Source organism: Bos grunniens, chromosome 19 (genome assembly GCF_055505025.1).
Source record: "Bos grunniens cultivar Pamir isolate PY7600 chromosome 19, Bosgru_T2T1.0, whole genome shotgun sequence".
NCBI lineage: Eukaryota > Metazoa > Chordata > Mammalia > Artiodactyla > Bovidae > Bos > Bos grunniens.
In genome coordinates, this window is record NC_141183.1 from 22,256,245 (window position 1) to 22,307,582 (window position 51,338).

Here is a 51,338-nt window from a genome sequence, read left to right on the forward strand (position 1 = left end):
TTCAAAAGGAGACATGAGCAGTTTTCAATGCACAGGATCAAAATCTGTAGGGATATTATTTCCCTTATGTGTAATCAGTTGTATCTATAATTACTGATTGCCCAAATTTTCTCTTTCTTTCCTCATTCTGTCAAAAGGACAATGCTTCCTATGAAGATTTGCTGAAACAAGTGCTTTATCCTACTGGCACATGGAGATGGTATCCTTATTTAGAAACCTGAAGTTATGTCTCTTTTATGAAGCATAAAACTCTTCTTCAGCAAATCAACAACACTAATGAATGTTCATATGAAAACTGGCAGCGGAAAACATCCGGTGTAGTCTGTAAATACCCATTTGAAGTGGGGTATATATAAGTCTCGGGAGGGAATGAGAGTTTTGGAGGCGGGCAGTTGGAGTTTTGCAACTAGTCTTTATCCTTCAGTCCTGATAGAATGGCTTCTGACTGTTCCCCCACGGGCTGCTCTTCTGAATCCAGTGCCAGGGCTTCTGATTGTGCGCTTGCTTCAACCTGTTCCGTGGAAACCACATGTCTCCCCAGCGCCTGTGCTACATCCAGTTGCCAGACCTCCAGCTTTCCATCCGGGGCTCGTTTGCCGACTGGGTGCCTCCCGCCGGCCTGCTTTGCTGGGAGTTGTAATATTCCGTGCGTGGTGGGGAACTGCGCCTGGTGTGAGGATGGTGTGTTCAACAGTAACGAGAAGGAGACAATGCAGTTCCTGAATGACAGGCTCGCCAGCTATCTGGAGAAGGTGCGCGGGCTGGAGGAGTTGAATGCCGAGTTGGAATGCAGGATCCGAGAACAGTGTGAAGAGGATGTGCCGTTGGTGTGCCCTGATTATCAGTGTTACTTCGACACCATTGAAGATCTCCAACAAAAGGTCTAGTATCTCATCACCCTAATGTTCCACCTTCCCAGTCTGTGATGTGCTTTATGTTTATACTACGAGTCTGTTCTATGGAGGGAAACCCGGGAAAGGGCAGGGACTCCCCGGAGGTAACGTGATGTAGAGGAAAGGGTACTGGACAAAAAGTCAGCAAACAGGGTGACTGGTGGTCCAATGGTTAAGACACTGTGCTTCCACTGCAGAGGGCTCAGGGTCCATCCCTGGTGGGGGACTAAGACCCCACATGCCATGCGGCATGGCCAAAAAGAATAGAGTGGGGGAAAAAGTCAGTAAACATCAGCGCTAGCTTATATGCTGCCGCTAATTACTAAGTGACCATAATAAACTCGCTTATCCCTAAATTTACCTTTATCAGCTAGAGAATGAGGAAAAGCAGTGTTATATCTAAAATTATTTCTGTGTGTAACAGTGTACATGTACATTATTTAACATAGATATGGAAATGTCATATTTTTAATCATATAATTTTACCTAGTAATTATGTCCTTTTTTTACTGATAAATTTTTATTATTATGGGTGGAGATGTAGTCATAATATAAACTCCTAGAGAGAAATCTACCTAAGTTCAGTGGCCAAGGAATACTGCAAAAATGTTTTAGGTCATTAAAAAAAAAAATAAAACTTTTTATTTCTCTATTTTGTTTATAAATTGGCCCTCCTTATTCCTTCATGAAATGATGTGGTCAATAAAAGCAGGCTGAAAGCTATTCTATATTTTCGTACAAAGACTTTTAAAAGATAAACACTGGCATAGTTATTAAATGAGTAGATATGTGGGTTTCTTTCAAAGAACCATTCACGACATAGGAACTTACTTCCCAGATCTTGTGTACAAAGGCCGAGAATTGCAGACTCGCTGTACAGCTTGACAACTGCAAACTGGCTGCTGATGACTTTAGGTCAAAGTAAGTTTAATTTGAACTTTTTTTTCTTGACGGAAATTGCTTTACAATGTTGTGGTAGTCTCTGCCATATATCAGCATGAACCAATCATAATTATATATATATGTATATCCCCTTTCTCTTGAGCCTCTCCTGCCCCAATTCCACCCCTCTAGGTCACCACAGAGCACAAGGCTGGACTCCCTGTGTTATACAGAAGCTTCCCATGAGCTATTTATTTTCCCCATGATAGTGTGTGTATGTCCATGTCACTTTCTCAACTTGTCCTACCCTTTCCTTCCCCTTGCTGTGTCCACCAGACCATTCTCTACATCTGCATCTCCATTTCTTCTCTGTAAATAGGTTCATCAGTACTATTTTTTTAGATTCCATACATATATATGCATTAATATATTTGTTGTTCTCTTTCCAACTTATTAATGATTCCCTCTGTATAATAGGCTATTGGTTTATCCTTCTCACTACAGTTGACTCAAATTTTTTTCTTTTTATGGCTGGATAATATTCCATTATATGTATTATCACAATGTATGTATGTATCTTTACATACATATATGTACATGTATGTATCTTTATGTGTGTATGTATGAATGTAAGTATCTTTATCCATTCATCTGTCAATGGAAATTTAGGTTGCTTCCGTGTCCTGCCATGAACACTGGAGTGCATGTGTCTTTTGGAACTATGGTTTTCTCAGGGTATATACCCAGTAGTGGGATTGCTGGGTCATATGGTAGTTTTATTCCTAGTTTGCTAAGGAATCTCCATACTGTTCTCCATAGCAGCCATACCAATTTATATTCCCACCAACAGTGCAATAGGTTCCCTTTTCTCTACATCCTCTCCAGTATTTAATGTTTGTAGTTTTTTTGATGATGGCCATTCTGATTGGTGTGAAGTGATACCTCATTGTAGTTTTGATTTACATTTCTCTAATAATGAGAGATGTAGAGTACCTCTTCATGTGTTTATTGGCCATTTGTATGTCTTATTTGGAAAAATGTCTGTTTAGGTCTGCCCATTTTCTGACTGGACTGTTTATTTCTCTGATATTGAGCTGTATGAGCTGCTTATATCATGGACTTAGAAGCAAGTCCAAGCTAGAGTAAGACCAGATCTGAATTTGAACTTAATATATGGTAGGCTGTTTCATTTCGTCTCTCACATACCTACATGCACACATCACAAGTATTCCCTTTATAATATTTTTTCAAGCTAAGAATGCTCACAAAGCTTGAATTTTTCATGATTTGGGGTGTAGAAGAAACTATGGCATGTGGGTTCCTTGATGTCATGTGTCCCTCATCTGTATGCCTCAGCACTTTTCTCAGTGTCCAGCAGAGTAAGCATTGGCTGTATCTCTTTTGCTGTAAAAGGTACGAGTCTGAACTCTCTCTTCGCCAGCTGGTAGAGACTGACATTAGTGGCCTGCGTGGGATTCTGGGAGAGCTGACTGTGTGCAGATCTGATCTGGAGGCCCATGTGGAGTCTCTGAAGGATGATCTCCTTTGCCTTAAGAAAAGCCATGAAGAGGTGAGGAAAATGGCAAAATCACTGAAGGACTCTCAAAGTGACAAAGTTAAGCTGGGAGAGCTCATGTTGTGTATATACATAGAACTTGAGTAGACGTTGATCGATGTGCAAGAAAATCACTCTAGGCACTGTTACTATTCAGCCTGATCATTCTGGAATATCTCTGAATGTAAATGTAAAATGACCACTGGCCAGTGCCAAATGGAGGAACTTCACCTGCCATTATTTTGGGGGAGAAGGTAGCTCCACAAATAGCTTTCCTGGGTGTTTTATACCACTCTTATCTCTAACCCATAAAGTATGAAAATCAAGCTGATAATTGCAGAGTGTGAGGGTTGTTTCATAAAGGAGAAAAGATTCATGCAATATTTAGACTGATTTTTTTAATATTCTGCATTTATAAACTTTTGAAATCATTAATGTGAATTATATAATTATCCTATATTTATGAAGCTGACAAATGAAAAGCTGAATGATGTTACAGAGTATATCTTCCTTTTGAACATTTGTTTATGATAATAGTAACTAACATTGAGACCTTATGAGGCACTTAGGACTTGTTTAAGTGTTTTCTATGAATATGAACTCTCATATATCTCACAATAACTCTCTTGTAAAGGTAAAATCATACCCATTTCACAGATGAAAAAACTGAGCGATGAAAGGAGACTCAAGCTAGGCAATCTGAATCTAAATCTCACACTTTTACTCACTACTGCAAAAAACAGAAATAGGGCGCTATTGGTACATCGCATTGAATTTTTTCCCCACCAGTCTGACATTCTTTACTCCATTTCCAACTCAGGAGGTCAACGTGCTTCGTGGACAGCTGGGTGACCGACTCAGTGTGGAGCTAGACACGGCCCCCACCACGGATCTCAACAGGGTCTTGGATGAGATGCGTTGTCAGTATGAAACTGTGCTTGCCAACAACCGCAGAGACGTGGAAGAATGGTTCGCTGCTCAGGTTGGCACTTAGAGCAATAAAATGACAGGTATGCAGACTTCTGCCTAATTTGCGTATTCTAATCATGACTGTATTTCAGACAGAGGAACTGAATCAGCAGCAGCTATCCAGTGCAGAGCAGCTGCAGGGCTGCCAGACGGAGATCTTGGAACTGAAGCGCACAGCCAACACTCTGGAAATTGAGCTTCAAGCACAGCAGAGCCTGGTATGTAAGGGCAAGACCACTCTGTTTTGTCACTGAAGAATCATGCTTAAGATACTAACTATCCCCTATTCTGTAACCCAAAGGACAAACCCATAGTTCATGCAGCAGAAGGTCTGAATTTCCTTCCCTTTTTCAAGGATGCTGTTTACCCAGCTAGAAGCAGAAGTGATAGGTCAACAGTTTGTAATGTACCACTAGGATGTCCTGACCTTCCTTTCTGGGCTTGGGCATGATCCTGCAGCATCCTCCAGAGACAAAGAGAGAAGGGGGACAGAAAGGAGCAGAACGAGAGAGGAACTTACAAACCAAAGGCTCTCCTTTGAAGAAATGTCTGTTTACGCCCTCTGCCCATTTTTTGAATGGGTTGTTCGTTTTTTTAAAAATTGAGCCACATAAGTTGCTTGCAAATTTTGGAGATGTTGGTTTCATGGTTCACAAATATTTTCTCCCACTAACTCTTTTGTGATTTGGGCCAATTTTCCAAGCTCACCATCACATTTAAAATGAAGATACTCAGACTTTACATTTTATAACTATCCTAAACTTTCCCAGGGTGCACACCTCAGCTGGACCCTTCTCTGTACCATGCTTCACCCAAGCAGCAAGAATACCTTGAAAAGATATTTTCAAGAATATCTTGAAAAGCATTCAAGATTACACTAAGCATTTCCATTACCATGAAAGCCACATTAGGTCCTATAGAGAATGTCTAAATGAATAATAGCTGAGCATTCATCTTGTGAGAGGCACAGTGCTAACTTAATTCTCACACTAACCTTATGGGGTAAATCCCTCCACTGACCCCATTATACAGATGAGGAAAACTGAGGCTCAGATCAAGTAACAGGGGTTCATACAAGTTTTAAGAGGCAAAAGTGGAAGCTGAATCCAAGTGGTTCAATCTCAGAGCCTCTTCTCTTAACCACACTAGGAGCCAGGAGCCCATTACAACATTTTCTCTCAAATGCTTTTGATCCTTCTTAGGCTACACGAGTATGTTATAGGTCGCAGAGGTCATAGTGGTAATGATAACTCTTACTACCTTTAAAATTTTCCAGGCACTGTTTTAGACACTTTATGTATATTTACTCATTTAACCCTCCAACCATTCTATGAGGTTGGTACTTTGCATTCTTTGTTTTTTATACAGTAAAACTGAGTTCAGACTGATGGCTTTTCAGTTCAGTTTTGATCTTAACAGGACTTTTGACAACATGGTGTTTCCAGGGTGGTAAAATAGTAGGAGATTTGGGGCTTTTAAAATGTATTTATACTAAATAAATAATGCCCAAACTGAAAAAAAAAAAAAAAAAACTGAGGCTCAGAGAAGCTAAGTAATTTTCCACATAGCTGGAAAGATAAAGAGTAGAGCAGGGTTGGAAAACAGGCAATCTGGCCCCAGAGATTGTTCTACAACCCCCTTCTTTACACTCTTTCCTTCTGCAGACAGAATCTCTGGAATGCACCGTGGCAGAGACTGAGGCCCAGTACAGCTCGGAGCTGGCCCAGATACAATGTCTGATCGATAACGTGGAGAACCAGCTGGCTGAGATCCGCTGCGACCTGGAGCGGCAGAACCAGGAGTATCAGGTGCTGCTGGACACCAAGGCCCGGCTGGAGTGTGAGATCAACACATACCAGGGGCTGCTGGACAGCAAGGACAGCAGGCAAGTTCCACACGATCCCTCTTAAAATCCCCCAGAGTCACAAAGAGGCTCTTGAAGGACCATCCTGTTTCCCAAAGATCTGGCCATATTCAAACCTCCTTAAAGGTGTTAAAGGATATTCTTAAAGAGTGATGAAAAGCAGCAAGGCTAGTCACATGACAATTGAAATGTTCAAAATGTTCTAAATTTCCAAGGCAGAAAAAAATATAATATGTAACATTTCAAGCTGGGACTTTCACTTTGCTCCTGACTTCAGGAAACTCAGGAGAAATATTCCAGGGTACTGAATGATTTAACTACTAGACAAATGACAAAATATGCATAACTTTTGGTTAATGGGACCTAAATAGGCATTAGAAAGCAATGGAATTAATAACACTGCTGTATGTGATATATTAACATGAAAGATGTTAAGAGAGTAAATCCTAAGAGTTCTCATCACAAGGAAAAAATATTTTTCCTTTTCTTTTACTTTATATCCGTATGAGCTGATGGATGCTCAGTAAATTTATTGTGCTAATCATTTCATGCTGTATATAAATCAAATCATTATGCTGTACACCTTAAATTTATACAGTGCTGTATGTCAAGTATATCTCAATAAAACTGGAAGAAGAAAAAAAGGAAAGTCAGTAACACACATCAGATGGCATTTGCCAACTAAAGAAAATACATAAAAGTTTATCCAACTGTCTCTGCTACAGTGAACATGAAGTGACAATTCTGGGTCCAGGGATAAAACAGGCTTCATTCAAATGTTATTCTGAAAATAGAGTTCAAAATATAATTTGAAGGGCAAATTTTGGCATGATTTTTTTCTGAGTTGACATTTTATCCAGCTTCTCCATATTGAGATTAGTTAAAAATGGATTTTTCACAGGCTTCCCGGTAACCCATGTTCTGCAACAAGCATGTCAAATGACACTTGTGAGCCATGTTCGGCGTACATAATTTGCACAGTAGAAAACAGCTGTCCCTGAAGGTTAAGCACCCAACCCAGCAGATGGAGGAAGGGAAGCCAGCAGAATCCTTGAAAGAAGACGGTGCTTCAATCAGGGACATCCAAACTTGAAATTCAAGTTAAGAAGGCTTTTGTATTCTAAAATTGTCCTCTAAGCATGCACGAAGTATCTCTATCCTGTCATTTCCTCTCCTGCTTGCTTATTTGTGATATTCTAGGAGTCTGTAACGCTTTCTTGCTGCTCTCCAATAAAATGTTTTCATTCCTTTAGCACGATAAATACTGCCTTGTAGCTCATTACTGTTAATATAATAACCATTTGATGCCAAGGTAATTGTCTAAACCCATGCCAGTAGTTTGGTTTTGCCTAAACCCAGAAGGAAAATATTTGTTAACTCCTTGAATACAAATAGATTAGCTAATTCATATAAAATGTCATATATCATGGAAGATAGGTGTATATATCATTCTGAGAAGAAACACTTGAGAATATTAATTATAAAAGTACTAGATTCCCTTTTTTTCAATTTGGCAGCTGCTGCTGCTGCTGCTACTGCTGCTAAGTCGCTTCAGTCGTGTCCGACTCTGTGCGACCTCATAAACAGAAGCCCACCAGGCTTCCCCATCCCTGGTATTCTCCAGGCAAGAACACTGGAGTGGGTTCCCATTTCCTTCTCCAATGCATGAAAGTGAAAAGTGAAAGGGAAGTCGCTCAGTCATGTCCGATTCCCAGCGACCCCTTGGACTGCAGCCCACCAGGCTCCTCCATCCATGGGATTTTCCAGGCAAGAGTACTGGAGTGGGGTGCCATTACCTTCTCCGCAATTTGGCAGAGGAAAGGGAAAAATCACTCATAATTTCATACCCCAAATGTCCATTGTTGGTATTTGGGGAACTTCCAGTTTTCTTTCCTATAATGGTAGTAATCATAGTTGCATATGCATATAATATTAACCTATTTTTTCACTATGTTATCTAAGCATTTTCCTTCCTAATAAAAATATAAGATTGTTTCATGATCATTATTTTGTGGTTTCATAAAATACCTTAAGGTACACTGGTCTGTTATTGGACATGTAGGGTATAAGAATGAATATTTTTACATATTTAAATGGCAAAGTAGAGAACTGCCAGAAAGATAAAGTAGACCTGTATTTCCCTATTTCCCTTCCTAAGTATGGCTAGAAACCCTGGAAGTCATATATAAAACAAAAGCAGACTCTGAAAAGTTGGAAGAAGCCAAACCATCTAGATTCCTTGCTGTTCAGGGAACAACAGAGTGGTGAATTCCCTGGGGTTTTGTTTTGCCTCATATACGCTGGAATTGTGAGCTGGAGAAACCAAGAACCCAGTAACACCAGCTGGTACAGACAGAAAAAAAAATGCTCCAAGAAGAAGAGAATAAAGGGAAGAAAAGGGAGGCAAGGTTTCTAAACTTCACTTGAACTGACAAAATGTCAAGTCCAGTAGACCATGATATGCATATATGCTGTAATACCTAGAGCAATTGCTTTCAAAGATATACAAAGAAATACACTTAAAAACATTATAGACAAATCAAAGTGGAATTCTGAAACATGTTCAAGGAAGGCAGGAAAAAGAAAAATGAAAAAAACCCAGAGAGAACAAACAGAAAACAAAAAAGGAAGTGTGGACTTAAGCCCTACCATATCAATAATTACAATAAATAGAAAAGGTATAAATACATCAATTAAAGGACAGAGATTGGAAGAATGGATTAGAACAAGCATGACACAATTCTATGCTTTCAGCAAGAAGATCACTTCAAATACAATGGTATAGGTACCATTGTAAGTAAAGGGATTGAAAACAAAACAAATCACACAATTGTTCATAGAAGCTTTATTGATAATAGCTAACAACTACAAACAACCAAAATGTGCTCAAAATCTTAAGGTCATTATGCTAAGTGAAAAAAAGGTAGTCTTAAAGGGTCAGATACTGTATGAGTCTATTTACATGACATTCTTGAAATAACAAAATTATAGAGATGGAGAACAAATAGGTGTAGCATGAAGGAGATCTTTGTGTTGGTTGAATTGTTGCACATCTTAATTGCAGTGGTGGTTACCTGAAACTACATGTGTGAAAAAACATTATATAGAGTGAAACACAAACATTATATCAATATGTCAGCTTCCTGATTTTGCAACTGTACTACAGTTAAATGACATATAACCACTGCAGAAAACCAGGGTATATGGGAGCTCTTGTACTATCTTTGCAAATCCTTGTGACTCTATTACTGTTTCAAAATTTAAGAGTTTGAAAAAATACCAGAAAGCTGGAGAGAATTCTTCTCCTCAATTTTCTATTTCTACCTTTTTAAAAATCCAGAAATAAAGCACATAACAGTAATAATAATAATAGTTAATACAGGTTGAAAGAAAAATCAAGTTTGAGACGTAAAATTTTATGCTAGATGTTTTATATAGCATCCTCCTGATTTAACAATAACAAAAGAGTAATAAAAATACTCAAAATAAACTAAGGGAAGTTTATTTGTTCTCTAAATCTGTAAGTCTATTTTCATTTTGCTCTATTTACATGACATTCTAAATAGACTTACTAAAGTCTATTTAGTAAGTCTTACATTCTAAATAGACTTACTAAATCTGTAAGTCTATTTTCATTTTGCTCTGTTTGTTTTTTATATTCACCATAAAAGTGAGATCATATGGTATTTGTCTTTCTCAGACATTTCACTGAGCATAATGTCTTCTGAATTACATCCATTGTAATTGTCATTGCAAATGGCAAATTTCATTTTTTATGGCAGAGTAACATTGCATCTTCTTTATCCATTCATCTATCAATGGACACTTATGTTGCTTCCATTATCTTGGTTATTGTAAATAGTGCTGCACTGAAAATGTGGGTGCCTATATCTTTTTGAGTTAGTGTTTTTGTTTCCTTCAGGTGAATATGCAGAAGTCAAATTTCTGGATCACAGGGCATTCTATTTTTAGGCTTTTTAGGAACCTCCCTACTGTTTTCCATAGTGGCTGCACCAATTTGTATTTGTCCATATCCCTTTTCTCCACATCCTCCCCAAAACTTGTTATTTGTTGTCTTTCTGATGATGTGCATTCTGATGAGTTTGAGGTAGTATCTGATTATGACTTTGATTTGCATTTCCCTGATGATTAGTTTTGTTGAATATTTTTTTCATGTGTCTGTTGATCATCTGTATGTCTTCTTTGGAACAATGTCAATTCAGGTTCTCTGCCAATTTTTAATTGTGTTTTTTAAATGTCAACTTGTCTGAGTATTTTTATATTTTGAATATTAACCTCTTAAAAAATATACCATTTGCTAAGTTTTTCTCCAGCTCATTAGGCAGCCTTTACATTTTGCTGATGGTTTACTTTGCTGCACAAAAGGTTTTAGTTTGATGTGTTCTCATTTGCTTATTTTTGCTTTTGTTTCCCTTGCCTGAGGAGATACATCCAAAAATAATATTTCTAAGGCCAATTTCAAAGAAAGAATACTACCTATGTTTTCTTCTAGAAATTTTATGATTTAGGATCTTACATTTAAGTCTTTAATCCATTTTGAGTTGATTTTTGTATATGGTGTGAAAAGTGGTCTCTTTTCATTCTTTTACATAGCTCTATCCAGTTATCCAAACACCACTAATTGAAGGAATTCATTTCCTCATTCTTGTATTCTTTGCAATAAATTAATTGACTGTATCTGTGTGGGTTTATTTCTGAGCTCTCTATTTTGTCCCATGATCTATCTGTCTGTTTTTATGCCCATACTGTACTGTTTTGATTGCTGTAACTTTGTCGTATGGTTTAAAATCAGGGAATGTGATACTGCTTTGTTCTTCTTTCTCAAGGTTGTGTTCAGTATTTAGGGTCTTTTGTGGTTCCATAAAAAATTTATGACTACTTGCTCAGCTCTGTGAAAAATTTCTTTGGTATTTATATAGCAAATGCATCAAATCTCTACTTTGTCTTCAGTTCAGTTCAGTTCAGTTGCTCAGTTGTATCCGACTCTTTGCAACCCCATGAACCGTAGCACACCAGGCCTCCCTGTCCATCACCAACTCCCAGAGTCCACCCAAACCCATGTCCATTGAGTTGGTAATGCCATCCAACCATCTCATCCTCTGTCGTCCCCTTCTCCTCCTGTCCTCAATCTTTCCCAGCATCAGGGTCTTTTCAAATGAGTCAGCTCTTCACATCAGGTGGCCAAAGTATTGGAGTCTCAGCTTCAACATGAGTCCTTCCAATGAACACCCAGGACTGATCTCCTTTAGGATGGACTAGTTGGATCTCCTTGCAGTCCAAGGGACTCTCAAGAGTCTTCTCCAACACCACAGTTCAAAAGCATCAATTCTTCAGCACTCAGCTTTCTTTATAGTCCAACTCTCACATCCATACATGACCACTGGAAAAACCACAGCCTTCACTAGACGGACCTTTGTTGACAAAGCAATGTCTCTGCTTTTTAATATGCTGCCTAGGTTGTTCATAACTTTCCTTCCAAGGAGTAAGCATCTTTTAATTTCACAGCTGCACTCACCATCTGCAGTGATTTTTGTCTTGGGTAGTATGGTTAATTTAATAATTTTATGTCTTCCAATCCATGAGCACCGTATATATTTCCATTTGTTTGCATAGTCTTCAATTCTTTCATCAATGTTTTATAGTTTTTAGAGTACAGTTTTTTTACCTTCTGATTAAATTTATTCCCAGGTATTCTATTTCTGATGTAATTTCAATGGGATTATTTTCTTAATTTCTCTTTCTGATAGTTTGCTATTAGTATATGGAAATACTACAGATATCTGTATATTATTTTTGTATCTGCAACTTTACTGAATTCATTCATTAGTACTAATAGTTTGGGGTGCTTCTTTAGGATATTATATATATATATATATGTATAGTAACATGTCATCTACAAACAGTGACAGTTTTACTTCTTCCTTTCCAGTTTGGATTCCTTATGCTTCTTTTCCTTCTCTGATTGTTGTAGCTAAGACTTCCAATACTATGTTGAATAAAAGTAGTGAGAATGGGCCTCATCTTATTCCTGATCTTAAAAGAAATACTCTTGATGTTCATCATTAAGTATAATGTTAACTGTGGGCTTGTCACATAGGATCCGTTTTTGCTGAGGTATGTTCCCTCTACACACACTTTGTTGAGAGTTTTTTAATAAATGGATGTTGGATTTTTTCAAAACCTTTTTCTCTGTCTATTGGGGTGATTCTATAGTTTTGATTCTTCAGTTTGGTAATGTGGTGTGTCACATTGATTGACCCACAAATATTGAACCATTGCATGCCTGAGATAGAGCCCATTTGTTTGTAGTATATGACCCTTTTCAGGTATTGTTGAATTCAGTTTGCTAATATTTCATTGAGAGTTTTTACATCTGTGTTCATCAGTGATATTGCCCTTTCGTTTTCCTTTTCTTGTGGTGTCTTATCTAGTTTGGCATCACAGTGATGCTGGCCTTGTAGAGTGGATTCAGAAGCATTCCTTTCTATGCAAATTTTTCAAATAGTTTGAAAAGGTGACTAGTAAAACTCACCCACGAAGTCATCTTGTCCTGGACTTTTGTTTGTTGGGAGTTTTTTGTCGTATTGATTCAGTTTTATGATTGGTAATCATCTGTTTCTATTTTCTCTTTCTTCCTGATTCAGTATTGGCAGATTGTACATTTCTTGGAGTATATCCATTTCTTCTAAGTTGTCCATTTTATTGGTTTGTTATTGTTCATAGTAATCACTTATGATTCCTTGTATTTATGTGGTATCAGTTGAAAATCTTTGTTGTTGTTCAGTCACTAAGTCGTGTCTGACTCTGCAAACTCATGAACTGCAGCACGCCAGGCTTCTCTGTCCTTCACAGTCTCTCTGAGTTTGCTCACACTCATGTCCATTGAGTCTGTGATGCCATCCAACCATCTCAACCTCCCTTCTCTTGCCCTCAATCTTTCCTAGTATTAGGGTCTTTTCCAATGAGTCACCTCTTCACATCAGGTGGCTAAAGTATTGGAGCTTCAGCTTCAGCACCAGCCCTTCCAATGAATATTAAGTGTTGATTTCCTTTAGGATTGACTGGTTTGATCTCTTCACTGTCCAAGGGACTCTCAAGAGTCTTCTCCAGCACGACAGTTCAAAAGTATCAATTCTTCAGCACTCAGCCTTCTTTATGGTCCAACTCTCACATTCAAACATGACTGTGGGAAAAATCATAGCTTTGACTATACGGACCTTTGTTGGCAGAGTGATCAAAGTGATGTCTCTACTTTTTAATACACTGTATAGGTTTGTCATAGCTATTCTTCCAAGGAGCAAGCATCTTTTAATTTTATGGCAGCAGTCACCATCAGCACTGATTTTGGAGCCCAAGAAAATGAAATCTAACACTGTTTACATTTTCCCCTTCCATTTGCCATGAAGTGATGGGACCAAATGCCATGATCTTCATTTTTTGATTGTTGAGTTTTAAGCCAGCTTTTTCACTCTCCTCTTTCACCTTCATCAAGAGGTTCTTTAGTTCCTCTTCAGTTTATGCCATTAAAGTGGTATCATCTGCATATTTCAGGTTGTTGATTTTTCTCCCGGCAATCTTGATTCCAGCTGTGCTTCATCCAGTCCAGCATTTTGCATGATGTATTCTGCATATAAGATAGATAAGCAGGGTGAAAATATATAGCCTTGATGTACTCCTTTCCCAATTTTGAACACGTTTGTTATTCCATGTCCAGTTTTAAATGCTGCTTCTTATCCTACATATAGATTTCTCAGGAGGTAGGTCATGTTGTCTGGTATTCCCATCTCATTAAGAATATTCCACAGTTTGTTGTGATCCACACAGTCAAAGGCTTTAGCATAATGAGGAAGAAGTAGATTTTTTTTTTAAATTCCCTTGCTTTTTCTATGATCCAGCATATATTGGCAATTTGATCTTTGGTTCCTCTGCCTTTTCTTCTATTTTTTTTTTTTCTGATGCTTTTCATTATCACAGAACATGCCAACTGTAATGTGTGCAAAGAGGTAAAGAGGGGTGGAGGGAAAGGAAGTCAAATTGGGGAAGGCAGGATGACTGCTTTGCTTCTTCTTATTATTCTTCCCATTCATAGCCAGGATCATCATGAGCTTTCTGAAGAGAGTTACAAAATCTAAGAAGAGGTCAACACAATGCCAGATACAATCTTTATCTCCATTTTCAGCCTTTTCAATAATGAGTTGAGTATCAAAAAGGACAAAGCCACACGTGACCACCAGCCCCACATACAGGCTTGCCTGGAAAAGCCAAATAGATCTGAAGAATAGGTTCCCCAGGAAAGACAAGAGCATCAGGCTCATGGCTGACATCAAGATACCTCCTAGAAAGAAGTAGTTATGGCACCTGGCACAGAGTGCACTCAGGGTGAAGCAAGTGAAGATCATTGCTGGGACCATGAAGGCAGTGAGAAGGATGCTGGGGTTGATGGCAATGCACAAGTCCAGAGCAAGGCCCAGGCCAACTCCTGTAAGGAAAGCAAATCCAGCCAGAAGTCCCAGTCTTTTTTTGCTTGTATTCATGGCTGTGAGGTGTTGCCATCAGCCAAATCATCAACCCCAGAGAGCCCAAGGCAGAGAACAGGCCAGCCTGAATGAAATGGGTGACCACATGGACATAGGCCCCTGCAGCCACCACAAACATACAGAGGACAAAACTGGCAGAGACCTTCTTCAGGTGCTGCTGTGTCGAGGGGGTTATGTGGGAAAATTTAAAGAGTGCATCAAAGTTGATCTTCCGATCAAATTTATGCATGATGCTAGGAGAAGGCAATGGCACCCCACTCCAGTACTCTTGCCTGGAAAATCCCATGGACGGAGGAGCCTGGTAGGCTGCAGTCCATGAGGTCGCTAAGAGTCGGACATGACTGAGCGACTTCACTTTCACTTTTCACTTTCATGCATTGGAGAAGGAAATGGCAACCCACTCCAGTGTTCTTGCCTGGAGAATCCCAGGGATGGCGGAGCCTGGTAGGAGGCCATCTATGGGGTCGCACAGAGTCGGACACGACTGAAGCGACCTAGCAGCAGCAGTGTCTGTGGGATACAGCCTCCACTCTTCTGATCCACCTCTCAGGAGCCCATACAGCTCTTCTAACACTGGATGTGCTTCTCCTCTGCCTTTTCTAAATCCAGCTGTACATTTGGAAGTTCTCGGTTCTTGTACTGCTGAAACCTAGCTTGAAGGATTTTGAGCATAATCTTGCTGGCGTGTGAAATGAGTGCAGTTGTATGGTAATTTGAACATTCTTTGGCCTTGCTTTTCTTTGGGATTAAAATGAAAACTGACCCTTTCCAGTCCTGTGGCCACTGATGAGTTTTCCAAATTTGCTGGTATAATAAGTGCAGCACTTTAACAGCATCATCTTATACCTGTCTAAATTTATTCTTGCATATTTTACATTTTATGGTACTACTATAAATTGCGTTTTTTTCCGTTCCATTGTGTGTTAGGCAGAATAATGAGTCCCTAAAGATTTTCATGTCCTAATCCCAGAAACTTCAAATATATTAGGCTACATGACAAAGGAGAAGAAAGGTTACTAATCAGCTGACCTTAAAATAGGAAGATTATCCTAGATGACATCAGTCCAATGTAATCACAAGGGTTCTTCTTTAAATGTGGAAGATGGAAGCAGAAGAGTCAGTGTTAGAGTGATGCGATGTGAGAAAAACTTGACTGGCTGTTGCTGGCTTTTAGGATGGAAGGGCCAGCAAGTCAGGGGACATAGATAGGCTCCAGAAGCTGGAAAAGGTAAGGAAATTATTGTCTCCTAGGTCCTCCAGAAAGGATCAAGAACAAAATACTAATAAAGTATTTCTTAAGAATAATGCTAAGTATTCCTGAAAAAGAGCACACTTGTCTTGCAGCAGATCATGTTTAAACAGCAAACATAAACCAACACCATAGCAAATTTTTAGCTAATGTAATACACCAAACAAACACTGAGTATTAAAAGTGTGAGTTTTGGAAACTTGAAAGGTGACCCGCCTGTTTTCCAAGGAATTTCTTATTAGCAATCAAAGCCAACCTGGAAATCTAAAACAGAAATCCAGCAATTACTTAGAGTCTTAAGACCAACATGTCAGAACAATGAAAATGGGAAATTCTGTTGGACATACCAAAATAAAATACTGATTTCTAAGTTCACCAATAATTATTAGATATCAATAGTTTCCCCTTTTTAGAGAAGAAAGGAAAAGAAGGATGGACTCATTCCTGATCAAGCTTAATGCCATGGGAAGAGGTCAACAAGGACTTAATGAACTTAACATACTCACACTTGCTTAATAATGGATGCTGTTGGAATCATGACGACAGATCCTTTTGAAGACATAAGGTGAAGCTCTGAATCTAATGATAAGTAGTAGTTGTGATGGGTAATAACTTAGTAACAGCCTAAATACACATTTTTATGAGACAAGTAGCCCTTCTCAGGCAAGTAAAAAGCAGACTAATGAGATGTTCCTGTGGGATTTGATATATAAACATTAGAAAGGAAAACTTCCTGCCTACTGTGACACCACCTAGAGCAAAGGCTATATAAGTACTTCAAAGAGGAAAAAGCCAAGAGGCTTGGAATTTAGACTCAGTCGTGGCTGCCTTGAGCTTTGGATCCCGGAGACCACAGACTTTGAAATCAACCAAAGCTGGGCACACACTCTGGATACCAAGGGCTGTACAACAACTATGTCTTCCGCAACACCATGCCAAAGCTGTTCTGGAATTACAAATTTAACAACCATCCTTCCTAACACCAGCTGCCAGCATGGTGGTCTTAAAGCCAATAGCTGTCAACCAACCGGCCATGGTCTGAGAACCCTCCAGTCCCAGGACGACGAACCCACTCCTTGCTTTTCTCTCACACCCCTCTGCTTAATCAGCAACTTCCATACCTGTCCCTTTCTGGATGATTGTGGCTGGTGTGATGGGGGCATCAACAGTAATGAGAAAGAGACCATGAAAATCTTGAACAATCGCCTTACTAAGTACCTGGAAAAGGTACGGATGCTGGAACGAGAGAACGCCGCACTGGAGTGTAAAATCCAGGAAGAATGTAACGAAGAACTCCCGGTCATATGTCCTGACTACCTGTCCTACTATGCAACCATTGAGGAGCTCCAGCAAAAGGTAAGATTCTTAGGAACATGTATAATCCCATTGTGAGTTGATGGTCTCAAAGCAATAGTCATTTGCTAAACTTTAGTATTTTAGTTCATTTTATACTGAAAAATATTTTGTAGAATAAGAAAATTTCTTGAATGAAATTGTTGAGGCAATATTTAGAGTTTTACAGCTTTTCATCTTCCAGAGTTACACTCTGCTATCAGATAACACATGACCAAAATATATTAATATCTGCTGCCATTTCTTTAACAAAGATTAGAAAACAGGGGTCTGAGAAAATGAATTTTGTTTAAACAAGTTCCGAAACAATTTAACTCGTATCCATTTTTTTCAATCATCGTCACTCTTTTCTCCTTTTATGCTCATTTCATCATCTCCAAATTGTATAGTTTCTTCCCATGCCAAACCTAAAATTCTGAATGATATGCTGCTGCTACACATCATGGATTTTTTTTTTCTGTTACATTTTTTCAAAAAATATTTATTGGGCACCAGCAACAATGTACTGGACATTATTCTAGGCTCTGGGAACATATCGGTGAACTAAAATGTCTCACCCTCATAGTATGAACATTCTAGTGGACCCTGGTATGTTATGCAAATGTGCGATGAACTTTATATTTTAACAGCAAAACATCTACAGAAGTTTTTGTTGAAGTAATTCTTTTGCTGATCTTTTAGGAAAATAACAAAAAAACTCTGACTTCCCAAAGTTCCCCAGCATACTAAGCATAGCTACGAAAAGCCTAACCAGCCTCCCCCTGTTAACTGAAACACACAGAAGCCCCTTGGAGGCTTTTAAAGGAGGATATCTTGGTGTTTGTCTCATTTGTGTGTGCAACTTCTTAATTCTAGATCTTGTGTACCAAGGCTGAGAATTCCAGACTGGTTTCACAAATCGACAACACCAAACTGACTGCTGATGACATGAGAGCCAAGTAAGCCCACCCGACTCTGTCGTCCATGACAGAGTTCACCCTGCGTCTGATGCGACACAGTCCCAATAAGACCATCTCCAAGTCTACTCACTCTCCTGCCCATGCCATGTCAGCACCAGCCCAGAGAAGACCTCCATACTCAATATAAATGATTGAGATTCACGACCACTCACATGCATCCAGTATCTGCAGTTTATAACATATGAACACATCTGATTACCTGCACAATAGTCAATAAGATAGATAGAGCTAATGTATTACTATCCCATTTAAGGTGAGAAACTGAGGTTTAACAGGCTCCAAGGCATGCAACTAGTACAAGGCAAAATGAAAACTTGGACCCAAGCTTGCTAAATCTTAATTTTGCTCTTTGCACTTACACTACACTGCCTCTAGTGGAAGGAGAAGGACGATAAACTCATTCATCTTAAATAATAAGACAGCACCACTGACAAACTAAGGAATCATAATTCAGTTCAGTCTCTCAGTTGTGTCCAACTCTTTGCGACTCTTTGAGACCCCACGGACTGCATAATTGCATAACTGTATAATTTGCAAACCCATTTTGATGTTTTCAAATGACTCTACTTTTAAAGAGAATAAAACCTCTGACGGAAACATAAGAAATGAGAAGCCTAGTGAAAAATGCAGGAGAAAGTTCTTCTTGGCTTGATTTACACCATCTACATTTTAATGCCTACTTTTTCATGTCTCATTTTTATAGGTACGAAGCTGAGGTGTCCCTACGCCAGCTAGTGGAGGCAGATGCCAATGGCCTACAGCAGATCCTGAATGCACTGACGCTGGGCAAGGCTGACCTGGAGGCACAAGTCCAGTCTCTGAAAGAGGAGCTCCTTTGCGTCAAAAACGACCATGAACAGGTTAGAGATAGACCAAGAGAGTTATTACAAACTAAGCCTCTAAAAGTAGCATCAATTTTTTTGAGTTGAATTTGACAAAAGTTGTCCCCACTAGCCACTACTCTGTTTTACCTTGATTATATCTACTACTACTACCATTCATTGATTCAGTGTGTTTCAAATCTGTTGCCTATAACACAATATCTGAAGCCTCCACTGCCCTCTCTAGTTTTTCCAGGAAAAGGAAGCAACCCAATTTTCCTGTGCTCACAGGTTTCCCATCTTTTTATAGGCATCTCTGCACAGACTTCTGCCACTACTGGTATAAGCCAATATTGGCACAAGGACATATTGGCATCATAAAGACTATGATCTCTCATTATAAATTTCACCTCTATGTCACTTCACCCGTTACCCATGGAAACTATCTAAATTCTTTTAAATCCTGATCTTGCTAGTTAATTCCTTGTAATATTGCACATACTTGAACACACAGTCTTATCTAAAATAGCCTTAAGTCGTAACATGTTTTATTTATTTATTTATTTTAATTGGAGGCTAATTACTTTACAATATTGTAGTGGTTTTTGCCATACAATAGCACCTGTAAATCATGTATTCCTTTATTGTGGGCTTTCTTTCAGATGCAATTAAGCTAAATTATCACTGTTAGACTGAAACAAGGGCACAAGAGGGTCATCTGTTCATCAAGTGACTTCACATTCTTTTCTTTCCATAGGAAATCAGTTCCTTACAGAGCCAGCTTGGGGACAGACTCAACATTGAAGTGACCAGTGCCCCTTCTGTTGACCTAAACCGGGTTCTACGAGAAATGAGATGTCAATATGAGTCGATCATGGAGACAAACCACAAAGATGTAGAAGAGTGGTTCAACACACAGGTAGGGAGGGTAGAAAATGCAAAAACAAAAAGTTAACCCTACTTCCAGGGGCCCTTGAAACACAGTCAAGTGTTCCCTTCATGATATCCTTTGATGGCCTTTGACTGTGTTTCAGATGGAGGAGCTGAACCAGCAAGTGGTGACCAGCACTCAACAACAGCAGTGCTACCAGAAGGAGATCATTGAACTGAGACGCACCATGAATGCTCTGGAGATTGAACTGCACGCCCAGCACTGCATGGTACCCGAAACACTGACCAGACCCAGCACAGCAGTGATGGCAATAGTCCCTGAATCTGTGTGGTGCTGTGTTTCCCAACGTGTGTCCCTTAGAACAATAGTTCCTCTGTTTACTAAAGAGTCTGTGCTAAAAAAAAGACTTTGTGATCAAATAAGCCAGAGAAATCCTGGATTAAACAAAGGTGAAACAGGGTACCTTCCTACAGGCCTTTAATAAGCTGATGTTCGCCATGAATCAACAAGAAAAGGATATATCGTATTCAGCATTTTAGAACTCATTTGACCATGGACTCCTTTTTTTTAAAAGAGCATCTCACAGCAATGATAATCCTTGGAGTACACTTTGGGAAACTCTATAAGAGCATTTTATTATATGCAAAACAGTTTTACAAACTATCAAATTTATTAAAATAATCTTTTTAAGAACATGGCATAATTATTAAGCCAATTTTACAGACGAGGCTCAGAGAGCTAAGGTGGCTTTACCAAGTCAAATCCAAGAGAAGTTTCATCTCACTTATTTTGTAGATGGAGATATGAGCTCCTGAGGCATTAAGTAACTTGCTAAAAGTCACACAAAAAATTCAAGTCTGAGCCAGAATGCAGGTTCCAAAGCTGGAACCACTTCTTCCTCATTCTACAACCTCTCTGAAGTAGGAAATTATTTAAATGCTCTGGTATGAAGGGTATTAGGAAGACCTTGCCCCAAAGCTGGTTTTGTCACCAGCTGGTCAACTCATTTAAATTCCTGAGCCTCGGTTTTCTCATCTGTAAAAATTGGAATAATCATGCAAGACATATGTTATTGAAAACTAAAATCCCATTATATATAGTCATACAGAATGATAGATCAGGAAAGAACTTTAATTACCAAAGGTTCAACTCTCATATTTTACATGCAAAGGAATTGCTCCAGTGAAGGAATTGTTTATGTCTAACTGCTTCTCACTTCCTTTTTCTCCTTTTTAAGGTACAAATCCTCATAAAGCAAGGTGCCATGGTAATGCGGTTTTAATGCCTAAGTGTAAAATATGTTGGAATTTTTTTCTGTTTTAGGTAGGAGAATGTGGTAGGAGATTGTCAAGTGATTAAGGAAGAGGAAGATAATTATTTAAAGAGATGCCCAAAGAAAAAAGACAAAAGCAAGTTTTAACATAGTTGATAATTTTATTTTTAGATTTGTTTGATCAGGAAATAATAAGAGGGCTTGGAGAATCATTAGTACCCGTCATTTAAAAAAAAAAAAAAACACTGTTTAAAATGATGCTGATCACAAATGACTTGGGTTTAAGGGAGTCATCATTAGAAATTCTCCTTTCCTCCTCTGTGATAGAGAGACTCCCAGGAATGTGCCCTGACAGAAACAGAAGCCTGCTACGCAGCCTTGCTGACCCAGATCCAGTGTCTGATCGATAACCTAGAGGCTCAGCTGGCAGAGATCCGGGGGGCCCTGGAAAGACAGAACCGAGAATATGAGATTCTGCTAGATGTCAAGTCGCGGCTGGAGTGTGAGATTGCCACATACCACAGCCTTCTGGAGAGCTCAGATGGCAAGTACGTAAAATAAAAGCAGTTTCTGCAAGAAAAGGCTCAAACACACACATACGTGTGCTGCCACCAGCAACGGGGAACAATCGCCTTGATCTTCTTGTCAGTGATGGGGAGCTTCGGCTGAAACAGTCCATCCACTCTCTCTAGAGCTATGCCGTTTGGAGGCCTACAATCGTAACCTAGTCCAAATTTGAGGGGTGAGCTGAACTGCATTGTTTTTGAAGAGCCAGTGCTCCAGATTGATTCCCTACAGGCTGGCTAGCTTCTTAAAGTCTTAAAAATTACTAGGGGAAAAAAATAGTTTCCCCAAAGATGAACATTCCTGGTGATTTACAGATTTTTCCCCTACTGAGATGAAAATCTGACTGTCATGAGATCGAATAGGAAAACCATGTTCCCTTAGAAGAAACATTCTGCTCAGGATGAAACTCCTAGCCTTGTCCAGTCACTTGCCCTTGATGGCCAAGAGCAGCATGTACACGTGTGTGTATCAGCATCTTTTATAGAAGTTGTGATTTTGTTAATGATAAGAAGCTAACCAACTCATAAAGAACTGATAAGGAGTATGAGCTCTTTGAATCAACTCCATCCAAACTAATGCCCCAAATGCAGACTTAATTTACAACTGCTAAGGAGACTTCGTTCCCAGAAACAATCAGTGAACTCTGTTCACAGCAATCTTTTCACTGGCATGTCCACATTATATTAGCACAATGTTCACTTCTGTGATCACTCTGAGGAGCTATAACATACCAAAGTACCTTGAATCATCCATCAAAGAAACATGATGCTTCCTCAAAGAGTTCTCACTTGTAAGTCCTCCCAACTCTAATTCTCTAAAGATTAGTCACTTATAGACACCCAGAAGGTACTTCAGAGATCTTGGATGAAGTGTTGAGGACTCTTCCATAGATGGAGATCGGTCACCAAAAGTTCTGTGACTAACACTCTCATTAGGAAAAATACCAGATTAATTTCCTTTCTGCAGATAGTAAGCCCTCTGACTTGTCCCTTCTCACTGTTGAGTTCCCACTATATCCATTCTACAGATGAAAAACTAAAGCTCAGGAGGGTTAACTGACTTATCTGAGGTCACCAGCTGGCAAATGACAGACCTGGGCTCCACCCTTGTCTTGGACGCCTGGCCTGTTCATCCAACACTACGGCATTGGCTGTAATGGCAGCTTACATAATCTAGCACGTCTAAACCTAGGCTGCTGCTTTCCCATGGGTCTGGTCTGATTCTTTTTCTTCCGCTGGTGCTTGTGCAAAATGAATAAACAAGTATTAGGAAGTACTTGTTTTAAGCGACACATATTGAAAAATTAACCACTGCCGTGTTTCTCCATAGCCACCATTGCCTTCCCTCAGTCACAAGCAGAATTCTGTTTTTTCCTAGGCTTCCCTGTCACCCGTGTGCCATCAAGCATGAGCCTTCTGCTTGCATATCCAGCAAGGCCAGGACCATGGAATGCACAGCCCCAGTTCACACGTCATCCTTAGGCCCCTGTGGGATACATGAGTCCCGCAGCGCCTGCAGCATCCTGCCCAGAATTCTGGTTAAAATCTGCACCATCACTGAGGAGATCAAGGATGGCAAAGTCATTTCTTCTCACAAGCACGTGCAGCCTTGCTTCATCACCAGAACTGCCAAAGCCTGACATCCCAAGGTGATAAAAATGACTCTGATTCATGAAAGAGAGACCAATCCTTGTTTCTGCCAGAACCCCCCAGTCCCTTGAGGTACTTAGTTTCTTGCTACTACATTGGGTCCCCATTGCTAGATATAAGATTTTTTATTCTGCTCCTTCCCTAAGTCATTACCACCAACACGACAATAAATGACATTTCTCTGGAAGCACATTTCCCGTGCATCTGAAGGTCAGGCACGGATACGTAGGTGTGACGAGGTGACCTACATTACCTGACTCCACAGGTGATGGGCAGGTTCTCTTGTGTTCATTCAGGCCTGTTTACTTACATTCCTCTCTAAAGCCGGTTAGACAAGTTTGAGGGTTGTTTTTGGCCACAGAACATGAAGGTGAAAAGTTAAAATCTTTCCTTCTAAACTCCTTATTTGTATATAGAAAGAAGCTTATGTGAGTATGGCATGAACAGAGAAAAGTCTTTAATACTTAGTTTCCTTGAATAGTCATGAGTCTGAATCCTATTCACCTCTGTTGTCTCAATGACTGTTTATCCACACATACACACTCTGCCTGCTCTCAAATATTTTTTTAATTTTTTACTTATTTTATTTATTATGCTCAAGATGTTTTGGGCTTCTTGAATTTTAAGTTTTACAACTCATGGGTTTGAGGATATTCAAGTCCTTTATCTCCCATTCTCTGTTCTCTCTCTGCACTCCTTCTAGATGAAGACTGGAGCTTTTCCTCGTTTTTATTTTTGTTTGTGTGAATGTATTTCGTTGTATGTATTTTGTCTGCCTGCATGGCATGCAACATCTTAGTCCCTGGACTAAGGATAGAACCCACACCCTCTGCATTGAAAGCACCAAGTCTTCACTACCAGACTGCCAGGGAAGCGCCATGCACAAAAATATTTTTAAAGATGTACACATTCTCCAAAACTTTGTAAATCATCAGGCTCTCCAAACATTTTCATCAAGAATCAGAAATCCTCGTGGGGTATGAATCCAGAGCATTTTGAAGAAATATCTTGGATCCTTTCATTAAATGTTTGCTATTTCTCTTTCTATTCTTTAGGGAATGGGCTTTAGTTCTGATTGTTTGACAAAGGACATGTAGCTGGAAATCTCAAGACATTACCCTGCTCCTCTATCTCCCTGTGACAGGCACCTTGAAAAAATAACTTAGATGCCTGCTTCAATCTATCAGAATAGAGAAATGGACTCAATAGCAACAAACTTTGCAGAGAAGTAATCAAGAATAATTCCTGCTTGCAAGCAGTCCCAATGTGAGAAAGCATTTAGGTACCAGCCATTATCAGAGCTTCTTACAGTAGGGTCTCAGAGTGTTTAAACCAGTCTGTACAAAATTTTTTTTACCTTTCCAGAGGTTTCAGTAAGTAATTTCAACCCACACACAGAATGTGAAGTCAAAAGTCCTGAAGTCCTATACTTGCCACTTTCTAACCATGACTCTGGCAAATCTTGAGCCGTCATCAAATTTAATTCCCTTGTTTGTTAAATGAGATTCATGCCTACTTCACAGCGTTGTTGTGATGATCAGATGAAGTTTCTATGTGATGCAGTTTCTATGTGAAGCTGCTCTGTATGCTGAAAAGTACTATACAAATGTTATTTTTATATAAGCCCTAGAACTAATTTTATCATTTTTATCTCATGTTAAAATTCTTTCTCCATGAATTTAGTTCTCCAGTAATGATTTTAGAGTTTTAATAGTGTTTGGCTTTGATGGATAAAAAGAATAGCATAAGATCTCCTGTGATCAAGCCCACAGTTCTACTCAATAAAACATCTTTGAAGTCTTAGAGCACATATCAGTATCAGTTGATGGCTGTGGCCACATCAAAGATGAAAGCATTGTTTAGCTCACAGCTTAGCCTTACACTTCTTCCAGACAAGTAACAAATTACACTAAGCAAATGGATTGCAGGACTCCCAGAGGGATCTCTTTTCTATCAATAATCTCTTTTAACTCTGAATGCTCATATTACCCCTGATCAGCACTTCCTTGCATTCTATCTCAGACTGAAGGATGGAAATGTGGGAAGAGCATGCAGTTTAGAGTCAGAAACTCCAAGATAGAGTTTTAAATCAGCTTGTGTGTGAGTGTGAGCCCTTGAACAAAAAGGACATAATAACTAGGGCCCTGTCTGTTGCACAACTGGAAGGATTAATGGAGATAATGGTGAAAATCATCTTTTAATGAAAATCACCTTAACAATCTTGTGATCAACATAACTTTAGTCCATGCAAGTGGTCTATGACCCTTAAAATCAATGATTTTTCCAAAATTCATTAAAACTGAAATCTTATAAGATTCCAGGGAAAGCTCCCTCCTCTCTGACCTCACTAAATACCTCATGGTGATGGGGACTTATGTCTTAAGCAAATAGTGACAACATTGATATTCAATAAAATGTACCATAAACTTTTAAAAAGGAGATAATGACAGTGAAAGGGTCTTGTAAGCTGTAAAACGCTGTGCAGAAGGGAGTTTTTATTCCTTATATTGAAATCCAGGCATGTGTCATTTCCTTCCATACCTTCTTCCTTTGTGTCTGGTTCAGAGATAGTCCCCAGTCAACCCTGTACACACCATCAACACTAACTGGGAAACCAACTAAGGAAAGATCAGAGCTGCACGGTCTGCTCTGAGGTTCGAGTCCAACAAGACTCAGGGTTTAGGAGCCTTGCTGGATTCAGAGAAACCTTGGGCTGATACGGCAATGCCATTGCCAACTTTTCCCAAAAATAGGACATCTTCCTTCTGCTCAGAGCAAAGTCTCCCACATGCCTTCCATGATCGAAGTAAATTATTAGAAACTGCGTGGTGAAGAGGGGGTTTGACCACTCAACAGCTAATGGGTTTCTTAAGTGTTTCTCTATATAAGAGAAGATAAAACTATCTACTGGACTTTGTATATGAGTGGCCAAACCTTTTAAAGGTGATAAGCGGGTCTGGACTTTTCCCAGGAAGCTAAATTAATATCCTATACAGCCACAGGAGGGAGTTAAAGGGTTTTTTATTAGTTAGGTGTAGGCCAGGAGTACAGTACATAAGGGTCTAATAGAGAGGAAAAGGAGGAATTCGATTTAAAAAAAAACAAAACTTGTGGTTACCAAAGGAGAAGGAAGGAGGAATAAATTAGGAGTTTTTACTACTGTATATAAAATAACCAACAAGGACCTGCTATATAGCACAAGGAACTAAAGTAAGTATTTTGTAATAACCTGTAAGGAAAAAGAATCTGAAAAAATAGATATGTATCTATGTATAACTGAATCACTTTGTTGTACACCTGAAACAAACACAACATTTTAAACCAAATATACGTCAACAAAATTTAAAAAATTTAAAGTGTAACTTTAGCACAGCTCAAAAGTCAATCATAAATCAGGAAACAGCATGTTCTCTGGAGTCTGAGTTCAAATCCCACCTCTGATTCCTCACTGTGAGACCTCAGACTGTTTATTGACCCTTCTTGGACCTCACTTTCCCCATCTGTGAAATGAGGGTATTAGCAGTAACACCACCAGATCATTCTGAGCATTAAATGAACTACAGCATGTAAAGTGCTTAAAGGAGTAGCTGATGAACAGTATGTATTCAGTAACTGTTAGTTGGTATTATTATCAATACTGCCATTACTAACAGAAATTTCTAGTTAGACGAAGCAGCCTAAAATAATTTCCCCAAGAACTGGGTTAGTGACAACCTCTTGCATTACTTTCCACCAGAAATTCTCCAGTTGACCCAGAAACTACGTCTAGATACCCTGGAGAGCTTGTAACATTCAAATTTGGGGGCCCTATCCCAGACCTCCTGCATTAGCATCTCCAGGTGTGGGACCCTGAAACGCAAATTTAAACAAATATCCTCAGCCGAGGCATGTATGCTGAACTAAAAGCCATTGCTTTCTATCTGACAAGTGCCTTTTGATTTAAAGTTCTGGATGATATGATACCTTTGTCGGGGTCTTTCTTTTAGGTTCTGAAATGAGCTTGCTAGATGACCACACTTGCAGACAGCTCCTTCTCCACATATCCATCCACCTGTTTATACAGTGGGGTTCATCAATAATAAATCTGTTAATAAGTGTTATTAACTACTCATTTAATCCTCAAAACACTACCATAAAGTAGTTATTATTAATATTCCCAAATAAAAGATAAAGAAACCAACAAAATAAAGTTATTTTTTAATAACTGTCAATGGGAAAATAGTCTTTCAAACTTGTATAGAAAATAAAAAATAAAATACAAAAAAATAAAGAAACCAACAGATAGAGAAGTTAAGTGACTCACTCAATGCCACCACACAATAATAAGACTGAATTTTAAGTACTTTGATTTCCTTAGGAAAGTCAAAATAGCACCTGATACTTGATATAATCAGTGTCCAAGAATAGAAACAATTCACAGCAGCAACAGATTATTTTTCAACCTTTCAAAGCACCTTTCTCCAGCTTGCTTGTCATTGCTTCCAGTGAGAAACTATCCCAGGAGTCTTTATGTCATTAGCACTGATAGTTCTCTTTGTCCATAATTTCATAGACTAAGTGTGTTTATTTTAAATTTTACTTTACTGTGGTAAGAACACTTAACATGAGATCAACCCTCTTAACAGATTTTTTAAGTGAACAATACAGTTTTGTTAGACACAATACTATACAGTAGATTTCTAGAACGTATTTATCTTGTATAGCTGAAATTTTATACTTGTTGATTAGTAACTTCCCCTTTCCCCTCATCCAAGCCCCTGGCAACTTCTATCCTTTGTTGCGATGACTTTATTTAAAATCACTCATATAAATGGAATTATGCTTTTTTAGTCCTTCTGTGCTTGGCTTATTTCATTTAGTGTAATGTTCAGACATGTTGCCACATATTGAAGGATTCCCTTTTTTAAGGCTCAGTGTGTGAGTGTTTGTGTATGTGTGTGTGTGTGTGTGATTTTTTTTTTTTTAATTCATCCATCAATGAACAGAGACGGTTGTTTCTTTCTCTTGGCTACTGAGAATAGTGCCACAATGAACATGAAAGTGCTCATATCTCTTTGAAAATCAGGAAAGTATTTTTGTGGCATCTAATAGTTTTTTTGGTTTTTTTTTTTTTAGTATCAGAGATGGAGAAACTGCAACTCAGAGAGAAAGGTGACTGGCCCATCACTACGCAGTCAGTAAGAGAATCCAGTACTCTCTCTTCTGCTTCTCTTTGTCGCGTCTGTAGTAGATAGAGGTGAAACTGGGTCTGATGGAAACCACCCTGGGCCACAAGACAGAGCCATTCAGGTCTAATCGTCAGGAGCATCATTTGACTTCCCTGTGCTCTGGCTGCTCACCCGGAATCTTCTTGATCTAACATGGTTAGTTCCCCTTACAATTCCTGATGTCACTCAATGTGTCTAGTCCTCTGCATACGTACACAGGAAATGACACTTGGCAAAACGTCTCCAACTCCTCTCTCTGATTTCTTTCAAAATATATAGATCAGTCTTATGGACTCTGTGGGAGAGGGATAGGGTGGGGAGATTTGGGAGAATGGCATTGAAACATGTGTAATATCATGTATGAAAGGAGTCGCCAGTCCATGTTCAATGCACAATACTGGATGCTTGGGGCTGGTGCACTGGGACGACCCAGAGGGAGGGTATGGGGAGGGAGGAGGGAGGAGGGTTCAGGATGGGGAACACATGTACACCTGTGGCGGATTCATTTCGATATTTGGCAAAACTAATACAATATTGTAAAGTTTAAAAATAAAATAAAATTTAAAAAAAAAGCAATTTGATGCTATCAATAAGCTCTTTAAGTTCTTTATAAGCTAATAATTGTATGTTGTTATGATTATTAATTCCCTTAATTTCCATCTCTCCAACAATGGAGAAAAATATCTTACTCATTGTTTGAGTAGGTTTATCCTAATTCTCTCTGTTTTGATTTAAAATTGAAGTTTTCAAAGAACAAACTTATGGTTGCCCAGGGGAGCAATAAGGGGAAGGGGTAGTTAGGGAATTTGGGATGGACATGTACACACTTCTATATTTAAAATGGACAATCAACAAGGCCTACTGGTTGGCACATGAAACTCTGCTCAATGTTATGTGGCAGCCTGGATGGAAGGGGAGTTTGAGGGAGAATGGATACATGTATGTGTACGGCCAAGTCCTTTTGCTGTTCCCGTAAAACTATCACAATATTGTTAATCGGCTATAACTGAATACAAAATAAAGAGCTTAAAAAAAATAAAAATAAAATAAAGAAAAAATTAAATTCAAGTTTTGATAATAAATGGTATTTTAAAAGCAAATGCCCTTTCCAAATGAGAGGAAGGGAGAAAGATTAAAATTCGGGAGAAAAGGTAAGTGTCCCAAAAGAGAAATGAGGTATGCCATCCATGCTAGGAAGAGTTCCTAGGCCAAGGCAACCAGCGTCCATGAGATAGTGCCATGGGTTAGTATCAGTCAAGCAAGTCTGGGATACATTGTTTCAACACTGTGATCAAATGACTTTATAGGAAATGAATCATTTGGCTATTTGGCTGGCTAGAAATATCTGGCCAGTGTGTTCATGCATGATTCACAAGCTTCATGGGAACAACCCACGCACCCAGTTCAAATGGGAACAACCTTATTTGGCAACACTGAAAAGGTTTATTTAATTGAATTATCATTTGGGGTTGAACATTATATATGCAGTTCTTTCTTAGGTGATGCATTTAAGACGTATACCACCACTTACATGCACATAAGAAAATACGTAATATGCCAATGTTTCTAAATATTCTAATTAAGGTGATGTCACCAATAGCCAACTTTCTGAACGTGTTTGCTTGGCCCTCCCACTGTTCTCTTCATATTCTCCTCCTCCTCCTGTTCCTCCACCTCTTCCTTCTTCTCTTGCCCCTTGTCTTCCTCTCCATCTGTCTTCTCCTCCTTCTCTCCTTTCCCCTTCTTCCTCTTTTTGTCTCTCTCTCTTCCCTCTCTGCCTAGAACAATGCTAACAATCAACTTGGACATAATACTGGTACCCTGAAAAAAATAAGAAGGCCTTTATTCTAAGCCAGGGGCAAAGATCTCTGGTGTTACACCTCCTTGTGGTGGCCCAGTGGGTCTAGCAGATGCTTGTGAGTTACACTGGAGAGGATTGTACCTACTAATTCGATACATGTTGCCCTTGGAGAAGCAACTTAAGGCTACAGGCCCAGAAGACCCTCTTGGGACTGAATTTCTCCAAAGCCATGTATTTGGTTATAGAGACCCACCTATCTCTCACTTGTATGTAACAATAGAAAGGTCTTCTCTCTGCATCTCAGTGGAGAATAAGTGTTTGTCAACTCATTTTCTACTGACCCATCTGAAAAAACTAACTATGCCTTCCTCCTTAACCACCACAGTCCAAGAGACCATCCCTCCCCATCCCTCAGCATAGCTTTGTGGGTGCAGAGAAAAATCTCACAGTAGAAGGCAAATAAAAATTACAGCATTCAGGAAGACTCTAACTTGATCAAGTTCATTTTGATATTTGGCAAAACTAATCCAATTATGTAAAGTTTAAAAATTAAATAAAATTAAAAAAAAAAAAAGAAAATTCAGAACCCGTGACCCCTACCAAAGCATCAGAAAAAGCCAGAAGAGAACGTTGGCCATCTCTAGCTAAGAAGCAGAGTCACATGCTGATTAAGAACAAATACGTGAAGTTAGACTAGCTGGGTCTGATTCCCAGCCCTTCCCTGCCACCTACCATGAGATCTTGGGCAACTTACCTAACTTCTCTATCTCCACTGCCTATTAATAGCTTCGACGTCATAGGGTTGAGATGATGAAACTAATTAATGCAAGCAAAGCTCTGAAAGCCTGCCTAGTACCTGGCAACACTGTGAGTATGACTTCACTGCGTTGCTTTGAGAAGTGTACATTCAATGGGCAAAATACCCACATTTGAGCTAATGAGGTATTTCCGTTGATCTGGCAATGGTACAGAAAATGGAAAGCCATCCTGATAACTAATGAAAGTTCTAGATTTAAGATGAAATCTATATGTTATTTTTTAATAAACATTACCTACATTCAAGTTGTTTTGACGTATTACATACCCATAATGAATGATTGCCACATATAGGTCTAACTCTTCTATTTTCCAGAATGTTATGGAACTCAGATGGCAATGACCTCTTCTTAATATGTCAACCTTCACAGTCTTTGGCAGTCAATAGGAAGAAGATGACCCAGGAGGAGGATGGAAAATAGTTTGAAGCCAGCCTTGTAAATAGGATTACTGTTGTGGAATATGGCTATGACAGAACAGTTCAGATAGGACTGGTGACCATTCTCCTAGCATAACTGTGCTAAGAGCTTTACATGAATTTTGTCTCTCAATCTCAAAACAAACCTGTGATACTACTATTATTATTATCATTCTCACCTTACTGATAAGTGAACCAAAGCTTACGGAAGTCCACTCGCTCAGTGTCATACGGTTATTAATCACTCAAGTTAAAACTGGAATAAATTCAGGTCTTCCATTAATATATGCCAAAAGACCTGCGCCTAATCACTCAAGTCTGACAATACAGTATCTGTGGCCCAATCAAGGCATAAATGTTTAAAGAAATAACGTGTGTGTCATAGAGGTCTGAAGAAGGGGACCCCTAAAAACAAATCAATGGTGTTCATAACCAGCCCAATCTATGAAAGACCAACACTGAACACAATCACAGTACATGGAGAGTCGGGGCGGTTCCTGAGGCTTCATTATGAAAACCCAGCATCTCTCATCTGGGTCCATTTTGCTGAACAACCTCCACACCACAAATTGGTTTTTCCAATACAATAAAGAAGGTGTAGACGGGAATTTTCTGGCTGCAGAATGGATCATCTCTCAATGTTAAATTAATTACATTTGCATTCTAGCTCACTCAACTGTCACTTAATAGTTAGGTTACTACGAATCAGCTCTTGAACATTCCTCTGGTTCTGGTACACTAATAATAATGATGCTCCTAGACCCACCAGCTTGAGAACAGAGATGGACCACTGTGACTGCTCAGAGGAGTGTCACCCTGGAAATGCTTTGCCTTGGTAATCAGACAGAGCCTTTCTAAAGAGCATCTCCACCTCATCTCAGTCTAACCACAGCAGTTATGTTTGCTGGGTTCATGTAAAGTTTATTGTTTGAAGGTTGGCATGCAGTGGTTCAACTCCACCAGACATAAACCAAGAGGTCTTCATTGGAGAACTATCAGGAAAACCTCATTTCTTTTTAATTGGGGTATAGTTGCTTTAATGTTGTGTTGGTTTCAGCGGTACAACAAAGTGAATCAGCTATTTGTATTATACATATATCTCCTCCCTTTTGGACCCCCCTCCACCCTCCTCTATCCCACCCATCTAGGTCACCACAGAGCACCAAGCTGCTAGATCTTTTTTGACCCACCTGCTAGAGTAATGAAAATAAAAACAAAAATAAACAAATGGGACCTAATTAAACTTAAAAGCTTTTGCACAGCAAAGACAACCATAAACAAGATGAAAAGACAACCCTTCAGTTCAGTTCAGTCGCTCAGTCGTGTCCGACTCTTTGCAACCCCATGAATCGCAGCACGCCAGGCCTCCCTGTCCATCACCAGCTCCCAGAGCTCACCCAGACTCACATCCATCGAGTCAGTGATGCCATCCAGCCATCTCATCCTCTGCCGTCCCCTTCTCCTCCTGCCCCCAATCCCTCCCAGCATCAGAGTCTTTTCCAATGAGTCAACTCTTCGCATGAGGTGGCCAAAGTGCTGGAGTTTCAGCTTTAGCATCATTCCTTCCAAAGAAATCCCAGGGCGAGAAAAATATTTGCAATGGACGAGGGATTAATCTCAAAACATACAAACAGCTCACACAACCCAATATCATGAAAACAAACAAACAACTCAATCAAAAAATAAGCCAAAGATCTAAATAGACATTTTTCCAAATCAGATAAACAGATGGCCAAGAGGCACATGAAAAGATGCTCAACATCACTAATTATCAGAGAAGTGCATATCAAAACTAAATATCATTCTAATCCTTTTCATATTCATGATAAACACAGGGTTGAAACAATGGCTACAAGATACTCATGTTTCCAACAGATGACTTGTGGCTTCATCAGCTTCAGGGGCCACTAAAGCTCTAGGGGGTTTCTGGTTCTGATCCATCCTGAGATTAACAGGGAAAGGGGGGATAGGATAGGATATTGAAAATCCATCCCCAGAATCATGTTTAATGAAGGCTACAAATTTGGGGGCATTAGTTATCAGAAAAGAAATCAAGTGTAATATTAGGTTTAGATAGTAAAAATAGAAGATGCTATGTTTGTGACTTCAGGGGAGAAATTGGGAGAAACAGAAAAAAATAAGGAAGAAAAATGTATGGTCTGGTGGCCACAGAGTGAGATAATCAAAGAGATCATTTGGAGCTCACCCAAATAGAACTGAATATTCAATGGGAGCAGAATGCAGGTATTATGTCCACTGTCCAGCTAGTGCACCATCACTTCATACTAATGATATGAAGCTTATGCAGTAAACAGTAATTAGTGACAGAGAAACCCACAGTTCAGGTTTGTCTGAGAGCAAAGTCCACAGGGGAGTTAAAAACACGTGGACAGAGAATGAGATCAGGTGGGAGATGGACTTGGGTGTAAAGAAAAAAATATTTGCATCCACCCTAACCATGGTACCATGTACACCTTGCATCTTCAGGAAAAACCTTGATTTTTATTAATTTTATACTTTTCAATAAACTCACTTGTGAAATGTTCAAGTTAACGTGATTTACATTCTAATTCTGTGAGGTATAATACATAAATTAATTTGTAAATTTAAAAATTTGCCTATAATTTGAATAATGTAGAGTTTATGAAGTAGTCACTGCAATCACCTTTGCTGCCATGGTAATAATTTAAAACTCCATATTATATATGTGCATTGAAAATATATGTTTTATAAGTGACATGGGAAAATAGTCTATCGGTCTTAATTTAATCTTCAGCCAAAATCAATCGCTAGAATTCCTACTTGCAATGTTATACACACATATATACATGCTGTATTAACTTTCTATGGCCTCTGTAACAAATTAGCACAAACTTAATGGCTCAAAACAACATACACTTGTTGTCTCACAGTTCTCTATTTCAGAAGTCTGATGTCTGACATGGATCTCACTGGGCTTAAAAAAAAAAAAGGTGTTGGCTGAACCATTTTCCTTCCTGGAGATCCCAGAGGAGAATCTGTTCCCTTGCCTTTTCCAGTTTCCCTCATTCCTTGACTTGTGTGTCCCTTCCATCTTCAAAGTCAGCTATCCCATCACTCTGAACCCTTCTCTGACTCACTCTTCTACCTCCCTCTTCCACTTTTACAGACACATGAGGCTACATCAAGTCCAACTGAATAATTCTAGAAAACCTCCCTATTTTAGGACCATCTTGTTTGCAATCTTAATTCCGTCTGCATCCTTAATTCCACTTTACCATGTAGCATACATGTGCACAGCTTCTAGGTATTAATGGACATCTTTAGAGGAGCATTACTGTCTGCCACCCTTATCTAACAACTGAATCAAAGGTAAACCTGGAGAGGGGAGTCTCATGCATTATCTCCATAGAACACCAAAAGCCAAAACTGGAGATTGGTGCATATAAAGGCATGAGTGTTTAAATCATTTCAACATGAAATCATGTTTCCCTGTTATACTTGAGCCTCAGGGAACACAACTGATGTAATGATAGTATATATTTAGATTTCTACCTTAACTAATAATTTGAAGATGTAAACATGCTCCATAACCTTCTATGGGTCATCTTTTTATAGCAACAATAATAACAAGTAACATTTACTGAGTACTTCCTATGTTGGAGACAAAGTGTTTAGTGTTCTCCTGGTGCTTTTACTACACTGCTCATTTTACAAATGAGGAGCCTGGGGCATGAATCATTCAAAATTTAGCATAGCTAGTATCAGAGCTGGGATTCAAACCCAGGACTGCATGATTCCAGATCCTGCACTTTAAACCATCATGCAAAACCACCTCTTCCTTTCTAAAGCAATATACACTTGGCAAGAATTTATTCCCTAATCAACTTGTGAAAAGAAAGTGAAAGTCACTCAGTCATGTCTGACTCTCTGCGATCCCATGTACTGAAGTGGGTAGCCTTTCCCTTATTCCAGGGGATCTTCCCAACTCAGGGATCAAAGCCAGGTCTCCCAGGTTGAAAGCGGATTCTTTACCAGCTGAGCCACCAGGGAAGCCCAAGAATACTGGAGTTGGTAGCCTATCCCTTCTCCAGCAGATCTTCCTGACCCAGGAATCAAACTGGGGTCTCCAGCATTGCAGGCAGATTGTTTACCAGCTGAGCTTCCAGGGAAGCCTGACGTGTTATGATCTCAATATTAAAGAAAAAGGACAACTAGCTGGAATGATTCTGTCCCTCCAACCAACTTGACCACTCTCCCCTGATGTCTCCTCTAATTCTGGGAGAGAAATGAAAGAAAAAGCAGGAGGGAAGGAGTCATAGTTCGTGCAAGAAATGAGGAAGACAGAGAGAGGGTAGGGAAAGATTGGGAGTGAGATATAACAAGAGACATTTGGGGATGACTTTCACCTGCTCCAAAGAAATAGGACACAGGCAAAGCCTCCCTAGTGAAGACTGGCACACTGCTCAACCCTACCTTTTAAACCTCAGTTATTATAACACATTGTAACATATGGAATGTTCTGGAAACCTGAGAATGGACATAGCATCCACCCTAAAGTATAAATAACTTTAAACAGATAACATAGTAAGAGTAAGAATAAAATATACCAAATAAAGAAACTGGGAATTATATTTAGGATATAATCTATGTAAAAAAAAAAGTGAGACTTTAAAATGCACTCAGGCTGGGACTTCCCTGGTGGCCCAGTGGTCAAGATTTTGTGCTTCTACTGCAGTAAGCACGGGTTTGGTCTCTGGTTGGGGAACTAAGATCCTGCATAGTGTAAGATGCAGCCAAAAAAAAAAAGGCACCCAGGATATTGAAATAAAGTCCATAAATTTAGAGCATTCTATTTAAAAAAATATAACTTCCTAGCAAACTGGATCCAAAGCCAGAACATAGTGTGATTTAGGCTCATTTTACCTGACCAAAACAGAGTATTCTCTTTTTAAGAGACAAAATCACAGAAGTTTATTGTTCCCTTTTTAATAGTCCAAGGTGAGTATCCCAGGTTGGCAGACACATCTGCTCTACATTGTTGATTGAAGGACCCACGTTTATCCTCCTGTATCATAACTCCAGCCCTAGGCATTGATGTAGTCTGCATAAATCACAGATGTTCTCTCGGATTTCAGCTGGTGGGAAGAAGAAAGAGAACACTGAGGAGGCACACCCTCAGGAACAAAGCCACAGCCTGTAAGTTGGCACCCACACTTCTGACTGTACTTCACTGGAAAGAACTTAGATATACCACCATGGCTAAATTTAAACAAAGCTAAGAAAACTAGTATGGTTAGACAGGCATGTGCTTGACCAAAATTCCATTTCTATGGCTGAATAAATATTGAATTTTGGTAAATAGTGAGCAATATCTGCAGTAGTCTCCCAATTGCCTTCAAATTGTGAAATTATTACTTTTATGCTTCAAATTCATGTTTGTCAAATCCGTATCTAAAATTTGGATAAAACTGGCACTTGGTAGTTTAATATTCTATGGAGGCCAAGTTGACACAGAATATTATATAAATTTCACAGGTACAACATCATAATTAATTTGGATATTTGCATACACTACAAAGTGATTAGCACCACAAGTCTATTTACCATTCATCATCATGCAATTGGTCCTCTTCACCCATTTCATCCTCCCTGCAACTTGCCTCCCCCCAGTAACCATGAATCTAATCTCTATGAGTTTGTTTCCATTTCGTGTGTTCATTTGTTTTGTTTTCTAGATTTCACAAATAAATGAAATCATACAATATTTGTTTCTCTCCACCTGACCTATTTCAATTAGCATAATACCCTCAAGTTCCATCCATGTTGTCACACACGTCAAGAATTCTTTTTTTCATGCAGCTGAGCAGTATTCCACTGTGTGTGTGTGTGTGTGTGTGTGTGTGTGTGTACCATATCACCTTTACTGATTCATCCACTGATAGACACAAGTTGTCTCCACATCTTGACCACTGTAAACAATACTGGAATGAATGAATATTGGGGTTTATATATCTTTGTCAAATTAGCGTTCTCATTTTCTTTGGAGAAATACCCACAAGTGAAATAGCTGGATCGTATGGCAGCTGCCCCCTGGAGAAGGAAATGGTGACCCACTCCAGTATTCTTGCCTGGAAAATTTAATCGACGGAGGAGCCTGGTGGACTACAACCGATGGGGTCGCAAAGAGTTGGCCACAGCTGAGCAAATGAGTAGCTGCATGGCATCTGCATTCTTAGTTTTTTGAGGAATCTCCGTTCAGTTTTCCATAGTGGCTGCATCAGTTTACATCCCCACCCACAATGTATGAGGGTTCCCTTTTCTCCACATACTCTTCAACACTTGTGATTTCTTATCATTTTGATAATTGCCATTCTAACAGGGGGGAGGTGATAATCTCATTGCGTTTTTGATTTACATTTCCCTGATAATTAGTAAAGTTGAGCATCTTTTCATGGGTTTGTTGGCCATCTGTGTATCTTTGGAAAACTTTCAATTCAGTTCCTCTGTTTTCTTTTTAATCAGGTTGTTTGCTTTTATGTGGTTGAGTTGTGCAAATTAGAGTATGCTGTTGCACACACACATGCACTACAAATGTGTTTTAACAATAGAACCAACTGAGCTTTTTTTCTCTGTTCATATTTTTCTTTTATTTTTTTTAAATTGAAGAATAGTTGACTTGTATTAGTTTCAGGTGTACAACATAGTAATTCAATACTTTATAGGGTACACTCTATACAAAGTTATTGATTATATTCTTTGTGCTGTACATCCATGCAATTTATTCATTTTATAACTAGTCATTTGTATCTCTTAGTGCCCACCAACTGATGAATGGCTAAAGAAGATGTGTATATCATGGAATATTACTTAGCCATAAAAAAAGAATGAAATCTTGCCATTTGCCACAACATGGATAGAATTCTACTTAATGAGATAAGTTAAAGAAGGACAAGTACTCTGTGTTTACACTTATATGTGGAATCTAAAAAACAAAACAAATGAACAAATATAACAAAACAAGACCACTAGGCATTTTTATATGAGATGGATTATCTAATTTAATTTATACAATAACCTCATCAATCAGAGGTGAGTATTAATCTAAGCTCACATTTGTGGATATTGAGGTCTGAAGGGGTTGGGTAGCAAATAGCGAAGTCAGAATTTAAACTTAAAGCTGGTAAGCAGAACATTCATCAGCATAAACTTAGGCTGACCTTTACATGAACTTTATTGATAAAATATAAACTCTTGCAACTAATGTTTAATTTTTAATTCACCTGGAGACAGAAGTATGCCTTTTATAAATTGGAATATAGTTGCTTTACAATGTTGTGTTAGTTTCTGCTATACAGCAAAGTGAATTAGCCATGCCTTTTATATTGGAGTTTTTATCTAGCTCTTGTGACTGCCTGACAACTTTATTGACCCCTCTCCCTAGACCTGTGGGGTCATGGCTGCAGGCCAGACAAAAGGTTTTACAATTATCACCATCTTCTGCCCTCATCTGCATACTGCAGTTTACAGATTACAAGGCTCATATACATACATCCATCACAGACCTCATATACATTCACTGTTTATATCAGCTCTATTAATTACAAGGGAAATTATTAGTCCCATTTTAATGATAAGAAAAAGCTGGGAGTAGAGAAGTTAAGAACACCCAGTGCTTTTAACCTAATAGTAAGCAGAGACTTAACCCCCAGCCCAAAGCCTTTTCTGCTAATCCACACCGTAACAAAGATATAGAAAAGGTGCAGTATCATCAAGACTTTTCAAAGGCTATGGAGAGATCTTTGAAACTGGAAGCATAGAAAAAGCAATCTTCTGTACCCAAAAAAAAAGGAAAGAAAGAGGAAAGAATAAGTTTAATTTTGTCAAAAGTCAAATCATGGAGCATATTAATAGGCAGGAAAATAGATAAGGAGAACATCATCCACAAATGTAGAAAGGAGCTTATGTTCAGTTCAGTAGCACAGTCATGTCCGACTCTTTGTGACCCAATGAACCACAGCACGCCAGGCCTCGCTGTCCGTCACCGACTCCCGGAGTCCAACCCAAACCCATGTCCATTGAGTCGGTGATGCCATAGAAAGGAGATGCTACTGCTAAGTCACTTCAGTCATGTCCGACTCTGTGCAACCCCATGGATGGCAGCCCACCAGGCTCCTCCGTCCATGGGATTTTCCAAGCAAGAGTACTGGAGTGGGATGCCATTGCCTTCTCTGATAGCAAGGAGCTACTAGAAGTAAATCTTCAAAGATACTATAAACACACAAGAAGTGGCTGTAAACACAGCTGAAATATGAAGCCAGTGGTTATGTGGGGAGCTGGGCTCCATGGCACCTCTGCCACTGACTCACTGGACAACTTTAGGCAAGTCTTTCTCCTTTCACTGCTTTAATTCTTTCATTTAGTCCATCGTAGTAATCTGGCAATGAAACAAGAGCCTTGAATAAAAAACACTTCACTGAAATATATGATGGTGATTGTTGCTCTTAAGTCACTACATCATGTCCAACTCTTTGAAACCCCATGGACTGAAGCATGCCAGGCTTCCCTGTCCTCCACCATCGCCCAGAATTTGCTCAAGTTCATGTCCACTGAGTCAGTGATTCTTCCTAGCCATCTCATCCTCTGTCACTCTCTTCTCCTTTTGCCTTCAATTTTTTCCAGCATCAGGGTCTTTTCCAATGAGTCAGCTCTTTGGATATATAACTACTTCCTATCTAAAAGAATACTGATTAGAATATTATCAAGCATGTAGAGTTTAAGATAGCACAATAAACATTGCTTATTATATAATCCTATAAAATATATGAATGCAGCCTACACATACAATAGATGCCATAAGAGTCTGTAATAAGCTGAATTTTATTCAATATGCTCTTCGGGGTAGAAAACTAATAAATGCTGTGCTACTGCTCTAAATAATTCTTCCACAAAAAATAAATAATAACCTACCATTTTCTCTCTTCTGCACAATTGTAATAGCCTACCAGCTGATCCCCATAATTTACTCTTTTTTCTCATTCATTCTCTACAAGGAAGAAGGGGTTATCTTTTTAAAACACAAATATGACCACTCCATGGCACTCCCTTGATTAAAATTTGCCTCTGGTTTTCCACGACTCTAATGCTGAAGCTCAAAATAGTTAGCAGAGTTGAAAAACCCCAGAACAACCCAGCAGCTGTGTGTACTGCCAGCTCATCTCATTCTACTTTCTCCCTTACTTTTTGTGCTCTAGTCATTTAGATTCACTAGATATTTGTTCAATGAGTGGATGAATGAATAAAAAAGCAAACAATACATTAAGTTTTTTTTTTAATAAGAAACAATATTTTGGTGAACCATACACAATAAATGGTTGAATTTCAGGCACTGACAACTGCCAAATGGGGAAGAATCCTGGTGTGTAAGGACTTTCCCATAGTCTTCCATACACTGGTTCTGCTACAACATGAACCACACTGAACTAAAAGTAAAAGCTATCCAAACAAGATTCTAATAAATAACCCCAAATTTGTATGGAAACACAAAAGACCCCAAACAGCCAAAGTAATCTTTAGAAAGAACAAAGCAGGAGGTATCACACTCCTTGATTTCAAACTATTACTACAAAATTACAATAATCGAAACAGCATGGTTCTAGCACAAAAACACACATAGACCCAGGATAGAGAACCCAGAAATAAACCCATGCACTTCTGATTAGTTATTCTACAACAAAGGAGGCAAGAATATGCCACAGGGGGAGGGGAAATCTCTTCAATAAGTGGTGCTGGGAAAACTGGACAGTTACATGTAGAACAATGAAACTAGAACATTTTCTCACACCACATACAAAAATAAACTCAAAATGGACTAAAGATTTAAATGTAAGACCTGAAAACTCTTGGAAGGAAACATACACAGTATTCACTTTAACATTGGTCTAAGAAATATTTTTTTTGGATCTGTCTCCTTGGGTAAGAGCAACAAAAGCAGAAATATAGAAAGAGATTACATTAGTAAACTAAAAAGCTTTTGCACAGTGAAGGAAATAATCAACAAAACAAAAAGTCAACTTACTGAATGGGAGAAGATATTTGCAAATGATATGTCTGATAAGAGGTTAATATCCAAAATATATAAAGAGCTCATACAACCCAACATCAGAAAACAAACAATCCAATTAAATGAGCAGAGGACCTGACATTTCTGCAAAGAAGACATACAGATGACCAATGGATACATGAAAAGATGTTCAACATCACTAATCATCAACGAAATACAAATCAAAACCACAATGAAATGTCACCTCAGACCGTTCAGATGGCTATTATCAAAAAGACAAGAAATAACAAGTGTTGGAGAGGATGTAGAGAAAAGGGCATCCTCATGCACTGTTTGTGGGAATGTGAATTGGTTCAGCCACTAGAAAAGAGTATGGAGTTTCCCCAAAAAGTTAAAAATTGAGTCACCATATGATCTAGCAATTCTTCTCCTGGGTATTTATCCAAAGAAAATGAAAACACTAATTTGAAAAGATATATGAACCTCAATATTTATTGCAGAATTATTTATAATATCCAAGATATGGAAGAAACTGAAGTACCCATCACAGGTGAGTGGATAAGATGTGCCATATAGTATATACTGGGTTGACCAAAAAGTTCATTTCAGTTTTTCCAAAAGATAGTACAGAAAAATTCAAACAAACTTTTTGGCCAACCCAATATACAATGGAATATTCAGTCAGTTCAGTTCAGTCACTCAGTCGTGTCCAACTCTTTGCGACCCCATGAATTGCAGCACGCCAGGCCTCCCTGTCCATCACCAACTCCCAGAGTTCAGTCAGACTCACGTCCATCGAGTCAGTGATGCCATCCAGCCATCTCATCCTCTGTCGTCCCCTTCTCCTCTTGGCCCCAATCCCTCCCAGCATCAGAGTCTTTTCCAATGAGTCAACTCTTCACATGAGGTGGCCAAAGTACTGGAGTTTCAGCTTTAGCATCATTCCTTCCAAAGAAATCCCAAGGCTGATCTCCTTCAGAATGGACTGGTTGGGTCTCCTTGCAGTCCAAGGGACTTTCAAGAGTCTTCTCCAACACCACAGTTCAAAAGCATCAATTCTTCGGCACTCAGCCTTCTTCACAGTCCAACTCTCACATCCATACATGACCACTGGAAAAACCATAGCCTTGACTAGACGAACCTTTGTTGGCAAAGTAATGTCTCTGCTTTTGAATATGCTATCTAGGTTGGTCATAACTTTTCTTCCAAGGAGTAAGCGTCTTTTAATTTCATGACTGCAGTCACCATCTGCAGTGATTTTGGAGCCCAAAAAATAAAGTCTGACACTGCTTTAACTGTTTTCCCATCTATTTCCCATGAAGTGATGGGACCAGATGCCATGATCTTCGTTTTCTGAATGTTGAGTTTTAAGCCAACTTTTTCACTCTCCTCTTTCACCTTCATCAAGAGGCTTTTTAGTTCCTCTTCACTTTCTGCCATAAGGGTGGTTTCATCTGCATATCCAAGGTTATTGATATTTCTCCCAGCAATCTTGATTCTAGCTATGCTTCTTCCAGCCCAGCGTTTCTCATGATGTACTCTGCATAGAAGTTAAGTAAGTAGGATGACAATATACAGCCTTGACGTACTCCTTTTCCTATTTGGAACCAGTCTGTTGTTCCATGTCCAGTTCTAACTGTTGCTTCCTGACCTGCATACAGGTTTCTCAAGAGGCAGGTCAGGTGATCTGGTATTCCATCTCTTTCAGAATTTTCCACAGTTTATTGTGATCCACACAGTCAAAGGCTTTGGCATAGTCAGTAAAGCAGAAATAGATGTTTTTCTGGAACTCGTGCTTTTTCGATGATCCAGCGGATGTTGGCAATTTGGTCTCTGGTTCCTCTGCCTTTTATTACTCAGCCGTAAAAAATGAAACATTACTATTTTACAAATCCGCAGCATGGATGCACCCAGAGATATTATGTAAAGTGAGAGAAGTTAGAGAAAGATAAATGCTCTATATTTTCACTTCTATGTAGAATCTTAAAAAACAAGCATAACAAAACAGAAACAAACTCATAGATACAGAGAACAAACTGGTGGTTACCAGAGTGGTGGGGAATCAGAGAATGGGCAAAATATCTGAAGGAGAATAAGAGACACAAACTACCAGACATAAACAAGTCATGGAGATGTAATGTAGATCACAAGGAATACAGTCAATGTTGTAATAATTTCGTGTCGTGCATAATCTATAAAAATATCAAATCACTATGTCGTACACCTGAAACTAGTATCATATTATAAGTCAGCTACACCTCAATTTAAAAAAAAATAAGATTTCAGCAAATTGCATGAGATGATGTCTCAGCAAACCAACACCACAGTTACTCAAAATGCCTCCTTAAATGGAAAAAGAAAATCACACCTAATGGCACCAAAGCTAAAGTGTGGATTAATTCAAGGATTATCAGTGACAACAGCCATTGTACAACGGATTTATTTGATTATCTATCATGTTCTCTGGATTAAGATGATAATAAGGAGAAAACCACAAGAGTGAAATCACTGTGGTCTTGTGCTAGCACTCCCCACCCACCAGTGAGCATCTGTTTTTCTTCTGTAGCCTTAAATGCACAAAATCACCCAACAGGCCTGGTGACATGCCAAAGGGATTTCAAAAGGACTGAAGGATCTTTCTAAGGTCGTGTTTAAACCAGATTGTCCCAGCACTCCCTTCAAAGAAGCTATCTGGCTGACACATCATTTATCTTCTCTGATAGGTTTGATGTCAACTGGAAAAGGATTCTAATAAAGGGGCAGAGATGGGCCTCCTTTTTTGAAGGTGATGGTGATAAATGAGATTCAACTCCCAGCATCGTGGGAGAAGCTGACTGGTTCTTCCCAGCCTTCACACTAAGGTACTTAACGACAAACATGTCACTCCAATGATGATGACTTCATCAATAAAAGGGGGAAAGATCCTGACAAACAGGAAAATGAGATTTTCTCTGTTGGTGATAATGCTAAATTTTCTCCCTGAAAATTAAAACTCTGAGTCCAAGGTACAAATAGATAAAGATCAGTAGCTGCTCCTAAGCACCCAGAACAGACCCTGATGTAACAGGTTGTGTCATTTGGCAGAGGAACTGAATTTGTGAAAAACAAAACCAACCCCACATCCATAGGCTGAAGGATCCTTGAAGGCAGGGACTGTGTCTTAGAATCAGAGCAGTTCTAAAGTCGGCTTTCTGGATTTCCTTCTCCAGCAACACAGTTCAAAAACTTCAATTCTTTGGCTCTCGGCCTTCTTTATGGTGCAACTCTCACATCTGTACATGACTACTGGAAAAATCAGCATTGACTGTACAGACTTTTGTTGGCAAAGTGATGTCTCTGCACTTTAGTATGCTTTCTAGGTTTGTCATAGCTTTTCTTACAAAGAGCAAGTGTCTGTTAATTTTGTGATTCCAGTCACTGTCCACAGTGATTTTGGAGCCCAAGAAAATAAAATCTACCATTGTTTCCATTCTTTCCTCATCTATTTGCCATGAAGTGATGGGAAAGGGAAGGAGGAAAGTAAAGTCGCTCAGTCATGTCCGACTCTTTGCAACCCCATGGACTGTAGTCTATCAGGCTCCTCCATCCATGGGATTTTCCAGGCAATAGTACTGGAGTGGGTTGCCATTTCCTTCTCCAGGGTATCTTCCCAACCCAGGGATCGAACCCAGATCTCCCTCATTGTAGACAGACGCTTTACCGTCTGAGCCACTAGGGAAGTCTTGAAGTGATGAGACCATGTCCCAAATACCATGGGGCAACTGAGCCCGAGTACTGCAACTAGAGAGCCTGAGTGCTGCAACGAATAAATGAAACATCTCACATGCTACAAGTAAGACCCAACACAGTCAAATAAATAATAAAAAATGCTTAAATAAATGTTTAAAAGTAAATTTTCAATAAAATAATTAACTGAATTACAGGGAGCCTGGCCTGGCACTCTGTGATGACCCTAGAGGGATGGGATGGGATGGGAGGAGGGAGGGAGGCTCAAGAGGGAGGGGTTGTAGGAGGTGGAAGGCTCAAGAGGAAGAGGTATATATATAATTATGACTGATTTATGTTGCTGTACCACAGAAACCAAAACAACATTGTAAAGCAATTACAATGAAAAAAATAAATTAAAAATTTTTAAATAAGTGAATTAAATTAAAAGGCTTAGTAATAGACAGCATATTAAAAGGCAGAGACATTACCTTGCCGACAAAAGTCTGTCTAGTCAAGGCTATGGTTTTTCCAGTAGTCATGTATGGATGTGAGAGTTGGACTGTAAAGAAAGCTGAGCACCAAAGAATTGATGCTTTTGAACTGTGGTATTGAGGAAGACTCTTGAGAGTCCCTTGGACTGCAAGGAGATCCAACCAGTCAATCCTAAAAGAAATCAATCCTGAATATTCATTGGAAGGACTGATGCTGAAGCTGAAACTCCAAAACTTTGGCCACCTGATGCAAAGAACTGACTCATTGGAAAAGACCCTGATGCTGGGAAATATTGAAGGCAGGAGGAGAAGGGGATGACAGAAGATGAGATGGTTGGATGGCATCACCAACTCGATGGACATGAGTTTGAACAAGCTTCGGGAGTTGGTGACAGACAGGGAAGCCTGGCGTGCTGCAGTCCATGGGGTTGCAAAGAGTCTGACACGACAGAGTGACTGAACTGAACTGAATGGTAACAGTTAAACATAGCTAGCCACTTGTAAATAATAAACCATAAAAAATAAGGAACTCTAAAAGAATATAATGGAATACTGCTGCCAGTCCTTGCTCCTTTTAACTAGCCATGGGCTCTTGCCAGGAGAAGGCAATGGCACCCCACTCCAGTACTCTTGCCTGGAAAATCCCATGGACGGAGGAGCCTGGTGGGCTGCAGTCCATGGGGTCGCTGGGAGTCGGACACGACTGAGCAACTTCACTTTGACTTTTCACTTTCATGCATTGGAGGAGGAAATGGCAACCCACTCCAGTGTTCTTGCCTGGAGAATCCCATGGACAGAGGAGCCTGGTGGGCTGCTGTCTATGGGGTCGCACAGAGTCGGACACGACTGAAGCGACTTAGCAGCAGTAGCAGCAGCAGCAGGGCTCTTGCCAGAGGTACTTCCCTTCTTTTGTTTCCTGTCTATAAAATAATGGGCATGAGGCAGATGATAAACATGGCTCATTTCAAAGTCTAATAGTATGTTCCTATAAAACATGAAAATCCTAAACATTTTTTGGTAACCAGAGGCCAATAGAAAGAAGGAGCTTTTAAAGTTTTACATCATTGGATCCTAACTTTTCCTATTTATATACTCCTTGGGAAAGTTCATGGAAGTTATAATCTCCCCTTAAAAAAGTAAGCATTAGAACATGTGGAAAAAATCTTGCATATCACTTTAGAGATCTTACTAACTTCCTGAAGTCTACCCACTGAATTCTGAATAAAAATCTCAGCTTAAATTGAAGCGTTGTCTTGTTTTTCAGTTGGGAAATCTTCCCCATGGATACAGAAGCTTCAAGAGCTTAAACATCCGAGGTCAAGTAAGGTCACTATAAGATATTTTGTTAGGAGTGATAGAAATATTTAACACTCCCTATGAAGTATTATTCATGCCAAAAATGCCTAACTTGAATCCAACAAAGTCACTAGATCTAACTACCACCTAACGAGAAAAACAGGGGGCAGAGTAACTAAAAAGAAAACCACAGGGATGCAATCAGCAAAATCCAGCCTTTGGGAAATTCTACAGGATTCATCTTCCCTTCCATTCAATTGTTCTGACTGTATTTCCTGGGACCTTCTGCTCCTTTCCAAACATGAGAGTCCCTTAAGTATTCATTCTGTTGGAGAGCTTATATTTTTTTAACTACACCTGCACAGCCATTTTTCTTTTCCTCTCATTTCTCCCTCTCTCTATTCTACAAAATCCACTGCTTTCTATTCTTCCCAAGACCAAAGTTGAGAAACATTTATGGAGGGCCTGTCACAGCCCTCTATAAACTGGAAGTATTAAGAAATTAAGAGCTGGGATAACTAGACAGTTGCTTGACATTCAGTGTGTGTATGTGTATTAGTCACTTAATCATGTCCAGTTCTTTGCAACTCCATGAACTGTAACCCACCAGGGTCCTCTGTCCATGGAATTCTCCAGGCAAGAACACTGGAGTGGGGAGTCATTCCCTTCTCCAGGGGATCTTCCCAATCCAGGGATCAAACCCACGTCTCCTGCACTGAAGGCAGATTCTTTACTATAGAGTACACGCAGCAAACATGTTTTTCACCTGTTTATGTGTTTGCAATTGCTCAGAAATATGCTAATACAGATTAGGACTTAAATAAATAATTACTTAGATTTCTGTCAATACAGATCTTATTAAATTAAAATCTGCTTCCTATTTCTGTAGTCTATTGTCTTATCTACTTCAAATTTCCTAACTCTTCCCATTTTTTTTTTTTTAACTCTTCTCTCTTTTTTCTAATATTTATTTATTTATTTTTGTCTGTGTTGAGTCTTAGTTGGGGCACTCAGGCTTAATTGCCCCAAGGCATGTGGGATCTTAGCTCCCCAACCAGGAATTGAACCCACAACCCCTGCATTAGAAGATGGACTCTTAACCACTGAAGCACCAGGGAAGTCCCCCTAACTCTTCTCTTAAGGTCCCTGATGCTATTCATTTGTAGTCACTTACAGGGCTCTATCCACCTCTGCATCGTTATCTAATTCTCTCCTGCTTTGAAAAATCAAATTAAGAAGGGCATATTTAAAGGGCATAGATAAGCAACAGGAGCCTACTGTAGAGTACAGGAAACTCTATTCAATACTCTGTAATGACCGAACTGGGAAAAGAATGAAAAAGAATAGGTGTATATATTGAACATATGTACAGCCGAACCACTTTGCAATACACCTGAAAGTAACACAACATTGTTAATCAACTATACTCCAATAGAAAATAAAAATTTTAGAAAGAAAGGCTTCCAATATAGTTGTCTCATTATCTTCCATTTGAGAAAATTTCCTTCTATGATCTTAAAACTCTTTTTGCCTGTGTGTGTTTATTATTTTTCCTGGTTTGTTAGTCAGTCTAAACAGGTATATTTGGAAGCAACTTTAAGTTGGTTTGATTTCCTCTCCTAGTCTGAAAACAACATTGAATGCTTCTTAATTAAACCTTCTGGCTGTCAGCCCCTGTTCCAGGAAAAATCAAAATACAAGAACATTTTATTTTTTGGCCACAGTTTGATAAACTTAGGCACTTACAGAATCCCTGCTCTGGCATCACTGTAGAAGCTATGTTTTATTTCTATAAATGTTTTATCTTTTTTATTTAACCCTCTAAATCATAGGATAATGACATAGTAATTTTGCCTGAAGATCTACTACTCATCTGTTCTGAAATGTGATGCATAGTAAAGATCTATTTGGGGATTGTTTTGACCATTCTTCTCTCGCTATAAAGAAGAGGGTGCCAAGGGAATGCTTCCGTGATGAATGGCTATCTTTTAAAGGCACAAACACACTGCTCCCGGGTAATGACAGCAAACTGTTGACAGGGCTCTCTTCTGATCCCTGATACACCCACGGGCAATCCCATTCATCCACTCACCACCAACCTCTCCTGCAAAATATCCACTCCCTTTTAAGACAACATTTCAGGTTATCAGAAAGATGAACCTAATGTGAAAATTACAAGCCTTTTATCTGGGAAGTCATACAAAGAAGAATAATTTAGATGTTAAACAATTTGAACTGCACAGAAATACCCCTCCCCCCCAAAATTCATGAAACCCTTTTACAGGTGAAAGGCTTAGTGACCACGTGAAGTCGCTCAGTCGTGTCCAACTCTTTGCGACCCCATGGACTGTATGTAGCCTTCCACGCTCCATCCATGGGATTTTCCAGGCAAGAGTACTGGAGTGGGTTGCCATTTCCTTCTCCAAGGATCTTCCCGACCCAGAGATCAAAGCCGGGTCTCCCTCATTGTAGGAAAATGCTTTACCATCTGAGCCACCTGGGAAGCCCTTAATGACCAAAGGATGAGTAAATGTAGGACATGTATTGAGAGTGCAACTGAGCCTTTTATCCCTTGAGTTCTTTAAAAAATAGTTTAAAAATAAGCTCAGAAATTTGAGGTTGACCTACTAAAAGCAAAGATCTGCACCAAAGAACTACTTGTTGGCCCTTTTTTAGCTCTGTGATTCCACATATATTGGCACTTACAGGCCATTTCACTCTCCTTGAAGGTTGTCAATTAAAAGAATAGTATGACAGTTTTAAAACCCTATATAAAACTTGTAACTAAAGTGAATTCACTTTACTTTCTTGTCAGCTATTTTTTTAATTAACCTAATTCTTCTAAATTAAAATAAACCATATGAAGTCATTTTTCTAAAATTATTCTAGCCGTCCATATGTCTAGCAGTATACACAGATGGAGAGGATCTGAAATGTTTCTAAAGTCCACTGGAACTCCACGCTTTGGGGGCTACAAGGAAAATCATCATATGACGTTCCTAGAAGAAATGACTTCGACCAAGTCCTCTCAAATCTCACCATCAGATTTTCCCTCCTCTGGTCCTGCTCCAACACCAGAAATACTTTGCTCAAGGTTAACTCTTCTAAATCCAAACCCCGCATACTGCTGTAAAATGTGCCAGATTCATGGGGCTAAGAAGTCATTGCCAGTTATACACGCCTGAAATGAGCAGGTAATGATCAATTCCATTGTAGATGATTGTGACAGACTTTAGGGAAACGGAGTGCAGCCTGGCCCTAGCATCCTACAGCTGGATGTGAAGCTGGGTCCATGAGAACACAAACCTGAGCCCAACAAATAATCCAGAACCACCCACATCCGTCAGAACACAGCTTGCCCCCACATGTCTGAACAAGTCTCTATTTTTCCCTCGTTCGCTCCATGTTCATCACATCTCCCTTCTGTCTTTCTCTCATGTTTAGAGATTAAGTGACTGTAGAACTCCTGCAAAGGGCAGTCCCTGTAAGTCTTGACAAAGTTTTCCCATCTTGCACACAGTGAAATGAGGAAAGTCCAGAGCACTTTTTGCAAGGTTTTCTTGCCAGGGCAGACAAGCTGAGCTAGTGTGCTTTAGTTGATTTTATTTTAATTAGGAATGATTTTGCTTTTGTAGCTAGCTGGTTGACGGATGGCAGAGGCTTGTTCTTACTCTCTGATTTTACAACTCACACTCCTAAAAGAGGCAGGAGGTGACCGTGTCAGAGGACCTGAGTTAAAATCCTGACTCTTAAAGTTTCACTATTGAGTTAACACGCACTGTTTATGAAACACCTATAAGAAGCCAGACTTCGATGCTTTAAAGATGAAAGACATAATCCTTGTTTTCAAGAAGCCTGTAGTCCCCAAGGAGTGTAACAACTGCAAGACAATGTGGTGAGTGAAGGGTTAGAGGTGAACTTAGCCTCGGGTGGTGGCTGGACCCAGCTCAGGGTGGGGATTCCCAGTTCCCACTCTTCTGCTCTGGGGTAGGGATACCACGCTGTCTGCTCCTCTGGAAGATCTTGGGATCTAGAAAAGGCATTTTCCTCAAAGAAGGAGCACCCAACTCATGCA

The 51,338-nt window shown here is 39.3% G+C and overlaps 2 protein-coding genes and 1 pseudogene across 3 annotated transcripts; 2 read left to right on the plus strand and 1 right to left on the minus strand.

Annotated features, from left to right (window-relative positions):
* The first annotated feature begins 381 nt into the window (after positions 1-381).
* On the plus strand, positions 382-7,425 carry KRT40 (keratin 40). The gene is made up of 7 exons (XM_086357753.1): positions 382-881; positions 1,732-1,814; positions 3,189-3,345; positions 4,151-4,312; positions 4,392-4,517; positions 5,964-6,184; positions 7,065-7,425. The coding sequence occupies exons 1-7, from the start codon at positions 435-437 to the stop codon at positions 7,162-7,164; spliced, it is 1,296 nt and encodes a 431-aa protein (XP_086213879.1). The 5' UTR covers positions 382-434; the 3' UTR covers positions 7,165-7,425.
* A 6,696-nt stretch (positions 7,426-14,121) lies between these two features.
* Positions 14,122-14,977, minus strand: LOC147351665 (bax inhibitor 1 pseudogene; annotated as a pseudogene).
* A 1,804-nt stretch (positions 14,978-16,781) lies between these two features.
* On the plus strand, positions 16,782-29,111 carry KRT39 (keratin 39). Of its 2 annotated transcripts, XM_086357754.1 has the most exons (8): positions 16,782-17,326; positions 18,179-18,261; positions 18,986-19,142; positions 19,861-20,022; positions 20,138-20,263; positions 21,596-21,816; positions 23,213-23,483; positions 28,600-29,111. In XM_086357754.1, exons 1-7 carry the CDS (start codon positions 16,886-16,888, stop codon positions 23,472-23,474), a joined length of 1,452 nt encoding a protein of 483 aa, XP_086213880.1. In that variant the 5' UTR covers positions 16,782-16,885; the 3' UTR covers positions 23,475-23,483; positions 28,600-29,111. The 2 variants fall into 2 exon arrangements, with proteins under 2 accessions (XP_086213880.1, XP_086213881.1); XM_086357755.1 differs by lacking the exon at positions 28,600-29,111 and having other exon boundaries at positions 23,213-23,506.
* Positions 29,112-51,338: the final 22,227 nt, after the last annotated feature.

Excerpts from the sequence above, each read along its gene's own strand:
- KRT39 (XM_086357754.1), top strand. The coding sequence starts at position 16,886 with ATGTCTTCCGCAACACCATGCCAAAGCTGTTCTGGAATTACAAATTTA. Across the intron at positions 17,327-18,178 it reads TTGAGGAGCTCCAGCAAAAG|ATCTTGTGTACCAAGGCTGA; the intron begins GTAAGATTCTTA and ends TCTTAATTCTAG. Across the intron at positions 21,817-23,212 it reads CTGGAGAGCTCAGATGGCAA|GCTTCCCTGTCACCCGTGTG; the intron begins GTACGTAAAATA and ends GTTTTTTCCTAG.
- KRT40 (XM_086357753.1), top strand. The coding sequence starts at position 435 with ATGGCTTCTGACTGTTCCCCCACGGGCTGCTCTTCTGAATCCAGTGCC. Across the intron at positions 882-1,731 it reads TTGAAGATCTCCAACAAAAG|ATCTTGTGTACAAAGGCCGA; the intron begins GTCTAGTATCTC and ends CTTACTTCCCAG. Across the intron at positions 4,518-5,963 it reads TTCAAGCACAGCAGAGCCTG|ACAGAATCTCTGGAATGCAC; the intron begins GTATGTAAGGGC and ends TTCCTTCTGCAG.